Genomic DNA, 58,948 nt, shown 5'->3' with positions numbered 1-58,948 from the left:
GTTTATAAAGACCCAGACATGAGTCATCACCAACCACCCCACCAGTATCAGGAGTCATGGTACTTTAGGAATCTTTATCTCATTCTACACTAGAAAGAGCTGTTCTGACTTTATGTTTTACATGAGCTGAAATGTAAACAGAAAAATTCTGTTTCCATGTAACAAATCCACAGTAACCTGCATTACTGACAGGCATGACAAGCAAATGTAATTCTTTTAAGTAAATAATGTTATGACATTTTTATTTATGTGACATTTGCAACATCTATAAGAACATGACCTGGCCATCGCATTCCTACACATTTTAAATCTCCCTTCACATCACAGTCTGGGATTTCTTGCACTGACTGAATTCAGCAAGCAGAAAGAGAAGTTGAGAACAACGTGTTTCAGAATTGTTGTTTACCTTTAGTTTAGTGGTTCAGTCTGTGTTGGTCACACTTCCAAAATTTTAATTAGCATTAACAACCATCTAATTCAGCTCTTCACAGAGGAGGATGGTTCTATTTACAGGCAAATTTTCCAGCAATTTGCATAGCATTGAACTGCCACATTACACAACATCATGAACAAAGCTTAGTGATTGGATAACATTTCAAAGCTCAGCACAACCCATGCCTCCAGGAAGGAATCGTTTCTCAACAGACAGAGCCCAGACCCTCTGGATGAAGCAACGCTTTTTCTGTTTTTAAGGCAAAATTTCCCAAAAATGTGTTAGTGTAATGTTAACATTATAATTGAGATGTCAGATAATAATAAAGAGTCAACTTTGATGCAACTGGTGTTGCAAACAAGTTGTGATTGGGAAGTTACACAGTAAATGTTACTGGTGTTTATCCGGCTGGCCGACTGGACTCTACGTTACTGTCACTTTTGTTTCTCATCTGAACAATGGGGTCAGAGGACACCGGTCACAAGGAGATTTTACAGGAAAAGATGAAACTGTGGTTATCAGCAATTCAGAAGTAATTTGCAGTGAGGAAAGTCCTACCATCGACAAATCATTTTCTTAGAACAATACACGTGAGAAAACATTTTTCAGACTTAGAATGGTGACGAAAGGGAAAAAAATACTCATTTAATACATGGAAGAGGGTTTTGTTTTATGCATCTATCTATCTATTATCACGCTACACGCTAATCCCTAACGGGGCTGGTGAGGGGTGCTGGTGCCTATCTCCAGCGGTGAACAGGTGAGAGGTCGCCAGCCCATGGCAGGGTAAGGAAAAGACATGACAAACCATCATGCACACACACAGACTCACACCTAAGGAGAATGTAGAGAGACCAATCAAGCGGCAGTAATGTTTTTTGGACTGGAGTATCCAGAGTGAAACCGTGCATGCAGAGGGAGAACATGCAAACTCCATGCAGAAAGACACTAGGCTGGGAAACGAACCTAGGACCTGCTTGCTGTAAAGCAACACCGTGCAGCCCGATTTTGTTTAAGTGACATCATATTTAATATGCAGAATGACGTCCAGGCATGAAATTACCAAATTATATTTAATGTTATTGTAACAATAGTTTACAATGTGTAGGACTTGGGACTCTTTTATCTGTGAGCTTGTGTAAAGTTGTTGTAAATATTTGTGGTGAAAGAACTAAATATTACATTTTATAAATCTGATTTCTTATAATAACATGAACTGTCTCAATTTTAATGGTATTTTCATTTGAAATTGTTAAGACAGAAATAACTGAATGTTACTCATAAAAGTATTTGATCCCCTAAACCCAACCAGAATAATGTATGTCACAGAATGGTTCCAGTTAAGCTCAAAATATTATTTCATTGAGCCAAGAAGTTTGATCTTGTCTTTGATGGACCAACATCAGTCATAGTTTATCTAGGAAGTGTCAGATCAAAAGTTTGGACACACCTTCTCATTGAATTCAATTAGAAATTGTGTCCACACTTTTGGTCTGTACTATATATATATCGTTTGGGTCGACAAGATAATGAAGATGCATTATTAACAAGTGGCTGCACTATCTGTACCTCATGTAGATGTAGAGACAGATAAACCCTTGGCCGGACAGCAGCACAGTCTTTTCCCATGCTGTTATCAGCTTATTGTTGGAGCCATACGGAGCAGCAGACTGACGGATCTGAACCAAGAAGATTGAGTAAGTTCACACTGCAGCTTAACGGACGCTAACACACCCTTCTCCTTTTACACCTGTGCTGGACAATAATACAGCTGCTTTATCACCAGACTTGCTTCACACATTCATAACATTACAGTGGATTGTCATGAGATTCACACACGGTTGCATCCTCAAAAAGAAGGAGATGCAAATCATATTTGCTGTGTTTTTTTAGTTTCCATCCCTGTGGTGGCCTTTTTTCAGGTAGAACAGGTAGAACACATCTCAGTTTGGAATCTTCAACCAAAATGCTGTGACAGCAAAAATGCTGACTTTTACTGTGATTCATAATTATGCATGAACAGTTCAGAGACTAGCATTTGTGTTCTGCAGTCAGGGCTTAAGCTGTGTTCATGCAGCAGGCACATACTACCCCAATCTTATTTTCTTTGCCCAGAGGAAACTTGTACAGCAGTCTGAATGGTCTAAGTTTGATTTTTTTTTCCATTTTGAGACACTTCCATGAGTGGTACTAAATAATTAATGTATCAGATTGATTTCAAAGTGTCAGCACTTTGAACGCATTCCATCAGACATTTATGTTATTTATGTGGGACATGCATCATAATTCTGTACCAGTAGAGGCCAGACTGTATGTGAAAATCCTAATTATGATATTATGAAAGAACCTTGTTCACAAGAAAAAAAATTGGAACTGAGCATTCAGACCTGCTGTTGTGAAAGAAGCCTAAGTCCTCTTGTGTACCTCTGCTTGCTTCCATTTGAACAGATGAAGAAAACACAGTTGGTGGCCTTTACAGGCAGGTAGAAGAACCATAGCTATCCTCTAATGAGCAGCTGATGCTAATTTGCCTATTTAACAGTTACAGAGGTTTGTAACAACCCATTATAGCCAGCTGAGTTACAAGGGTTTGGTGGAATCAGAGTGGGAGGCAAAATCTGTGTCTGTGTTCTTTGTGTTTCAAGGCAAAGGTTTGAATATTCAGTTATTTTATGGGCTAGCTTTGTTCTGTCCAGCATTACAGGGAGGGGCTGCTCACCCTGGGAGACCCCTGATGGAGTCAGTCATCCATCTGAGTGCCAGTCCAGAGACAGACAGAACGGAAAGCCATGCATACACAAAACATGGGACAGAAGTGGAGTAACAGGAGAAAACCAATGCAACTCCACCCAGAAACACACCAGCTCTTATTTGAACAGAGGTCATGTTGCTGTCATGTTAACCGCTACACCTGACGCCTGAAGCCGGAAAGCCAACTATGTTTTTCCAATTTTTCTCAAAAGACTCCCAGCTACGATTTCTGCTTCCTACTGAGAGAGGAGGACCAGTGCACGTCATAATTTATGAGACCATATAAAGTTCCAGACAGATTTGCAGTCAGTGCTCCCTGCTATTCTCACTCCCTTTTTTTCTGTGTGTACCCTCACACTCCCCTCCCCTACACATTTCATCCTCCATTCCAGTCTGACCCTTCATAACAATGGAATCTCAAAGAACCACCAATTGCCTTGTGACCCTTAACTTCACTCTTCTACAAGTCTTTTCTGAACCGTGCCAACAAAGTATGTGGCTCACGCTCAAATAGGAAGGTATTCAAACGTAGATTACCAACCAGTCCAGTAATTCTGACATCCAGGTTTAGAGGCCCACAGCAGAACAACAGAATATATAAGCTTTTTTTAAAAAGATATTACAATCTAAACTTCCAAACTGTAAAACCTGAAGTTTGAATAACTAATTATTCTAACATGAAGCAAATGTTTATAAGAAGTAAATCAAAACACTGTTGGTTTAAAACCCATCAAACTCATCAGGTTGTTTTATGTCTAAATGGAGCCCATGTGTGTATAAAGGCATGTAAAGATGGAATTACTGAAATGAAATAAGTCCCAATGAAGCCAGAGTCAGACAGGAAAAGTCACATTTTTTAATAGGGCTGTGTGTGGCAGTCATTTTGTTACTGTGAACAGCTCTTTGCTGATCTGCTTCTTTTCCGGTTTTCATTGGTGATGATCTCAAAGGTTGGAAGCCTCCTTTTCATCACCCAAAAGTTTAGCTCCCTCCAGGGTTTCTCTGTCATGTTTAAGTCCAGACTCTGACTGGACCACTCCAGTATGCTCATATTGCATACAGTCAGAAGAAGTACTTACTTTACAGCTGTCAGCAGTCAGCAAATCTCTGTTGTGTGTTCATCAATGGACTGTTACTAAAACTTGATTAGAACATGGAAGTGATTTACTGGTTTTCATTTTGTCTGATGCCTTTGTTCCTGAACAATAAATAATTCATTATAATTAAAGATAAAGCTGTACATCTTTAAGCTATACAGATAAATGTCAGAGATTCACAAATAGAGCTAACTTCTCCTTTCATTATATTTTCTCTTCATGCTCCAAAATGGTTTTCAGTTATTTGTACCCCTGGCCTGCTGTCTGCTGTAATCTTGATGAGAGCATAACAAGCCTGAACAACAGGATCCCTAGCAGTTGCCCCCCTACACACACATACACACACAAATGCCCCCGACCAAGTCCCCAGAGGGCCCTCAGACCTCCTGAACGTCCTTTATTAACCCTTTTCCATCCAAACCTGGGCTGAGCTACGCTGCCTGAAACGCTCCACTAATGAAAGAGATTTGAACAAAGCTGTGTGAGATCAAAGCAAACTTCCTCTGGTCATTTTTAGAAAGCAACCAGTAAGCCAAACATGACATTCCATTTAGCTTTCAAAATCCTGTCTGTCTGTCAGCTTAGCTCTGATATTACTAGCAGAATCTCACAGCAGGGGAGGGAAGATGGCCCAGACTCTACATGTCTCGCCACATCGCTGGAGCGACTTTAAAACTTTAACAGAAAACTTAATGTGGAACAGTAACATGCAAAAAAAAAAAGAAAAAAAATCACCATCCAGTTTCAATCAAATTTGCTGGATAAGATCCTTTAGGATCTAAACTGCCACTTTGGCCAGATTTAGATCAGGCGGCTTTTTAACAGCGTATTAAGCGATTAACTCAAGAGTTGTTGGATGTGCCAAAAGGCATGATGAAAGTATGTTGTGTTATAAATGTATTTGCCTGCTTTGAAACCACACTCAGCTGTAAACTTTTGACATAGATCATAAGGATGTATTAAGCAGCTGACTTAATATCTTACAATGAAAAGCAGACTACTGGGTGCATGGCTGGACCCATACGATGCCCTCCATCCTTTCTGGGGCTTAGGTGAGACCTGAATGGGCTTTAATCAAGGCTTCTAGCTTGGCAACCAGACCAGGCTAACTCTGGTTTGAAGCAGGGTGGCCTCATCGCTGGAGCTAAAAAAGATGGACTTACCACCTTTTTTAGCGGTACGACAACTTCCTGCTTCTTGGACATCATCACTGAAAATCTCATAAATTGCAGACAGTCTGTCCAGGTTTTACCCTGCATCACCATATTCTCAACCTACAACAGATTATTACCTCTTTTACCAAACAATTAATGTTTGGTAAAACTCACTGTAAATGCTCGCTCATTATACAAATTTAACTCAACTTGAAATGCCATGTAATCATGTTAGTATAACAAAATGGCACACACATTACTAGCCCTACATCAAGAACAGATAATATGGTTACAAGAACAGATAATGATCCTAATCTAACTTTAGCTGAAACAAACAAGCAAGCTTTTGTTTGTTTGTTTGTTTGTAGTAAGATATGATTTCTTACTAAATCAAGATGGCTAATGACAACCTTTGTGAAAAACTATCCAGTTCATAAAAACCTCCAAGGGCATAAAATACACACAGGTTAGAATTTAAGAGAACATTACTTTTAGTGTTGTTGGTTTATTTTTTTACTATGACTGCATATATATAATAACCATAGGAGGGATAACAGATTTACATTAATCACATAAATGCTAATTTCAAGTAACAGCAATAATTATCAAATAGTTAGAAAACATTTATTTTACACTCAGTCCCTAGATGAATACTGTGAAAGTCCTTAAATCTCTAATCCATGAGTGGTCAAGAGAGGATGATTAAAGTGATTTTATAATCTGGGAGTTTCAGATTTGAAATCACCTATGATAAGACATCTGGGTTCCTGTCCCTTAATGGCAGGACAGGGGGACAGGAACCCCGAATGTCTTTTCCCCTATTTATCCACTGGAGGGCGCTCAGGACGCATGTGAATAGTGAAATGTGTAACTACCACAGTAAAGTCACTAGGTGGCGGTGCTGGTGTATTTTGTTTGTTGGGTTTAAATCTGCCTAAAGGTGAGTTTGTGTGCAGTGAGATACACACAGTGACAAGGTTTCCTTGTGTAGCTCATAGGAAAAACATTAAACTATAAAGGCTTTTGAAAACTTTGACAACCCATTTCCTTCCTGGAATTAAAGCTATAGGAGGTAGTTGCAGTTGTGCACTTGGTGGCTTTAATTCCAGCTCTTTCTGTGCTTTGTGCTCTCTTTGTTTTGAGAGAGCACGAAATAAAGATATTTTGTGCTGTCTCGATTCCTTTAATTTTCCAAAAATGGTTCTCCTTTCAGAAGTGCTAATATGGCATTTTAAATTCTGATTATGTCCTGGATTCCTTGTGTTTATTAGGTCAATGAGCTACTAACCAGTCGAACATCAAAACATGTTATCTGTGAGACAACTTATTCCTATCTTCTAAGAAGCTTTTTCACCTTTTCTAATGCACAGCATCTGCTGTGCATGAGAAAAAATATTTACACCTCTTGCCTGACCTATGAATCTCTGCAGTTCCTCTAGAGATAACCCTAACCCTAATCCATGAACACTTTCACTGCTTCCCTGTTTAATACTCTCCTTGTCCAGCCTGTCAGCCATGTCTTACTAGGTCGGAGTTTTACTACACATTAACGTTCTTGTGATAGTTCTCTCTCAGATTTCCAAAGCTTGATATATTGTTTTATAACTTAATCCTGCTTCAAACGTCTTCACAATTTTCTTTCATTTTCTTTGAGCTTAATAGTGTTGTTAGTTCACTAATGTTCTCTAACAAACCTCTGAGTCCTTCACAAACCCATATGACAGACAGATGACCTCCAAACACAAATGGCTGCACTGAATTACATTTTACTGTATCAGAGTCAACAGGTTGCAACACTACTGATTTTTGTTCAAAACCTATTTTGAAACTCAGAATCATTTTCCTCCAAGTGCTACTTTGTCCTGGTTTGCTATTTACTGTAAACTGAAACGTCAGGACTTATTAAGTTGAAGTTTAGTTACACTTGTTACTGGTTTTTACAAAAAGAATATGCTTCCTATGTTGAAAAGTAGCAATGCTTTCTAAGAATTACAGGTAGTAATAATGAACAAGATGGATATGTCTTGACAAGATAATTCTAAAATAATTACCTGTCATATCAAAAGATTTATGGTGCATTGAGTCAAGCTGGTGCAGTGCAGGAATCCCTGCATGCCCTGGAACTCCATGCGCCAACCACTAGTTATTCACTATTATTCTTTGCTAAGGACACACAAACACACACATCTTGATGTGCATGAAGGAATCCAAAATAATTTTGGAGGGCACCAGGGAAGATGGTCCCTATCTGTAGTTCTCAATGGGAGGGAGGCAGGTTGAGGCCTGTAGGCCTGGTCTTTTTATCTGCCTTCTGGCTGGTACTCTTGCCTCACCATGTCTCCTCTGGATATGTCCAAACTGTCTCACTCAGGTCTCTTTGGCTTAATCTGCTAAGCATCTAACATGAGCGTGTTCCTCCCTGATCCCATCATCCTCATCTCTCCCAAAGAGAATCTCAACGTCTTTATCTCTGAAACAACCCAGTTTATCATGTCACTTCTTTTTAAACATTAACTTAACTTAATCATTCAGTTTCAGCAGCTCCATTTTAAAACATCAAACATGCCCACCCTTAGAGGCCTGAGGGATGAATTTTTACTACAGCTTACACATTCCAAACAGCAGCTAAATTAGAAGGTATGGTGTTATAATGAGCAGGATATTCTTTAGTGGAGTCTGGGGATGCTTTCAAAATGTTTAAGAGCTTCATCAGAAAAGTTTGAAACCAATAGTTTGATGTGTTTCTAACATGCAAAGCAGATTAAGATCAGCAACTCCTCCTGCATCCTGGGCATCCCGTGCAAGTACAAGTAGCAGTAGATGGTAGAGAAAACATATGTTCTCTGGTTGTTCTACAGTAACAGCAGGAAACAGCTCATTCAATGTTTTCAACATAAGTGGTAGCTACACTTGTATTAAACTTGTGCTTCATTTTATTTTTGTGTCTAATGATTAAGCAGGCGTTGTTCTTTGACATTCTGAAAAGATTAGAAGTGAGAACTGGTACATGAACAACAATGTTACCTGAATTGGTTAGTTTTTAAATGAAATCTGAACACATTGGGCCCACGGAAACAGAGATTCCTTGGCAGCATAGTAATGTTTCCTTAGAATTCAGCCTCTTGTTGTTGTTTTCGTTTCTTGGTTTCGTGTGGTGTGGAATGAAGGCAGGCAGGTCGGTTATTTTCTTACCTTTTACAAAGAAACCTTGGAGTTTTCGTTCCTTCTCATCTTGATTTACTTGATGAACTAGTTTGTTTGATGCTGAATGGGTAAGCAAGATTCATTGTGATAACAACTGAGTGGCACCACCTCCTTCCTTGACTTCTGACCGACTTAATGTGCTCCTACTTGTTTGTACAGGGGGAAAGGTTTCTGCTCCCTTCTGGCTGCATCACCAAGTTATTTTGGTGAAGTTTGTTTCTTATGCACATCTTCTCTAAGGATGACTCCATTATTTTCTTCAAGAGTAAAGATGGGCATTCAATCTGCAGACCTCTTACTACTTTGCTGAATAACCATTGCGTAGACACAGTTATGGAAAAAATGCATCATCCAACAGTTTTGAGCAAACTTCATGCTCACTCTATAGACTCATAGTGTAGCTTAACAAAGCACCAAGGATTGAAAATTTGAGTGTAGCTCTTCAGACACAGCCTTCAAAAAATAAAATATAAATTTTACTTTGAAAGTTATAAAAAAATGTTTTTTGAACTGAAATGCGTCTTCATGTCATGAATTGATGCTCTCTACTTTGTAGGATAATTTAAATGATTAAAATGTGTGGTCACATGTCCAATTTCTTCTATAGTTCCAAGAAACAAAGTTTGTATGTAGAATTATTACTGTCTCTTTAAACAAAGAGAAAAGGTCATGATAATGATGCCATGGTCACGGAAACTTCTAGTTAACTGACACATTACAGTTAATTGGAGGCTCGGAATGTTTTCTTAAGGCCACACCCGAACGAACATCCTATCTTTCTTTGTTTGGCACGCTGGGAAAGTCAAAAGAAAACAGTCAATATTTAGAACTGTGGAGCTGCACTAGTTCAACAATTCACTGATGGTAGAAGGTGCCATCTTCATCTGTTCAAATATTAACATAAGTAACATTTTTGTATGCATTGCTTAGTTTTGGAAGTTGGTCAAAGGTAGAAAGATCCATTTACATCTGAGCTTTAACTTCCTGGTTGACATTTCTGGATCAGGGCTGTACAAGGACAGGATTGAATGCTACCAAACCTGCAATTTTTAGGTGTATTCTTTCTCCAACATGAACTGTTCATTACCTGCACAATACTCATATTTACAGTACATTTACATATGCACAGTGGCGCAGTTGGTAGAGCTGTTGCCTTGCAGCAAGAAGGTCCTGGGTTCGATTCCCGGCCGGGGTCTTTCTGCATGGAGTTTGCATGTTCTCCCTGTGCATGCGTGGGTTCTCTCCGGGTTCTCCGGCTTCCTCCCACAGTCCAAAAACATGACTGTCAGGTTAATTGGTTTCTCTAAATTCTCCTTAGGTGTGAGTGTGTGTGTGCATGGTTGTTTGTCTTGTATGTCTTTGTGTTGCCCTGCGACAGACTGGCGACCTGTCCAGGGTGAACCCGCCTCTCGCCCGGGACGCAGCTGGAGATAGGCACCAGCAACCCTCCCGACCCCATTAGGGAAGAAGGGTGTAAAGAAAATGGATGGATGGATGGATGGAAACTGAGATAATGCACTGTTTGATAACTGCTTGACTAATTCCAGTGCATGTGTTATGAAAACTGAATGACTTTTGTGTAAAGTGCCAAGCAAAGGAAATTTGTTGTGAATTGGCACTATATTGATAAACTGAATTGAATTTAATTTAATTACAATGAAATCATCATTATTTATCTAACTTGCCAGGATGCCAAGATTGGTAATAAGAAAATGAACTTAAGCTATATTTTTAATGCATCTTTGCTGTCCAGCTTGTGCATCTTTGTCTTTCATGAGATTTGATATTCAACACATTGCTCACTGCAGAAGCTAGCAGTGTTGATCCACTGGGTCACACTGCTCCACCTCGGTGTGCATGCTCTCTATAGGATCAGTGGTTTCTGGCAAACTGTTCAGTTTCTTTTTGTCACTACATAAATTATATAAACTTTACTTGTAAGGGACCACAAGGTTTAATCCTAGGATCCCTCTATTTAATATTTAATATACATTCTCCCTCTAGCTCAAGTTATAACAAGAAGTAAGATAAGTTACTATAGTGATGGAGATGATACACAGCTTTACATTACGATGTCACTAGGTGACTGAACAAGTGGCACGCTATGTCTAGAAGAAGAATCAGGGCTGTTCCTCCCAGAGACAGGGGAGCCCCAGGATAACGCACGTTAAGCTCAGAGGAATTTTATTGAATCACGACATGAGACTGGCAGCTCCACCAGGCCCAGCTTTGTCCTCCGGAGGCTCCACAGCAGGTGGCTGCTTTGTTTTATACTGAAAAAAAATTCCTAAATCCTTTTGGACCCAGTCAGAGTCTGAGACGTACATCCTTTTGTCTCCTGTGGAAGCCTTGTGTTTCATTTTGGAGGCAGAAAATGGGCCTTGTTTATGGAACTTTACAAACCAACTGTTGCTGTTCCACATCAAGGAACGTCAGAGCTTTTAGAAGTGTTTTCTAGAGAGTTTATAAAAGTTCGTCCCCTTCAGTGTTTCTTTCTTTACAAAGCACTACAGTTTAGTATTTGGATCATCCTGCTTCCATCAGGCCAAATTCTCTCAGAATTAGTCACAGTTTCACATTGACATGCTGAAAATGACAGAAATTCCAGTAATACGTGTTTCTTCCATCTTTGAAGTTGCTGTTGTTCTTTAAGTTGGACTTTGTGAAGGCTAATAACTCTGAATTTAATCAACTTATTCTGCTTATTTTATGCTTCATATTTTATTTTCCTCATCTCCCCTCCAAAGCCCTGCCTTTTCCTTTAAAACTCCAGCTCAGTCCCACGGCTCCCTCCATGCTCCTTAACGTCCATTGACCCCTCTTTTCAGAGCCGAGACAAAAAAAACTGCGCAGCAGTGCAGCTGGACGCCTAAAACGTTGCCATGGTGACCCCTAACAATGCCATCCAGATCCAATCAGTGTGTTCGGCAAGCCACCATTCAAACGAGCCTCAGACGCCTCAAACGAAGGTCACGGGAAAAATGGCTTGAGTGGGTTTCATAAAGCTGCCGGGATTGACTGACCACCCCCTACATACACACACACATACACACACACGTGGGTCAGCACATGCTGCAGATCAACATAAACCATAAAGTAGGAAAAGTCAAAGGATGTTAAATCTTTCTGTCAGGAGAAAATTTATAGATGTTGAAAAGAAAATGTATTTATTCATTTATTTCACAGAAACCTTTCAAAAAGATGACCAAACAAAATTTAAAAAAGTCAACTTTCTTGACTGAAAGAAACTAAATAAGTCTCTTAGTTGTCAAACTAGAAAATACTATGATCTCACAGAAAAGTTGTGCCAAAGATACTGCAGGTTAAACAAACTCCAATCTACACCTGGAAACCCGGCTCTGATGTGATGAACGTCTGAAACAACCACGTACCCAGCTTGAACATCATCATTGTGAGCAGCACCGTCCTCTGATATCTGGACCAAACTCTACCAGGCTCCATGGTGACCAGGCTGCTGGTGTCTCCAGTCAGTGCAGGTGGATGATGAAAGACCACTGGTTCTCCATCCAGGCTGCTTCAGGTTAGCTGCAGACAGACAACAGCAGCCGCTCCATGCTGGACCACTGACACTGAGTAGGAGTCTGTGTGAGAGAGTTTTGGAGTGTGTGCGTGTGCGTGTGTGTGTGTCTTAAGGGTCCAAGCAGGGATGGAGTAAGGGAGCGTAATCACCCCAGCAGAAAAAGAGGGAAGAAAACCAAGGGATGGAGTCAAGGATTGGATTCATTGTTTCTCCTGTATCTGTCTCTGCAGCTCAACAGCGCAGTGGATCTAAATTCAGGCTGCTGCAGAGTGACCACAGAGCCGAAGCAACATGTTATCCAGTTTAGATTAGATGGAAGATTTGAAAAGCAAAACTGATTCATTTTCTACTGATTTTGCTCCCCATGTGTTAAATTAATCAGCTTTACAAAAGACACAAATAGGTAAATATATATAAAAAGGTTTGTTTTGAAATATTTAAATTAACTTAATTTTGTTCACAAATGTAGAATGTCAATATACATTTATTAAGGACATTTATTAAGAAATGTGATAAAATGGAAAACATCAACTGACTTTTCTATTGCAATGTTCTGTTTTCTACATTTTAGCACCTCTTGGTATTAATCAGTACTAATTAAGCTCATTTCCATATAGTACTATGTTTCTACACCTGCAGAAAGAGAAAACAAATCAAAAACAACAAACCATAACAACAAAACAACTTACGCATGTGTGTTCTAGGGTCTCTGTGTTACCCAGAGGTTCACTAGTGAGCTGCTGGAGATAGGCACCAGCACCCTGCAGGTTCAGTGGGTACAGACAATAAATAGATGGAAGAATATTCAAATTGGAAGCAGAAAATCTGTGGCGGTCAATACAAACTGTGATCCAGTCTTTTCATCAGTTAGATGACAAAGTGGTATTTGAAGTTTTGAGCATAGATAAAGATAAATAAAGTATGGACCCTCCTCCTACAATAACATTCCTGACAAAGGAGACCACTAATCACATAAGCAGCTAAGAGTTGATGGTAACTCTGGAGGAGCTGCAGAGATCCACGGAATAAGTGGAAGAATCTGTAGACAGGACCATCCACAAGTACGGCTGCTAAGTAAGAGCAGGAATATAAAAGGCCAATATTTCCACAAACCATACAAGGACACAGCAAGCATGTGGAAGAAGGTGGCCTGGACATGCCATCCCCTCTGTGAAACATGGTAGTGGTAGCATCATGCTGGGTGGGTGCTTTTCTTCAGCAGAAACAGGAAAGCTGGTGAGAGTCAATGGGAAGATGGATGAAGCTAAATACAGGGAAATCCTCCCAACTAACTACTTACTGTTTCTCAATTACCAACAGTGAGACCAATAAAATATTCTGTGGCTGTAGCGTGACAAAATGTGGGGGAATGAAAACTTTTGCAAGCTGCTGAGGGTGGAATAGCATCTAGAGAGCATTATACAAATTATTTCCACAGTAAGAACACGTGCTACTGGCAAGACTTGAAGTCCAGTCCAGGATTATGATGAGAAGGTCTGAGATCAATGATCCGTCTCGCCTACCGCACCCACACACCACACCACCATGTCCAACTCCACTGAGAAAGTGAGGAGATTATCAAGCTGCTATCTGGTTGGTTGAGGCCTCTATGGAAGCATACCAAAATGAGAAATGCCTTAACCCACCCCCTCTTCACAACCCCCCCAAACAACCCCAAACCCCCACTGCAGCTCTTCAGCATCAGGCTTATCTCCAACCTTCACAACTACTCTAAAAGTTTTAATTAAACACTTGGCAAAGTCTGAAAGGAAACAACAGAAGGAGGAGGAAACCATCAACAAGCAGCCTGCAACGGCCAGAATCAGTCTGCAGCAGATCCACAGGTTCACACTGCTGCTGTGTTCTGTTAGACTGAGATGTTTATAAAGACCCAGACATGAGTCATCACCAACCACCCCACCAGTATCAGGAGTCATGGTACTTTAGGAATCTTTATCTCATTCTACACTAGAAAGAGCTGTTCTGACTTTATGTTTTACATGAGCTGAAATGTAAACAGAAAAATTCTGTTTCCATGTAACAAATCCACAGTAACCTGCATTACTGACAGGCATGACAAGCAAATGTAATTCTTTTAAGTAAATAATGTTATGACATTTTTATTTATGTGACATTTGCAACATCTATAAGAACATGACCTGGCCATCGCATTCCTACACATTTTAAATCTCCCTTCACATCACAGTCTGGGATTTCTTGCACTGACTGAATTCAGCAAGCAGAAAGAGAAGTTGAGAACAACGTGTTTCAGAATTGTTGTTTACCTTTAGTTTAGTGGTTCAGTCTGTGTTGGTCACACTTCCAAAATTTTAATTAGCATTAACAACCATCTAATTCAGCTCTTCACAGAGGAGGATGGTTCTATTTACAGGCAAATTTTCCAGCAATTTGCATAGCATTGAACTGCCACATTACACAACATCATGAACAAAGCTTAGTGATTGGATAACATTTCAAAGCTCAGCACAACCCATGCCTCCAGGAAGGAATCGTTTCTCAACAGACAGAGCCCAGACCCTCTGGATGAAGCAACGCTTTTTCTGTTTTTAAGGCAAAATTTCCCAAAAATGTGTTAGTGTAATGTTAACATTATAATTGAGATGTCAGATAATAATAAAGAGTCAACTTTGATGCAACTGGTGTTGCAAACAAGTTGTGATTGGGAAGTTACACAGTAAATGTTACTGGTGTTTATCCGGCTGGCCGACTGGACTCTACGTTACTGTCACTTTTGTTTCTCATCTGAACAATGGGGTCAGAGGACACCGGTCACAAGGAGATTTTACAGGAAAAGATGAAACTGTGGTTATCAGCAATTCAGAAGTAATTTGCAGTGAGGAAAGTCCTACCATCGACAAATCATTTTCTTAGAACAATACACGTGAGAAAACATTTTTCAGACTTAGAATGGTGACGAAAGGGAAAAAAATACTCATTTAATACATGGAAGAGGGTTTTGTTTTATGCATCTATCTATCTATTATCACGCTACACGCTAATCCCTAACGGGGCTGGTGAGGGGTGCTGGTGCCTATCTCCAGCGGTGAACAGGTGAGAGGTCGCCAGCCCATGGCAGGGTAAGGAAAAGACATGACAAACCATCATGCACACACACAGACTCACACCTAAGGAGAATGTAGAGAGACCAATCAAGCGGCAGTAATGTTTTTTGGACTGGAGTATCCAGAGTGAAACCGTGCATGCAGAGGGAGAACATGCAAACTCCATGCAGAAAGACACTAGGCTGGGAAACGAACCTAGGACCTGCTTGCTGTAAAGCAACACCGTGCAGCCCGATTTTGTTTAAGTGACATCATATTTAATATGCAGAATGACGTCCAGGCATGAAATTACCAAATTATATTTAATGTTATTGTAACAATAGTTTACAATGTGTAGGACTTGGGACTCTTTTATCTGTGAGCTTGTGTAAAGTTGTTGTAAATATTTGTGGTGAAAGAACTAAATATTACATTTTATAAATCTGATTTCTTATAATAACATGAACTGTCTCAATTTTAATGGTATTTTCATTTGAAATTGTTAAGACAGAAATAACTGAATGTTACTCATAAAAGTATTTGATCCCCTAAACCCAACCAGAATAATGTATGTCACAGAATGGTTCCAGTTAAGCTCAAAATATTATTTCATTGAGCCAAGAAGTTTGATCTTGTCTTTGATGGACCAACATCAGTCATAGTTTATCTAGGAAGTGTCAGATCAAAAGTTTGGACACACCTTCTCATTGAATTCAATTAGAAATTGTGTCCACACTTTTGGTCTGTACTATATATATATCGTTTGGGTCGACAAGATAATGAAGATGCATTATTAACAAGTGGCTGCACTATCTGTACCTCATGTAGATGTAGAGACAGATAAACCCTTGGCCGGACAGCAGCACAGTCTTTTCCCATGCTGTTATCAGCTTATTGTTGGAGCCATACGGAGCAGCAGACTGACGGATCTGAACCAAGAAGATTGAGTAAGTTCACACTGCAGCTTAACGGACGCTAACACACCCTTCTCCTTTTACACCTGTGCTGGACAATAATACAGCTGCTTTATCACCAGACTTGCTTCACACATTCATAACATTACAGTGGATTGTCATGAGATTCACACACGGTTGCATCCTCAAAAAGAAGGAGATGCAAATCATATTTGCTGTGTTTTTTTAGTTTCCATCCCTGTGGTGGCCTTTTTTCAGGTAGAACAGGTAGAACACATCTCAGTTTGGAATCTTCAAAATGCTGTGACAGCAAAAATGCTGACTTTTACTGTGATTCATAATTATGCATGAACAGTTCAGAGACTAGCATTTGTGTTCTGCAGTCAGGGCTTAAGCTGTGTTCATGCAGCAGGCACATACTACCCCAATCTTATTTTCTTTGCCCAGAGGAAACTTGTACAGCAGTCTGAATGGTCTAAGTTTGATTTTTTTCCATTTTGAGACACTTCCATGAGTGGTACTAAATAATTAATGTATCAGATTGATTTCAAAGTGTCAGCACTTTGAACGCATTCCATCAGACATTTATGTTATTTATGTGGGACATGCATCATAATTCTGTACCAGTAGAGGCCAGACTGTATGTGAAAATCCTAATTATGATATTATGAAAGAACCTTGTTCACAAGAAAAAAAATTGGAACTGAGCATTCAGACCTGCTGTTGTGAAAGAAGCCTAAGTCCTCTTGTGTACCTCTGCTTGCTTCCATTTGAACAGATGAAGAAAACACAGTTGGTGGCCTTTACAGGCAGGTAGAAGAACCATAGCTATCCTCTAATGAGCAGCTGATGCTAATTTGCCTATTTAACAGTTACAGAGGTTTGTAACAACCCATTATAGCCAGCTGAGTTACAAGGGTTTGGTGGAATCAGAGTGGGAGGCAAAATCTGTGTCTGTGTTCTTTGTGTTTCAAGGCAAAGGTTTGAATATTCAGTTATTTTATGGGCTAGCTTTGTTCTGTCCAGCATTACAGGGAGGGGCTGCTCACCCTGGGAGACCCCTGATGGAGTCAGTCATCCATCTGAGTGCCAGTCCAGAGACAGACAGAACGGAAAGCCATGCATACACAAAACATGGGACAGAAGTGGAGTAACAGGAGAAAACCAATGCAACTCCACCCAGAAACACACCAGCTCTTATTTGAACAGAGGTCATGTTGCTGTCATGTTAACCGCTACACCTGACGCCTGAAGCCGGAAAGCCAACTATGTTTTTCCAATTTTTCTCAAAAGACTCCCAGCTACGATTTCTGCTTCCTACTGAGAGAGGAGGACCAGTGCACGTCATAATTTATGAGACCATATAAAGTTCCAGACAGATTTGCAGTCAGTGCTCCTGCTATTCTCACTCCCTTTTTTTCTGTGTGTACCCTCACACTCCCCTCCCCTACACATTTCATCCTCCATTCCAGTCTGACCCTTCATAACAATGGAATCTCAAAGAACCACCAATTGCCTTGTGACCCTTAACTTCACTCTTCTACAAGTCTTTTCTGAACCGTGCCAACAAAGTATGTGGCTCACGCTCAAATAGGAAGGTATTCAAACGTAGATTACCAACCAGTCCAGTAATTCTGACATCCAGGTTTAGAGGCCCACAGCAGAACAACAGAATATATAAGCTTTTTTTAAAAAGATATTACAATCTAAACTTCCAAACTGTAAAACCTGAAGTTTGAATAACTAATTATTCTAACATGAAGCAAATGTTTATAAGAAGTAAATCAAAACACTGTTGGTTTAAAACCCATCAAACTCATCAGGTTGTTTTATGTCTAAATGGAGCCCATGTGTGTATAAAGGCATGTAAAGATGGAATTACTGAAATGAAATAAGTCCCAATGAAGCCAGAGTCAGACAGGAAAAGTCACATTTTTTAATAGGGCTGTGTGTGGCAGTCATTTTGTTACTGTGAACAGCTCTTTGCTGATCTGCTTCTTTTCCGGTTTTCATTGGTGATGATCTCAAAGGTTGGAAGCCTCCTTTTCATCACCCAAAAGTTTAGCTCCCTCCAGGGTTTCTCTGTCATGTTTAAGTCCAGACTCTGACTGGACCACTCCAGTATGCTCATATTGCATACAGTCAGAAGAAGTACTTACTTTACAGCTGTCAGCAGTCAGCAAATCTCTGTTGTGTGTTCATCAATGGACTGTTACTAAAACTTGATTAGAACATGGAAGTGATTTACTGGTTTTCATTTTGTCTGATGCCTTTGTTCCTGAACAATAAATAATTCATTATAATTAAAGATAAAGCTGTACATCTTTAAGCTATACAGATAAATGTCAGAGATTCACAAATAGAGCTAACTTCTCCTTTCATTATATTTTCTCTTCATGCTCCAAAATGGTTTTCAGTTATTTGTACCCCTGGCCTGCTGTCTGCTGTAATCTTGATGAGAGCATAACAAGCCTGAACAACAGGATCCCTAGCAGTTGCCCCCCTACACACACATACACACACAAATGCCCCCGACCAAGTCCCCAGAGGGCCCCTCAGACCTCCTGAACGTCCTTTATTAACCCTTTTCCATCCAAACCTGGGCTGAGCTACGCTGCCTGAAACGCTCCACTAATGAAAGAGATTTGAACAAAGCTGTGTGAGATCAAAGCAAACTTCCTCTGGTCATTTTTAGAAAGCAACCAGTAAGCCAAACATGACATTCCATTTAGCTTTCAAAATCCTGTCTGTCTGTCAGCTTAGCTCTGATATTACTAGCAGAATCTCACAGCAGGGGAGGGAAGATGGCCCAGACTCTACATGTCTCGCCACATCGCTGGAGCGACTTTAAAACTTTAACAGAAAACTTAATGTGGAACAGTAACATGCAAAAAAAAAAAAAAAAAAAAAAAAAAAAATCACCATCCAGTTTCAATCAAATTTGCTGGATAAGATCCTTTAGGATCTAAACTGCCACTTTGGCCAGATTTAGATCAGGGCGGCTTTTTAACAGCGTATTAAACGATTAACTCAAGAGTTGTTGGATGTGCCAAAAGGCATGATGAAAGTATGTTGTGTTATAAATGTATTTGCCTGCTTTGAAACCACACTCAGCTGTAAACTTTTGACATAGATCATAAGGATGTATTAAGCAGCTGACTTAATATCTTACAATGAAAAGCAGACTACTGGGTGCATGGCTGGACCCATACGATGCCCTCCATCCTTTCTGGGGCTTAGGTGAGACCTGAATGGGCTTTAATCAAGGCTTCTAGCTTGGCAACCAGACCAGGCTAACTCTGGTTTGAAGCAGGGTGGCCTCATCGCTGGAGCTAAAAAAGATGGACTTACCACCTTTTTTAGCGGTACGACAACTTCCTGCTTCTTGGACATCATCACTGAAAATCTCATAAATTGCAGACAGTCTGTCCAGGTTTTACCCTGCATCACCATATTCTCAACCTACAACAGATTATTACCTCTTTTACCAAACAATTAATGTTTGGTAAAACTCACTGTAAATGCTCGCTCATTATACAAATTTAACTCAACTTGAAATGCCATGTAATCATGTTAGTATAACAAAATGGCACACACATTACTAGCCCTACATCAAGAACAGATAATATGGTTACAAGAACAGATAATGATCCTAATCTAACTTTAGCTGAAACAAACAAGCAAGCTTTTGTTTGTTTGTTTGTTTGTAGTAAGATATGATTTCTTACTAAATCAAGATGGCTAATGACAACCTTTGTGAAAAACTATCCAGTTCATAAAAACCTCCAAGGGCATAAAATACACACAGGTTAGAATTTAAGAGAACATTACTTTTAGTGTTGTTGGTTTATTTTTTTACTATGACTGCATATATATAATAACCATAGGAGGGATAACAGATTTACATTAATCACATAAATGCTAATTTCAAGTAACAGCAATAATTATCAAATAGTTAGAAAACATTTATTTTACACTCAGTCCCTAGATGAATACTGTGAAAGTCCTTAAATCTCTAATCCATGAGTGGTCAAGAGAGGATGATTAAAGTGATTTTATAATCTGGGAGTTTCAGATTTGAAATCACCTATGATAAGACATCTGGGTTCCTGTCCCTTAATGGCAGGACAGGGGGACAGGAACCCCGAATGTCTTTTCCCCTATTTATCCACTGGAGGGCGCTCAGGACGCATGTGAATAGTGAAATGTGTAACTACCACAGTAAAGTCACTAGGTGGCGGTGCTGGTGTATTTTGTTTGTTGGGTTTAAATCTGCCTAAAGGTGAGTTTGTGTGCAGTGAGATACACACAGTGACAAGGTTTCCTTGTGTAGCTCATAGGAAAAACATTAAACTATAAAGGCTTTTGAAAACTTTGACAACCCATTTCCTTCCTGGAATTAAAGCTATAGGAGGTAGTTGCAGTTGTGCACTTGGTGGCTTTAATTCCAGCTCTTTCTGTGCTTTGTGCTCTCTTTGTTTTGAGAGAGCACGAAATAAAGATATTTTGTGCTGTCTCGATTCCTTTAATTTTCCAAAAATGGTTCTCCTTTCAGAAGTGCTAATATGGCATTTTAAATTCTGATTATGTCCTGGATTCCTTGTGTTTATTAGGTCAATGAGCTACTAACCAGTCGAACATCAAAACATGTTATCTGTGAGACAACTTATTCCTATCTTCTAAGAAGCTTTTTCACCTTTTCTAATGCACAGCATCTGCTGTGCATTAGAAAAGTATTTACACCTCTTGCCTGACCTATGAATCTCTGCAGTTCCTCTAGAGATAACCCTAACCCTAATCCATGAACACTTTCACTGCTTCCCTGTTTAATACTCTCCTTGTCCAGCCTGTCAGCCATGTCTTACTAGGTCGGGAGTTTTACTACACATTAACGTTCTTGTGATAGTTCTCTCTCAGATTTCCAAAGCTTGATATATTGTTTTATAACTTAATCCTGCTTCAAACGTCTTCACAATTTTCTTTCATTTTCTTTGAGCTTAATAGTGTTGTTAGTTCACTAATGTTCTCTAACAAACCTCTGAGTCCTTCACAAACCCATATGACAGACAGATGACCTCCAAACACAAATGGCTGCACTGAATTACATTTTACTGTATCAGAGTCAACAGGTTGCAACACTACTGATTTTTGTTCAAAACCTATTTTGAAACTCAGAATCATTTTCCTCCAAGTGCTACTTTGTCCTGGTTTGCTATTTACTGTAAACTGAAACGTCAGGACTTATTAAGTTGAAGTTTAGTTACACTTGTTACTGGTTTTTACAAAAAGAATATGCTTCCTATGTTGAAAAGTAGCAATGCTTTCTAAGAATTACAGGTAGTAATAATGAACAAGATGGATATGTCTTGACAAGATAATTCTAAAATAATTACCTGTCATATCAAAAGATTTATGGTGCATTGAGTCAAGCTGGTGCAGTGCAGGAATCCCTGCATCCCCTGGAACTCCATGCGCCAACCACTAGTTATTCACTATTATTCTTTGCTAAGGACACACAAACACACACATCTTGATGTGCATGAAGGAATCCAAAATAATTTTGGAGGGCACCAGGGAAGATGGTCCCTATCTGTAGTTCTCAATGGGAGGGAGGCAGGTTGAGGCCTGTAGGCCTGGTCTTTTTATCTGCCTTCTGGCTGGTACTCTTGCCTCACCATGTCTCCTCTGGATATGTCCAAACTGTCTCACTCAGGTCTCTTTGGCTTAATCTGCTAAGCATCTAACATGAGCGTGTTCCTCCCTGATCCCATCATCCTCATCTCTCCCAAAGAGAATCTCAACGTCTTTATCTCTGAAACAACCCAGTTTATCATGTCACTTCTTTTTAAACATTAACTTAACTTAATCATTCAGTTTCAGCAGCTCCATTTTAAAACATCAAACATGCCCACCCTTAGAGGCCTGAGGGATGAATTTTTACTACAGCTTACACATTCCAAACAGCAGCTAAATTAGAAGGTATGGTGTTATAATGAGCAGGATATTCTTTAGTGGAGTCTGGGGATGCTTTCAAAATGTTTAAGAGCTTCATCAGAAAAGTTTGAAACCAATAGTTTGATGTGTTTCTAACATGCAAAGCAGATTAAGATCAGCAACTCCTCCTGCATCCTGGGCATCCCGTGCAAGTACAAGTAGCAGTAGATGGTAGAGAAAACATATGTTCTCTGGTTGTTCTACAGTAACAGCAGGAAACAGCTCATTCAATGTTTTCAACATAAGTGGTAGCTACACTTGTATTAAACTTGTGCTTCATTTTATTTTTGTGTCTAATGATTAAGCAGGCGTTGTTCTTTGACATTCTGAAAAGATTAGAAGTGAGAACTGGTACATGAACAACAATGTTACCTGAATTGGTTAGTTTTTAAATGAAATCTGAACACATTGGGCCCACGGAAACAGAGATTCCTTGGCAGCATAGTAATGTTTCCTTAGAATTCAGCCTCTTGTTGTTGTTTTCGTTTCTTGGTTTCGTGTGGTGGAATGAAGGCAGGCAGGTCGGTTATTTTCTTACCTTTTACAAAGAAACCTTGGAGTTTTCGTTCCTTCTCATCTTGATTTACTTGATGAACTAGTTTGTTTGATGCTGAATGGGTAAGCAAGATTCATTGTGATAACAACTGAGTGGCACCACCTCCTTCCTTGACTTCTGACCGACTTAATGTGCTCCTACTTGTTTGTACAGGGGGAAAGGTTTCTGCTCCCTTCTGGCTGCATCACCAAGTTATTTTGGTGAAGTTTGTTTCTTATGCACATCTTCTCTAAGGATGACTCCATTATTTTCTTCAAGAGTAAAGATGGGCATTCAATCTGCAGACCTCTTACTACTTTGCTGAATAACCATTGCGTAGACACAGTTATGGAAAAAATGCATCATCCAACAGTTTTGAGCAAACTTCATGCTCACTCTATAGACTCATAGTGTAGCTTAACAAAGCACCAAGGATTGAAAATTTGAGTGTAGCTCTTCAGACACAGCCTTCAAAAAATAAAATATAAATTTTACTTTGAAAGTTATAAAAAAATGTTTTTTGAACTGAAATGCGTCTTCATGTCATGAATTGATGCTCTCTACTTTGTAGGATAATTTAAATGATTAAAATGTGTGGTCACATGTCCAATTTCTTCTATAGTTCCAAGAAACAAAGTTTGTATGTAGAATTATTACTGTCTCTTTAAACAAAGAGAAAAGGTCATGATAATGATGCCATGGTCACGGAAACTTCTAGTTAACTGACACATTACAGTTAATTGGAGGCTCGGAATGTTTTCTTAAGGCCACACCCGAACGAACATCCTATCTTTCTTTGTTTGGCACGCTGGGAAAGTCAAAAGAAAACAGTCAATATTTAGAACTGTGGAGCTGCACTAGTTCAACAATTCACTGATGGTAGAAGGTGCCATCTTCATCTGTTCAAATATTAACATAAGTAACATTTTTGTATGCATTGCTTAGTTTTGGAAGTTGGTCAAAGGTAGAAAGATCCATTTACATCTGAGCTTTAACTTCCTGGTTGACATTTCTGGATCAGGGCTGTACAAGGACAGGATTGAATGCTACCAAACCTGCAATTTTTAGGTGTATTCTTTCTCCAACATGAACTGTTCATTACCTGCACAATACTCATATTTAAACAGAAAGTACACCTGTCAGTTCATCTGTTTCTTCTTGTGTAAACTGCTCAGTCTTCTCAAACCCCCAGTAAGTCATTGTGGATGGCCACTGGTACTGATCCAAGTTCTGGTTCTGCAGGAAGTTTCTTCCAATTAAAGAGGAGTTTTTCCTCTCTACTGTCACTGCATGCAAGTCCAGGAGGACTGAATGCTGCAAGTCAGTGACTCTGTGCAATGTGCCGGGTTTTTGAAGTAATTAGACTAATAAACTGAGATAATAGGGCTGCACAGTGGCGCAGTTGGTAGAGCTGTTGCCTTGCAGCAAGAAGGTCCTGGGTTCGATTCCCGGCCGGGGTCTTTCTGCATGGAGTTTGCATGTTCTCCCTGTGCATGCGTGGGTTCTCTCCGGGTTCTCCGGCTTCCTCCCACAGTCCAAAAACATGACTGTCAGGTTAATTGGTTTCTCTAAATTCTCCTTAGGTGTGAGTGTGTGTGTGCATGGTTGTTTGTCTTGTATGTCTTTGTGTTGCCCTGCGACAGACTGGCGACCTGTCCAGGGTGTACCCCGCCTCTCGCCCGGGACGCAGCTGGAGATAGGCACCAGCAACCCTCCCGACCCCATTAGGGAAGAAGGGTGTAAAGAAAATGGATGGATGGATGGATGGAAACTGAGATAATGCACTGTTTGATAACTGCTTGACTAATTCCAGTGCATGTGTTATGAAAACTGAATGACTTTTGTGTAAAGTGCCAAGCAAAGGAAATTTGTTGTGAATTGGCACTATATTGATAAACTGAATTGAATTTAATTTAATTACAATGAAATCATCATTATTTATCTAACTTGCCAGGATGCCAAGATTGGTAATAAGAAAATGAACTTAAGCTATATTTTTAATGCATCTTTGCTGTCCAGCTTGTGCATCTTTGTCTTTCATGAGATTTGATATTCAACACATTGCTCACTGCAGAAGCTAGCAGTGTTGATCCACTGGGTCACACTGCTCCACCTCGGTGTGCATGCTCTCTATAGGATCAGTGGTTTCTGGCAAACTGTTCAGTTTCTTTTTGTCACTACATAAATTATATAAACTTTACTTGTAAGGGACCACAAGGTTTAATCCTAGGATCCCTCTATTTAATATTTAATATACATTCTCCCTCTAGCTCAAGTTATAACAAGAAGTAAGATAAGTTACTATAGTGATGGAGATGATACACAGCTTTACATTACGATGTCACTAGGTGACTGAACATATCCACACACTAAGCAGATGCTCAGATCAAATCAGTGTGTGCATGTGCCAAAGCTTTCTTCAGCAGAACAAAAACAAAACTGAAGTTATCATCTTTAGACCTAAAGAGGAACAATCTAGAATCATGAAGAGCTTCAGTTATGGCAGCTGGAATCTAGAGATCGACCCAAACTGTGAGTGTAGTGATGGATTCTGACCTGAACCTTTAGAACCACATGAAGACTGTTACAATCAGCCTTCTATCACCTGAAGATATTAGAAGAATAGAAGACTAATGTTTCAGCAAGATCTAGATAAAGTCATCTAGGTGTTTATCTTTAGTCATATTGATTAATGAAACTGTGTCTTTATAGGTCTGTCTTAAATATCAGTCCTCCAGCTTCAGCTGATCCAAAACGCTGCTGCTGGCATTCTCACTAAAACCAGGAAGGTAGAGCACATCACCCAGTTCTAAAGTCCTTAACTGAGAGAATAGACTTTTAAACACTGCTGTTAGTTTATAAATCCATGAACGGCTTAGCACCACAATACATTAAATATCTGCTGTTGTTGTACCAACCTTCTAGACCTCTGGGGTCTTCTGGTTCTGCTCTGCAACCAGAACCAGAACCAAACATGGAGAAGCAGCATTCAGCTTCTCTTCACCACAAATTTGGAACAAACTTTCAGAAAACTTAATAACAGCTGAAACACTGAGATTATTTAAAGCTGCAGTATGAAACTTTTATACATAATATGTTTTTACATATTGTCACTATGCCGTGACTATCATCCTCGTGCATGTGGCGCTCAAACCCTCCCCGCTGCTCTCTGTCACGCTACAGCTGGTTCAGCACAATAGAGTCTGCCATGAATGCCCTGGCTTGATATTTTCAGAGATCGTCTGTCTCACACCAAACTGGTGTCACAACATGGTGTAAAACATATTTCTGTAAAAGTTACATAATATAGCTTTTAATCAAGAAATTTCTAAACCCACCTGTTTAGAGGTGCCTTATTCATAATACCTGGAACAATCAGTATGACTAATATGTGTCTGCTTGAGTTTGATGATGACTTTTGACAAAATGTCATTTTTTATTGCTTGCTTCTTAATTGGTGACTGTGTTATCTTTCTATGGTATAAACTACTTTGAACCACTTTGTTGCTGAAATGTGACAACAAATAAACTTGACTTAGTTCTTAGTGTAGTTTAACACTTGTCTCACTGTTTCAGCTAAACCGAAACAGGATTGATTTCATCTTCACAGTTCTTCAAGGTCGAGTGAGCTTTTCCACTGAAAACTTATCACCTGGTATCAGTATTGTGCTTCACTGATTGCTGTTCATCTGAGATGAAAGCATGTAATTTTTGTGGAATGTTGCTGGTTCTCTTGTCAAACTCATGTCTAACCACAATCAAACACCAGTCACCTCATAAAGAAAGCCATAACATATTTCCATGTGGTTCTTCCTGAGTGGGAAAGCTTTGATGGGGAAACAACCGCCTCTGCTTCCCGTCTCCACCTGGACCATTTCCAGGTCCACAGAAAAACCCGTGAAACATTTAGAGGTTTTATTCTCATGATCACTGCAGTAGCACCTGATGTTGTTTGTTCATTAATGTACTCTAGTAGTGAACGTAAGACAACAATGAACACAGATAACTGCCTTCATACTGATTTTAAATTTACTCACAGAAGTTTTCTTAGGGGTATGTAAATAAAAAGGACAACATACCCAATAACGTCAAGATTTTTGTTTCCAAAAAGAAATTAGAAAACCATGATTTATTCCCATCAGTTCTTAAATTATATAAAGTTTGACTAATTTGTAAACAAATATCAAATTTTTTACAGCTTTTTTTAAAGTGCTTAAACAGCTACCACCTCACTCAACAGCATCAGTTCCAGTGGTCATTTTGTACGACAAAAAAATTAATTTTTTCAGACTTTTCTTGCACATCTAGACCCCCCTTTAGTGAAGGCAGCACTTCTGCATGTTTGGCACCAGCTGCAAACATGCAGCTGGTGCCAAACATGCAGCTGTTGTTTGACATTAAACAAACTGTTTAATGTCAGTTTGTTTTGGTTTATCACATCGAATCCCAATAAAATACTTTTGATGTTTGTGATTGTGTCATATAATGGGAGAATATTTATGTCATACACTTCAGTCTGCATATGGCAGGATTTCCATAACCTCACAGCTGAGGTTATGGAAGAGTTCATTCCCAACTGAGGTTATGGAGGGCAAATAGTACACATAATGTCAGTTCTAACTGCTTTTGTTTTTATGGTTCCTTGTGTCTGCTATTTGTTTATTGCATGCTGATGTGCCAATGTTGTTTGACTTTCAAAAGCCAACATTTCAACAGAATGAAGATGGCTAACTGGCAGTTGATCTCAGAGTATGAAGAGATAAGTCATGATTTTTAATGGAGTGAATGGTTATAAATCCTATAGACCAAAAGGTACATTTGGTTGTGCCAGTGAGAACTTTTACAGGTGAGTTAGTGCTCTTGATTTAAGTACATCTACAAATACAAAATGGCTGTGGCTACTACTCTATCTGTTGTACCATGTACTGAACAGACTCAGGCAGACTCAGGCAGTGGTTCAGTCATGATAATCTAATACAGGACATGTGTTGGCGTGAGAGGGGACCTTGTCCTGTGACCATATGGATGATCTGAGGAGGTATGGGAAAAGGTCATGGAAACTAAAACAGAACTTTAAGGCATAAACTTTCCTCTATGTTTGAAAGGAAAATGAAGGATGAGTACAATCCCAAGAAAAAAAGCTACAGAAAACATCTGACCTCTCGCATCTTAAGCAAGATACCAAATATTATGTTGCATTCTTCTAAGGCACTGTTCATGTAATAAAAGACAAAGTCATTGTTGAAATTTATGCAATGTTTGTTTTTGGGGGGCTTTTTTAGATTCAAAATTTCACAGATGAGATGTACCTACGATGGAAATTAATGACATCTTTATTTGTTCTAAGTGGGTATCAAATGGTGCATCAAATACTAATTTTCCCCACTGTATCATCATCAGTACTGCAAGTTTTAAATGTGCTGTTATATGAAGCTCTTATACTCTGCAATGTGGAGCAATCAGTTTGAGGTTTTGTTCCAGAACAACAAATACAAAATCCTTTAGCAAAAATCCTGCAACTACCCTGTATTTGATGGAAGCCACATTACATGCTACATCTTGCCCTCGATTATGGGGATGTTAGCATGCCTATTTTCAACTGCCAATCTTAAAAGGCAAGCATGTTTTCTACATTGCTGATCGTTGCTGAAGAATTCACATGTTTTCAACTGAAAGATAGAAGGGATATCACTGGGATCTAAAAACCTTCAGACAAGTTTTGTGTTTTGCGAAGGAATGTTTGTTTTGACTTCTGTTTTGAACATGAACCATGAGAACAGCTCTTATCAAAACCAGTTTGGTGTGTTGCATTTCACTGTAGCAAATAGAACAATGTGTGAAGTACGTTTTTTGGAAGATGCTACAAAGATCCACAAAAAGGATCTAAGATTCAACACACAAAGGGCTGTACCACTGAATGAGCTGCATGAATGTCACATGACTGGCAGTCAAAGGAAATAGTTGTGAGCTTTATCCAAAAATAAAAATATTCTTCCATTTGGACTTTGGTTTGGTTTATTCAACAGACTTAATTTAGTCTAAAAAATGTTATGTATATATAAAACAATCCTTGGATCCTTGAGCTACTGAAAAAGGTTATGTATTATTTTACCAATAATGACAACTTGAAGTCAAAGTAGAGGTAGAGGTTACTTAAATTGTGGTTGTAACGAATAAAGACAACTGAGTCAGAGAAATATGGAAGCACAGAAGAAATACTGCTGACTGTGTTTAATGCGATGAATTAGCAAAGGAACGCAACAACACAGATAATTTCAAGAAAAGTCATGTCTGAACAGAAACTAAACACAGCAACCAGAAAACTGTAAAACCCCCAAAGCAGAACACAATATATATATATATATATATATATATATATATATATATATATATATATATATATATATATATATATATATATATATATATATATATATATATATATATATATATATATATATATAAAATATGTACTGAGACAAATTTCATCATTTTAGCTTTGGTCCTTACAGCTCTTGTACGTATCATTCATATCTTTATTAGCATTACTCTCATTCCCCACATAAGCAGCAGCCCAAACAATCAAAAGAACTACAGTGGAAGAATCTTTGATCTAATGTTTGACTACTTATCTAACTATGCTAGCTAACATTACTGCCTATATTTTATTGTGCATGTGTATTATGTGTGTGCGTGTGTGTGTATGCGTGTGTGTGCTTGTCTGTGTGTGTGTCTGACAACCTAGATGAGAAACGGTTGATTACCTTCCTCGGAAACCAGATATGTAAATGTACAGGAAGAGCGGTGTGCTGCTCTCCTCCCACTTGCAGCCTGTGTGCATAAATAGCAGTTTTGACACAAAGAGACGAGTATCATCCTCACTGGATAACACCCCAGACGCCTGGCATCCTGAAGCAGGTGAGTTCTGGAGAAGAGTCCACTTAGAGGGGATATACATATTTATTTTGTAAAACTGTAGGAAGTTTCTCATATAAATTACCTTAATACATTTCTAAGCTTTATTTAACTGTTGTTAATTCTTTTAAACTTGGTTTCATTCCTTTTCAGACTTTATTGGCAGGCAAACAATGGCAAGTAAGTGCAATCTATTTCCAAGAATTTTCCAAGACATACTTTATTGTCCTCTATGAGAAATTATTGACAGCAGATGTGCAGTGACTGAAATATACCGACACAATAAGGAAAAGATAGAAAGGTGTAGCACAGATCATGGGAATGCAGTTTAGTCCAATTTCAATGATTTAAAGCCACTACCCTGAAAAGCAAGAAGAAAAATAGATAGATATTTAAATTAATGCATAAAATAAAAACCTGAAATGCAATAAAGGCTTTCTCTGCCATTCTCCAAATGAAAATGAGTTTATTAAGAGAGATGGAGGTTGGAAGAGAAGATTGTTTAAATTGTCACTTTTCCAGAGAAGAGCTGCATTTTCCTAAGAATTTATATCACCAAACAGAATACAGGACGGGTCCATCATTGTGTTTTTTGCCTGTTTAATTGCCGTAGACAGACAGCAAAGGAAGAGGTTGAGAATTTGACCTGATTATTTCCATCAAGGTTTTATTGTTAGGAAATCTTCACTGTAAATTTTTTTTTTAAATCTCTTGTTTTACAGTAAGATACCAGCAGCTGTGGTTGCCAGAATTTTATATGGATTTTACTGTTTAAATATGGTAAATTTCTGGCAACCACAGCTGCTGTTTATTTTGTTTTTTTTACCTTAAATTAGAGACTTTTTCTTTTACAGTGTAGTTTTGGGCTGGATGGAAAATTAAGTCTTTGGGCTCATTTAGAGCAGAAATCATCAACATGATGTGTATTGCACATAATGATGTTATGTGCAATACAATGGGCTGGTTCATCATTGAAACTTGTTTTCTCTTGGTTTTCTCTGGCTCATAAGTTTTTTTTTCTTTTTCTTTTTTTTTCAGATGAAACCTTTAAGAAAGAGTTCCTGGATGCACATAATAATTACAGGGCTGCTCACGGTGCTCCAAAACTGACCTACAACAGCGAACTGAACTCTACAGCTCAGAAATGGGCTGAGCATCTTCTGGAAACTAAGACCCTGGAACACAGTGACATTGAGGATGGAGAAAACGTCTACTACTCATTCAATTCGCAGAAAGTGACACCACAAGGTGCCTTCTCCTTTTTATTATATCTTTATTTACTAGCTTTTTAATAATGCATTTCAAAGTAATGCATTATGATCACAGTTATTAAAAAAATAATGTAGAAAACAAAAAAGTCACTGTTATCTGCTTAATGTGCGGTCACTAAAAGAAGAAGCTACTGTTTCCATAGACCATGTAACAGCCCTCAGCATTCCAATCTGTTTTTTGCATTCTCACCTGCTTATTCTGTAATGTTTCAGGAAAGTCAGCTGTGGATTCTTGGTACGGTGAAATCAAGGATTATGACTTCAGCCGGCCTGGATGCCAACCAAAAGCTGGTAAAGCACAACACACCCAACAACTTCAAACTGAAACACAGATCTATTAAAAGCATATGCATGAGAAAAAATGTATACAATAACAACACTTTCATCATCCCAAATCGACCTTTCTCCTCCAGATCAGATTGAAAATCTCCCCATTGTCTCAGAGCTAAACAAAAAGTGGAAAAATTTATTTAGTTTAGCATTTCTTATTTTCTCTGAAAATTTGCTTAGTGAAAATGAAATCTTACTGTAGAGGAAATATGTTTATACTGGCAATCCTGAAAAGATGCTGCAGATGGTCATTGTCCTGTCATTGAAGAGGCAGCAGATGACCATCTTCTTCAACATGGTGGAATGCTCGACAGAGAGTTTAACACCTCAGTCTGATTGGACTTCTGTCTGTCTTCCTGCAGGACATTTTACCCAGGTGGTGTGGAAAGACACCAAGGAGCTTGGTGTTGGCATGGCCACTGATGGTAACACTGTCTTTGTGGTTGGGCAATACCGTCCAGCAGGGAACATAACGAACAAAGGTTACTACGAACAAAACGTTCTGCCAAAAGCTTAAGGTAACCATTAAAACACATTTCAGTTCCTTCAAGCAAAAATTATTTACTCTAATGTCCTAAACTTGTTTACTCTAGGAAATACTGTCCTATAGATTGATCTTTCAAGCTCTATTATTTTGTCTCACATGCTATCCACACAATCACACTATGCAGACATATACAGAAATAAATAATAAAATGTAAAAATACAATGTGGACACACTTGCCACAAGTAGCAAGCAGTCCCATTAGGAAGAAAAGACATTTATATAGATAACAAGAAGGAAATTATTCTACTATGTAGGCTAACAGACACACAAAGGACATTCAGCACATATCAAACATCCACAGCAACATGATTCTGCTCCGGAGCTAAAAAGGATGGGCAGCAACCTTAGCTTGGCAGCTGTATTGCAACTCAACTCAGTTCCACCTTCTAAAAGATTTTTCCCAACCAACTGGAGACAGTCCAGTCCAGACATTTCTGACAGCTAGAGAAGCTTTTATCAGCTCTGAATTTTAATAGTCTAGGGCTTCATGCAAACCTCAAGACATTCTTATCTATCTGCATATTTACTATGTTGACTTGTTTCCTGATTCACTCTTTAACAGTATTTCTTCTTCTTCTTGTTCTTTTCTATTATGGCGGATCACAAGCAACTTTAAGGTGCATACCGCCACCTACTGTACATGAGTGTGTAGCAGCGTTACTTCACATCTATTAGATTCTATTTTTTAATTTTGTATTCTTAAGATAGATAAACAATTCTTTCCTTAATTTATGAATATCTGTTATGTTTCCTTCATTTCCTAATATATCTTTAAGATTCCATTCATGTCCTATACTTCTAACTATTCTCTTTAATTCTTCCCTTTTGAGTTCATATGACTTACAGTTCATCAGTATGTGTTCTACATTTTCTTTTTCTCCATATCTCTCACATTTATCACTATTTTTCCTCCCTATTAAATAAAGCATGTCATTTAAGTAGGTATGACCTATTCTTAATCTACTAATTATTATTTATTCTTTCATTAATGCTTCGAATTCGAACTGACTTTTGCACTTCATATAATCTTCTTCCTTTCTTATCTTCATTCCATATTTTTTGCCATTCCTCCATTTCTTTACTTTTAATAAGTGATTTCCCTTCCCCTTTCCCAAAAGGAATTGAAATTGTTATTTCCCCCTCTAAAGCCCTTTTAGCTAATGTATCTGCCTTTTCATTGCCTTTTACTCCCTCATGTGCTGGCACCCAACAAAACCAAACATCAATGCCACCCCTATATAATCTAAATAAAATATGATGAATTTCTAATACCAAATCTTTTCTATTATTTCCTTCTCCCTTAATACTTTCCATTACTGCTTTAGAATCTGGGCACACCACCACCCTGATTGGTCGAATCTCCTCCACCCATTGCAAGCTTAATATAACTGCCACCATTTCTGCTGTGAAAACCGACAATTGATCTGATATTCTTTTATAAATACATTTTTTAAACTCTGGAATATATATTCCTATTCCCACATATCCTTTTAAATTCTTAGAACCATCTGTATAAATTTTAAGGTAATTATTATATGTAGTTCTTAAATAAATATCAGTCTTTATCCCTATTTCATTTAAATTCCAATCATTTTTCATTGTATTAATTTGCAAATCTACATTAACCTCTGATATTAGTCATGGAGGAATAACGTTAATTGGGTTAAACTGAGCTATTTCCTTGTCTTCTAATCCATACTTTTTGATCCATTTCCTAACCATCCATACAAATCCATTACCAAAACCAATTATTTCCAGCCACAGCCTTTAATAGATTAATAACTTTTTTACACTTGGTTTCTAAGTTATCTAAATGTGTTTTCCATGAGTAAGAACTGTCCAACCATAAACCTAGATATTTATATTCTGTTACTCTTTCTAAAGTCTGTCCATATAATGTTATTGTTTCTATATTAATATTTCTCTTCTTTGTGACAACCATATAACAAGACTTGCTTGCTGATAATTTGAAACCCCATTCATAAGACCATTTTTCTACTTTACTAATTGCTTTTTTTAATATTTTCTACCACATGTTTAATATTTTTCCCTTTCATCCATATGGCCCCATCATCTGCATATAGTGCAGATTTTATACATTTATCAGTATCATAGAAAATATCATTGATCATAATATTAAATAAAATTGGACCAATTACACTACCTTGAGGTATTCCATTTTCAACATTATATTCATTTGAATAAGCATTCCCAATTTTTACTGTTATTTTTCTATCTAGCAGAAAATTTGCTATCCAATTATAAATTATCCCACCTATTCCCATCTGTTTCATTTGTATAAGTAATCCTTCTTTCCATAGTGAGTCATATGCTTTTTCTATGTCAAAAAATACTATAATCATTATTTCCTTCATTTTTAAAGCTTTCTCTATGTCATTACTGACTCTAGTTAGAGCATCCTTTGTTGATCTTCCTGTTCTGAATCCACATTGATATCCATTAATTAGATTATTCTTCTCAAGAAAGTATCCTAATCTATTAACCATTATTTTCTCCATCCATTTACTTAAATGAGAAGTAAGAGCAATTGGTCTGTAATTATTTGGACAGGTAGGATCTTTACCTGGCTTATTAAATGGTAAAATTATTGCCCTTTTCCAACTATTTGGTATTGATCCTTCTTTCCATATTTTATTAAATAATTCTAATATTAATTTCAGTGTTACTTCCGGAATCTGTCGAAACATAGCGTAGCATAATTGGTCCTCCCCTGGAGCTGAATATCCTGTCTCTTTCAATACTGTTTTTATTTCTTTCATGGTTATATTCATATCTAATGTTGACATATATTTTTGACATTTTTCTAGTGAGTTTTTATGATTTCCAAGTTTTTGAATCATCTGCCTTCTATGAGTATCTGTCAAGTGATCACCACTATGAACTGCCGCAAATGTCTCTCCTAATAACGCTGCCTTATCTTTATTTAAAACCAATACCTCCTGTCCTCTAACTAAGGGTGGAATATTAACATTGTTCTTTTTCCCCGTCATTTTTCTAAACATTGACCACACATTCTGTAAATTTATTTCTGAACCTATTGATGAACAATAGTCTCTCCACGTTTTCTTTTTTGCATCCTTTATAGTTTTCCGAGCTTTTGCTCTTTTCCTTTTATAATCAATAAGGTTTTCGATTGTTAGATTTTTCTGTAGTATTTTAAAAGCTTTATTGCGATCTTTAATTGTTTTACTACATTCATTATTCCACCAAGGAACTACTTTCTTCTGACCTTTCACTTTTATTTTTGGTATGCTGTAATTTGCAGCATTTAGAATATGTTCTATTATTTGATTTGTACACTCTTCAATATTACCTTTTAATGTTACTATATGTCTTGTTTCCTCACATTTTGTTTTAAATTTAAACCAATCAGCTTTATTAAAGCACCATCTTATTAATGTAAACTCTTCTTGTCTATTTATATTATCATTAATTATTGTACTCACTGGAAAGTGATCACTCCCTAGTGTAGATTCCCCATTTCCATCCCATTCACATGCACTAACAAGACAGTCAGATATTAATGTAATATCTAGACATGAAACTGTATTTTTATGTATATTTACTCTTGTACCTTTTCCATTATTAAGACAAACTAATGACCTTTCATCCATTAATTCTTCCACTATTTTACCATTATAATCCGTCTTCTTGCTACCCCATAGACTGTTGTGAGCATTAAAATCTCCACACCAAACTTCTCTTCTATGTATTTTCCCTATTTCCTTAAATATTTCATTATCTAGATTTTTACATGGATTATGATAATTAATGATTTTAATATTTCCATGTTTCCTTAAATTAAATATTTCTATATTCACACATTCTAATTTTTTTATTTAATGAGATTTTCTTATAAGCAATTCCTTCCTTAATTAAGGTGGCACATCCTCCACCACTACCATTACTTCTATCCTGTCTTTCTATGTTATATCCAGGAATTTTAAAATCTAAGTTTGAGTTTAACCATGTTTCTTGCATACATATTACATCTGGTATTACTTCTAATTCATAAATATACTTTTTAAATTCTTGTCCATTAGCTATTAAACTTCTGACATTCCATTGAAGAATATGAATAACCATCAACAAAGCTTGTATCCTAATCCTGACCATTTTTATTTTTATTTCAGTGGCACTCAAAATGGTATGTATCTGATCTGCTTGAATTTCTTTCATTTCTAGGAACCTTCCTGCTGCTGTTACTATTGCTTTTATTTTATCACTTTTCTTCATTTGGACTGTAACATTAATAATATGACATATAAATGCTACAAAGATTTCTTTTTTTCACCATCATTGTATTTTCCTCTATTTTACATTTAAGCAAACATGTATTATTCGTATTTGTTGTTGGCATTAGTATTTGTCTCTGATCATTCAGTCCTTGATTTGTGTTCCGAGAAGTGTAACTTTGATATGCTTCTCCCAGCTTCATTCCTCTTGTACTATCTTTCTTTACTCTTTTTAATGCTTCTGCATAAGAAACTCTTTCTGTTATGTTGATTTTCTGGGCTTCTCTAGCTTCCCTTTGAACTATACATCCACCATAGATTGCACTGTGATCACCACCACAGTTACAGCATTTGATTTTAGCGTCTTTGTCACACTTTCCAAATTCATGTGGACCTCCACATCTTGCACATCTAATTTTTCCCTTACATTCTTTTGCAATGTGTCCCATTCTTTGACAGGTAAAACATCTGAGCGGTTTCGGGATGTACTCTCTAACTTTATAATTCATGAATCCTAGCTGTATATTTTCTGGCATGTTATTTTCAAACTGCAATGTCACAGCCATAGTGTCTTTGAGTTCCCCTTCTCTTCTACTTTTAATCATGGTGGCATTTATTTTCCGTCCTTTGATTTCATTCTTCACCTCCTCCATTGTCATTTCAAGTGGAACTCCTGAAATTACCCCTCTCAACCTTGCCATATAACCTGGTATATATGATTTAATTCTTTCTCCCATCAAAGTTTTCATTTTGATTATCTTCTGTTGTTGCGCCTCACTAATAGCTTGAATTATCACTTTTCTGTTGTTCATGATTCTAGCCGTTTTGATTTTCCCTATCTCTACCTCTATTGCTTTGGTTATCTTTATCGGATGAATATAACCCCTTTCTTGCTGAAATTCCACCATAACTTTGTATTCCACTTCTGCATTACTGTTATCTTGTTCCCGTGAACTCACTCTTTGATTTATTTTTGTCCTTTTACTGCCTTCCGCTCCTGGCTCACTTTCATCCAACCAACTTCTTGCCCTTTCATGTCTCTTTCTGATTGCTCTTTTCATTTTTGCTGACCTCGATATCATCCACTCCATTTAATTTCCACTATTACCTCCTGATGTAGAAGCCATGCTACTACAGTCAATGTACAGCTTATGTGATCCACCAAATCAGCTCCTACCGCCTTCTTTGTTTGTTGTGTTCAATTCTCCGCCGTGCGTGCCCTTCCACTCCCCATCGACCTTAACAGTATTTCCTGTCTTGTTGCAGGTTAAAAGCTGTGCATGTAGCTGCCAGCAGAGGGCAGACTGCTGCAGGTTACACCTCCAGTGAGAGGAAGTCAGCTCAGTGAAAAAGAAACTGCATACTTCTGGTGATGGGAAGGGGAGAGTCTTTTTTTTCTTTCTTTTTAATTATGACATACAGAATAGCCTAATTAGTGATCTGACCAAAATGAACAAAGCTTCAAATAAATGTTTTCTTGGAAATGTCTAGTGCAATTTCATTTGTATAGCATGACCATGAATACTACCATGCATATAAGCAGTCATATTGTGTATTCTTCTGAAACAAATAATTCTCAATGTAGTCACAAAACGGTATTCTATAAGTGAATATTGATGCACCTCAAAATACTCCTCACAAGAATCACTCAGATCTCTGAAACTGTTGAGCAAATTCCACACCAAACCTAAATATCTTAAAAACAATTGTAAAAAAAATAATAAATGGAAAATATTCTGTGAAATCAAATAAGACATCCTTATTAAGTTGAAGATTGCTTTCAACATCTAAACAAAAAATCTCAACAGCAACGTCATAATAAAAAAAACAAAAATTAAAGTAAGAATTAAACATAAAGAATAAAAGTTTAATTGCTCTCTATTGGTGAAGCGCTTCATAAAGTCCAGAAAACCCTAGTAAAATTCAGATTATATTCAGTTATTCACCTATTTAGACACATATTCACACACTGATGGTGAGCTACTGGACTGTAGCCACAGCTGGCTACAGTCCAATAGCCAGCTGTGGCTGAGGCATGTACGCACCAGCGCCACCGGACCCTCTGACCGCCACCAGCAGCCAGGCAAGGCTGGTGTAGTGCCGTGCCCAAAGACCAAGATGAACCAGTCTGAGGGATTTGAACCAGCAATCTAGCAATGGCAGGATGAACTCCTACCTCCAGGATCTCCATAAAATGTTGATTTCAGTTCAGAAATGAAAAGGGAAAACCCACTGCTTATTAAATCCATTCTCCAGTTGTCTTAGTCAGTTTGCATGTGGATTCATATATTTCCCACATTATAAATATGTGTATATAATTTGTCCTCAAGGTCACAGTTAGCCATCACAACACACTCCCTTCATCCATTATCCACCAGATACTGTTACATCTATGTGCTCTTATAATAGTCTTGTTTTTATATATTTTCTACCTGATTTGTGTTCACACAGCACTTCAAATCTCCATCCATAGTTCTATTCCTCAGTTTCACTCTGACTATGCAAATTGTGTTTGTGCTTTAAGTTTTCTAAAATCTATTTAACCTCCTAACTTGTTATTCCATTCTTTCTGAGAATATTCTTTAAATATTTTCTAGTAATTATTTCCTGCTCTGTACATTATTTGATCAGTTTTGAATTTGACAAGTTCCATACATTTACACAACTTCTAAACATCTGTGCAGCCTTGACCTTCCCTCCACTCACGACTTCTACTGGGTTAACATCTCTGCAGATCCCTCACATTCTGGACACAAACTGTTTAAACTTTTACTTTCAAAACAGTTTCAATTTACTGATTTTTAAAGGCATTGTATCCTGCAGATGTCGTAAATGGTGCCTTGACCCAAAAAATATTGTCATTACAAAAATATTACATAATGTGAGAAATCTTGGGAATTGTTTGCCATGAATTTACAATGCTTTGTTTGGGTCAGCTAACGGAATGTTAACGTACAGAGGTGCTGGAGACTGTATTTGCTCTGTTTTATCTGAAGACACCCTCCTGGTATACAGCGGAGTGTCCGATAAGAGGAAGGAAAAAAAGTCTCTCTTTACCAAAGTGGGAAAACAGCGCCACCCAGTGACTCATTTTGTGGTACATTGTCTGACATTAATTCAGTTTTTTTTCTCTCATTTCTTGGTTTGAATTTTAAAGAGAAATACTGCATACTAAGGTCATGTTAATTGACTTTGTGAATTTTTACTTACTGTTGTAATGTTTTGTGTCATTGTATCATTATATATATATATATATATATATATATATACAAGGTCTCTATTGGAGAATGATTTACGAATGATAGACTTAGACTTAGACTTAGACTTAGACAGACTTTATTGTCATTTTGTATGCACAGGGTGTATACATAACGAAATTTCGTTGCATACGGCTCAGGACAATGTTTTGAGGTTTCAATGAGGTTACTCATAATAAATAAGTTACACAATAAAATATAAATATTAAATATTAAATATAAAGTGCAGGAGTGACAGTAAAATGGAAGTTATTTAGCTATGTACATGAAGTGGAGACCAGTTATTTCGAGTGCAGTCCAGTTAAGAGTTCAGCAGTCTGATAGCAAGTGGGAAAAAGCTGTTTCTGAATCTGGTGGACCTGCACCGGATGCTGCGGAACCTCTTTCCAGAGGGCAGCAGGGAGAACAGTCTATGGTGGGGGTGTGAAGGGTCACTGACAATGTTTCGGCCTCGGGACACGCAGCGCTGGGATGAAATTTCCTGAATGGAGGGAAGGGGAGCCCCGATGATCCTCTCTGCCGTCCGCACCACTCTCCTCACGTTCTTCCAGTCGGAGGGGCTGCAGCCTCCACACCACACAGAGAGGCAGCTGGTCAGAATGCTCTCTATGGTGCTTCTGTAGAACGTCTTGAGGATGGGCGGGGGCAGGTGTGCTCTCCTCATCCTCCGCAGGAAATACAAACGTTTCTGTGCCCTCTTGACCAGAGTCGTGGTGTTCACAGTCCAGGTGAGGTCATTTGTGATGTGCACCCCCAGGAATTTGGTGCTGCTGACCACCTCCACAGCCGAGCTGTTGATGAGCAGTGGAGCGTGGCTGGGCCGGTTCTTCCTGAAGTCGACAATCATCTCCTTTGTCTTATCAACGTTCAGGATCAGGCTGTTGTGATGGAATGTTTACTAATGACCAGCATCCACTCAACTTCAACAACAGTGTCTCCACTTATGATAGTTTCTGGTCTCTGGGTTCTACATTTTCTCTGGTTCTAAGCTGGCCTTCATGCAGCAACTCAAGAAGAACCGCAATGAACAGTTAGGTCTACAGAAAGGACCATCAGGGTTGACCTTCCCTCCACTCATGACTTCTACTGGGTTAACATCTCTGCAGATCCTTCACATTCTGGACACAAACTGTTAAGACTTTTACTTTCAAAACAGTGTCCAGATCCATAACATGCATTTTTGCAATAATTTAACCTTGTCTTCTTGTTTTGTATACACATTGTATATTCATATATTTACAGAAAGGTTTTTATTTGTATTTATTTATATTTATGTTCTGCGACAGACTGGCGACCTGTCCAGTTTGTACCCCGCCTCTCGCCTGGAACGCAGCTGGAGATAGGCACCAGCAACCCTCCCGACCCCATTAGGGACAAAGGGTAAACGGAAAATGGATGGATGGATGGATGGATGGATGGATGGATGGATGGATGGATGGATGGATGGATGGATGGATGGATGGATGGATGGATGGATGGATGGATGGATGGATGGATGGATGGATGGATATATTTATGTTTAAAATGTCTTTTGTTCAAAAGTGGAGCCAAATGCTTTGTGTGCACCAAGATGGTGAATAAAGCTGATTTGACATTTGTATTTTTGGCATCTCTGCATTTCTGGCACAAAATAGAGCCAACGTTACCTGCTGTGACAAGTGGTGTTTTGATCAAGGGTCAAAATCCAGAGTCGAAAGGTTCAAATGTAGATCAAAACTAAAAAAAATTGAAATAGGATGCGAAATAATTCTTTGTTTTGTTTTATAATACTATAGAATTTAGTTACATTTTACATATTTTTGTGAAATCTACATCTTCTGTCTTCATGTACTATTGCTTAACTATAATCATAAATATAGTAGTTCATTATTTTAATATATAAATATAAAATGGAAGTAGGATAGGATGCTGGAGCTTAGCTACTGTCCACTCACTGAGGAAAGTTGATTGTTTTAGGTATTAGTTGTGGTCTTTGCCTCCACGACAACATGAAAGAACAACCTGAGTCAACAGGTTGTGGTGGATGTGATCCCAGTATGCTGTGGCTTTTACTTTGTTCCAGCACCTGCACAAGATATTGAAGGTTCTTATAATGTCCAACATGATTGTTAAGATCAGTGGATCCTTCCAGCATAATGAACTCTTTCATCATACTCCTTGTTACGTTCTATGCTTTGTGTTCTTTTTCACTTTCCTGTCCTGGTGTCTTTGATTTACTGACATGTCTGTACTGCTTTCACAGCAGCAGGCATGGAACTGAATGGCTACATTCTTTTTGTGAAACTGTGTTAGATCTCACTGCTGCTTTTCAGACAATCAGTAGTTTTTCCTTTATGTAGGCTGTAGAGAACACAACTATTCCCCTTAGCTTTTTCTTCACTCAATTTTCTTTGAACTTCTGTATATGATGTTGGAATATTATGTGAAAGACTGACTCAAAATAGTGGATATTTGTGGTGTGGAAGGAAATATAAACATAGCTTTTATTCTCTTTACAAATATAGATCTCAAAAGTGCTATGTACTCAAACACCCTGAGTCAACATTCTGCAGAGGAAAACCTAACTGTCGATAAAGATGCAAGTCTTTCAGGATATATCTCTTCTGCACCTTGAAATTTTTATCCATTCGGACTGGAGAGAATCTGTTGAGAGCAATTTTCAAGACGCTCAAGTGAAGAAAAGTCTGAGGTTTAACTCAACCATTCATGGAAGATCAGATTCTGTAGTGTAGTGGTTACCATGTCTGCCTAACATGAAAAAGATCTCTGGTTCGAATCTAGACAGAAACATTTCTAATCAATGTTATGTTTGTCACAGTGTTGTAGGTCAAATAGACGGTTTCATGTGTGTGATCAGGTACATGCAAAGTGACTTCTATGGTGTAATGGTTAGCACGCTTGTCTTTAAATACAGGGATCTTAGTTCAAGTCTTTCTAGGACCTTCTGGTGTTGCACCTCATCTTTTGCATAAAGCAGCGATTTGCTTGCTGTACTTGTTCTCAAGTGTAGTTTGTGGACTCTAATTTGAACTCAGGCAGAAGGATAGATAGTTTGTCCATCTACAAGTTTCTGTGCTCTGTGAGAGAATCACATGCCATATTGCATATCATGTAGTGTTAATATTTGGCATTGTCTACAGCCCGTCACTAAAATTAGCCTTATCGAAAGAAGATCAGTTTCTGTATTACCTTTGCTTAACATGCAAAATGTCTCTAGTTTGTAACCAGACAGAATTTTTTTTCCCAAGTTATGTTTATCACAGGGTGTTGTAGGTCAAACAGAGGGGTCTACATGTGTGATCTGATACATGCCAAGACACTTCTATGGTGTTATAGTTAGCACTCTCACCTTTGACGCCAGTAACCTGAATTAAAGTCCCAGCAGGATGCCCTGCAATTGTACCTAAAATGTGCACAAAGCAACACTTTCAGTTCAGTAGGTGTTCTCACTCTTCATTAATTATCTCTAACTTAAATCAGATAGAAATAGAGGTTTGACATTTGTCCACCTATGGTACTTACTCTCTAATAAATATTTGGCATAGTCTACAGCCCGTCATTAAAATGAACCTTTTATAATTTTTCTGTCTTCTACCTAGAAGATCAAAAGATTAGTTTTTGCATTGTAGTGGTAATCATGTTTAATTATTCTGTCTTGACTGTTTCTAAATCAAAATATTATCATGGACTCTGGGCTCTCAGAGGGAAGTTATGCTTCTTTAAAGATTACACTTTGCTTTTCTCCAGATGAGCTGTTGTGTTTCTCGTGGGGTTTTCTGAAGCTCCCAGGGTGTGACCAGCAGTTAGACAAAACTCATTGTCCTAACGTGTGTTTACTGGGGTCTCATGTTGTACTTGAGTGAGTTCTGGTCTGAAAGCATTAGTCAGACCAGTTTTTTGTGGATGCAGTGACTCAGTGGTTCTCATTACTGACATTAGACCAGCTGTTCCCATCTCTGTGTGCTCCACCAACTTCATACCCACAGTATCTACTGGATATAACTGGATCTTACTTTGGTTACTTTGTTCAGTATCCCAAGTTTCATAAAAGTTGTTCATTATTATTATTGGAAAATTACCAGTATAATGGTCTTTAATGTAGATCATGCATTTGAAACGTAAATAATTATGAATTTAACGATGGCACTTGATGTAATGCAATGTTTTGATTGTTGATTCTATGTTGCATGGTTTTGGTTTTTGTGCTTTTTATGATGTAAAGTACTTTGAAATGTATTGCTGCTGAAATGTGATATACAAATAAAATTTGATTGATTGATTGATAATGATGTTTAACGTAATTTGAAACTGTTTATAGAACAACATGGGTAGCCTGCAGACTAGGACATGACCAACAGTAAAACGATACATTCAGCTCATGATAACATACTACCCATGCTATAGATTCACAAGTTGAGACAGGATGCTGAACTTCTGTTCAGTGTAGAATAATCTAGACCAGATTTGACCAGTCAAAGTATTTTGGATTTGGAACAAGGGATGCTGAAATTGTAAATAGACAAAATTATAATTTTTAGTCACACTGACCCCTGAAACCATTTTAGACCTCAGCCACATTCACCCAATTGCACTCACTCAAGCAGGCACATATTCATACACAGATTAATAGGCAACTTAGGTTAATGCTCTCTCAACATGTGACAGGGAGAAGTTGGAATCAAACCAACAACCTTCTGATGGTAAGATACCTCCTCCACCCACTGAGTCACAGTTACCCTGTGATGAAGACCCAGTATGTTCCAGGTTCTTTATAAAACAGTGGACTAGCCCTGTTGAAGCTTAAGTCAGATTCATCCTGTTGGAAAAGTTTGACATTTTTTTCATGTATTTTTGTATAGTACAGTACTTTTTTCTTTTACAATATTATTTGTACTGAGTAGTTAAAATACTGCCACAAAAGACAGAATTTCTCGGTACAGTCAGGGTGTTGAAGAGATCTGTTTTTGTCTCTGCTCTTTGCATATGATGTGGTCCCATTGGCTTCATCAGATCATGATCTGTATATTTTACATGGAGTCTATGGTGAGTCTAGATCTCCCTACTTAGGCTCCCTGCAATCTGACACCGGATGGATGGATAAATGGATACTAATTTTACCCTACTTGTCTTGTAATACCTGGAGATAACTGTGTATTTTGGCAGTACATAAAGAAATAAATCTGAACTGAAACCTAGGCAGTATGGTGGAGCAGGGGGTAGCACAGTTCCCTTTAAGCAAGAAGGTTCTGGTGTCAAATCCTGACCCTGGGGTTTTTCTACATAGAGATTCCATATCATCCTAGTGCATGCGTGGGTTCTCTCCAGATACTGCAACGTGTCTGAAAATCTGTCCAGCGTCCACCCTGCCTTTTGCCAAATGAGCATTGGAGAAAGGCACAAGCTCCCACCGAGGGTGTGGCCCTGCATGGAGAAGAAGGTTATATACAATCGATGGATGGATGAACCGAATCTTTCAAATAATTTTTACCAAGAATTACATCCACATTAAATTAAATTAGTCTGTTTTCTTCTATTTGTACCATGTTGGCTAAATTTGGACCATGTTTTATGGTGATATTAGACTTGACTTTTAGATCAAATTCTTGTAATAGCTTAAAACAAGCTAAACAGAATTCCAATTTGTCCAACAGACTTCACAAAAAGTACTAAGAAAAAGCTTCTTACAGCTTCATACTCTTGTCTATTCATTTTAGGTTTCTCTCCTTTTTGACAATTGTGGGATTTGTTTTTTTCAAAATAGCCATACTACATATTCAGAAATCCATGCATCATCTTGTGAAAGCATTATGACCTCAATGTTTGTCCAACCCTCTTTTGCAATATTTATTTTATGTTTAGAGTGGGAGAGCTGAATGCTGCAGTGCCCTGAAAGATGCTGAATCATGAGAAGTATAGCTTGCAGTAGATCAATGCAGTTTCACATTGCAGACAGACTACACTGGACATGCTCAATCGTCACAATATAGCATTGTACTTAGTATTCAAAAGGACAATTAGCTGACTGTATTGGAAGCAGAGATTTTGCCTCTCAAAGAGAATTTTCCTCTGATTAATTTCCTGCTGACCTGATTCAAAGTGCCACGGTGAGCCTAAACCACACACCAACACATCCTCCACAATGAAAGAGATCAATGAATAATTGATTAGGTTCTCCTCAAAGGATATGGACTGCAAGCAAGCAGAAGGAACAGAGATCATTAAGAAAGTCCACCATTTTCAGAGACTCCCACTAACATAAAGATTTCATAGGAAAGAGCAGTGAGGTTATCTGGTAAGTGTTGTAACATTTGTAACATGAAACTTGATATTTCCAGTTAATTTTACAAGCCACCTCTTGTAATGTGCATGTGTTTAATTTGAATGCTGAGTCCAAACAGTAGTGTCAGTCAGCCAAAAGTTTGGAATCCAAATGGTTTGTGTTGGGTTTCCACCCATATTGACTAGTGATTGCCCCTCTCAAAATGTATTAAACATAGGTAAATGTTTAATACTGTAAAAATATACAAAAAGATGCTTACTAATTATTTTTTGTCCATATAACATCTTAAATAATTTTTAATATACCACAAATATTTCTACTTGAAATTTGGTTATATAATAAAAATTTCATAATATTGTTTTTGATTTATGCAGGTGAATCACATGAATAAAAAAAAATTTAATCCTTTTATTTAAAATCTTTTCAAAGATAGACGGTGGTCTTAATGTGATTTGGTCGTTTGAAACACCTTAACAGCCGCCCACACAGATCAAGGTTAAATATCTGCTAAAACAGATACTTTGTTACAGTCTGGATTAAGGCGGAAGCTGTGTCACTCCCTCTTTGCTCAATTCTGTTACAGCAGCTTCCGCTATGACGTTTTTGAACTGGACCTTTGTGCTTTTGAGCCACGTGGTGTGGGGAAATGAAGAATCATCTGACTTTCTCCTGAGTTAAACGATAGTTTACCAGGCTATTCTTTCTTCGGTTGCAATATAGACACTTAACTTAACCTGATGTGTATCCTGACATGCAAAAGCGCGGTTCTGAAGAACCGGGTAAAATCTGTTCGCCTAAATGCATTTCCGTTCTGCAGTCATTGGACAAAGGGGCGGGAATGGAGGGTGAATCCTAATGTCGCAACATGAGTTTGATTGACAGCTTATCGGTCCAATCGCACATAAGCAGTTTAAATCTCATTGGTAGAAATCTACATCTGTTAAAAACGCATACATAAGATAGCCAATGGAAACGTGAGGTGGGAGGCTCTATTGTTCTATAAAGGAGAGAAGCGACACAGTTAGTACGCATTTACAGGCAAACCAAAGCAGATTCTGTTGACGTGGTCCATCAACTTATCAGCAAAATGAGGGAAATTGTGCATCTTCAGGCTGGCCAGTGCGGAAACCAAATTGGTGCCAAGGTAAGCGAACATATGTTGCTGCAAATTGATTTTTTTTCATCAAATGGTTTTGTTCTTTGTCACAAAAGCCGGCTCTTTGTGCTTCCTGCGCCTCCGTAACCACACCCTGGGAATATCATTGTGGCCTACTTTCTCGACTCGACCATTAACTTGCTCTAAAACATGAATAGATGTGGATGAAGCCGTGGAAACATTCATTTTGTCGCGGTAGCTGCAGATGTATCCATTTTAAGGATTTTTTTCTTTTTTTTTTTTTTTTTTTTCCTTGTTTTCCTTTTTGTGTTTATCAATGTTTAAAATCCTGTTCCAATAGGAAACGTATCTTGCGGATTCAGCTTGAAACTGCACAAACGGCACTTGAAACGCCATTCTTTAATCCTTAATCGTTTGAAAATGTCTGTGGGGGGGAAAAAAAAGGAAGTAGTCGGTAAGACGTAGACAAACAAAAAAGCTCATCACATTGTGGGGTGTAATGGCCGATTATGTAACTTAAAGAACATTTAAAGATTAGCTTATATCATCTTAATTTTTATTTATTTATTTATTTATTTATTGAGGCGGCTGAGGCCTACTAGTTGCTGGCTTTGAATGGCGCCTGGCATCTGAGAAGACGGTTAGTGACGTAGCTGGGAGATTTGAAATTCATAACCTCCCTCAACCAATAGGGGCGTGAAGCTGCGGCGGGAAGGGACGTCAACGTTGAAATGGCGCCCTAAGCGTTTTTTTTTTGGTGTTTTTTTTTTTTTCCTTTTCTTTTTCTCAAGCTGATTTTGTCTTTGTATATACATAAAATTTTTTGTGTGTTCTAGTTCTGGGAAGTCATCAGTGACGAACATGGCATTGACCCAACTGGTACTTACCACGGAGACAGTGACCTGCAGTTGGACAGGATCAATGTCTACTACAATGAAGCTTCTGGTAAATATTACTGTTTTAATTTGGTCCAATAGACCAGTGTTAGATTCTAGCCTAATGTTGTGTTGCCTCTATCGTAAAGGTGGAAAGTATGTGCCACGTGCCGTGCTTGTGGATCTGGAGCCAGGAACCATGGACTCTGTGAGGTCTGGACCCTTCGGCCAGGTCTTCAGGCCAGACAACTTTGTTTTTGGTGCGTTGCTTAGAATTTAAATAAAAAACTTGTGCTACCTGTGAAAATGTCTTGAGTAAGAATTTTGGCCCTCTATTTGCAGGTCAGAGTGGTGCTGGCAACAACTGGGCCAAAGGCCACTATACAGAAGGTGCTGAGCTGGTCGACTCTGTACTGGATGTGGTCAGGAAGGAGGCTGAAAGCTGTGACTGCCTGCAGGGATTCCAGCTCACACACTCTCTCGGTGGCGGTACAGGCTCTGGTATGGGTACCCTCCTCATCAGCAAGATCCGTGAAGAGTACCCTGACCGCATCATGAACACCTTCAGTGTAGTTCCTTCCCCTAAAGTGTCCGACACAGTCGTCGAGCCCTACAACGCCACATTATCAGTCCATCAGCTTGTAGAGAACACAGATGAAACCTATTGTATTGACAACGAGGCCCTGTATGACATCTGTTTCCGCACACTCAAACTCACAACCCCCTCATACGGTGACCTCAACCACTTGGTCTCTGCTACCATGAGTGGTGTCACAACCTGCCTGAGGTTCCCTGGACAGCTCAATGCTGACCTGCGTAAGCTGGCTGTGAACATGGTGCCATTCCCACGTCTGCACTTCTTCATGCCAGGTTTTGCTCCCCTTACCAGCAGAGGCAGCCAGCAGTACAGATCACTCACAGTACCAGAGCTCACCCAGCAGATGTTCGACGCCAAGAACATGATGGCTGCCTGCGACCCGCGCCATGGCCGCTACCTGACTGTGGCTGCCATCTTCCGTGGCCGCATGTCCATGAAGGAGGTGGACGAGCAGATGCTCAATGTCCAAAACAAGAACAGCAGCTACTTTGTAGAATGGATCCCAAACAATGTCAAGACTGCAGTCTGTGACATTCCTCCTCGTGGGCTCAAAATGGCTGCCACTTTCATCGGCAACAGCACAGCCATCCAAGAGCTGTTCAAGCGCATCTCTGAGCAGTTCACGGCTATGTTCAGGCGCAAAGCTTTCCTCCACTGGTACACCGGTGAGGGTATGGATGAGATGGAGTTCACTGAGGCAGAGAGCAACATGAATGACCTGGTGTCTGAGTATCAGCAGTATCAGGATGCCACTGCTGAGGAGGAGGGAGAGTTTGAGGAAGAGGGTGAAGAGGATTTGGCCTAAATTCTTCTGTCAATGTTGTTCCTGTTTGTCCTGTTAACTTGTGACCTCTTGCAATTTTCTGTGTTCTAAATAAATGAGTCCTCCACACAAATGTTTTTTTGTTTTTTATGTTATGCACTTATTGGTTATAATATATATATTATAGTTTAAGTTGACTATTTTCTTTTCAGCTATAATGTATGCAGGATTGAGACAAATCATAAGAAGGGGGCTGATGGGGAAACATTATAAACCAGTTAAATGAAGGTTTGTTATTCATGTTCAGGCTTTAGGGTCCCCTGCAGCCTTAAGACTTATCAAAGGGGACTAGAAAACCTGCAGCAAGTATTCTAAGGGGACTACAAGCATATATGGGCAAGTATTTATAGCTTTAGTTTCTACTGAAGTGTATTTTTTTTCCCTTAAAACTGAAAAGCTACATTTCTGAAAACTTGCCAGTCTTTTTAATACACTCATAAATATGCAAATTTCTTGGTCAACAATTTAGAATTGACTTTACAACTTAAGTTGCCTTTCTTCAAAGCTCGTTAAGATCTGAAATGAGTCCACCAGATGGCAGTGTTGGCAATGCTTTGGTCAGAAGTAATCTGCTCAAATTCCTAATGTAGTTCCCTCCCATTGCAGTGGAAAACCATTGACATCACTGGTAGTGGATGGTTCCTTGCAAGTCATTTCAGGGAATGTCTACCAATTGGGATGAAGCTTAGTGCTTCGTCACCGATGGGAGGGTTGTTTAGATGTTTTTAGTGAGATTTCATTTTAAGTGCAACCAGCAAATAGGAAGTTGAGTAGGATTGCTTGGAGAAAACCTTCAATCTTAAAATCTCCCCACTATCTTTGATCTTACAGTGAATTAAAATTCAAATAAAGCTTAAGCAAAAGCTACAAAATTTTACAAACATGCAGTCAAGCAGGGATATTAGGTAAGACCATATAATTATTGTCTGCGACAGACTGGCGACCTGTCCAGGGTGTACCCCGCCTCTTGCCCGGGACGCAGCTGGAGATAGGCATCAGCAACCCTCTTGACCCCATTAGGGAAGAAGGGTGTAAAGAAAATGGATGGATGGATGGATATAATTATTGTAAAACAAGAAATTTGTTGGAGTATCAATATTGCAAAAGATCTTCCTGCCAGTAAGACTGTCTTGCAAATGGCTGGTATTTCAAAAGGCTGAGCTTTGTCATTTTCGTTTTCTTGAAGTGGTAAAGCTGGATCTCAGTTGGATCCTATAGCCTGCACATGGCAGAACGAACCCTCCAACCGGTTAGTTTATACTTGAATATAGATCGCACAACATTCAACCTGCAGAAAAGCATACAACAGAAACTCATTGATATTTGCATGGAATGAAATGTGTGACTAAATTGAAATGATTTTTTTTTTTTTTTTTTTTTACGAAATGCTGAGACATTTGTTCTCAACTGATTCTACATAAATATACCAAATTAAATTGTATTAATAGAATTATTGTGGCTGTAAACATTTGCGCCTATATTTTTTTACAACTACAAACTTGTTTTATTTGGGATTTTATGTGACAGACAAACATAAAAGTGTATGCATATTTGTAAAAGGAAAAGAAAATGATAGCTTTCAATAGCTTACAAATTAAAATCTGAAAAGGGATTGTGAATTTATATTTAGCTTCCATGACAGTGCAGGTCTTTTGGACAGCCTTCCATGTCTACAAAGAATAAGATTTCTAGATGTCTGTGCGGGTAAGGTCAAGTACAGTCAGACTGCATGGAGAGCAGCTGTGTACATCAGTTTACACCACAGGGAGGCGCTACAGTGGCGTGTTTCAAAACAACTATTAAAAACGTATCTTTTTTTTCTTGTGTATTTATACATAGGCTGACTTTAAAACACTTTGTTTGTTCTACTGTAAATGAAAGCATGGAGAGATGGGGTTCAATGAATGAGACAACATTTCTGAAGATTTTCTGTGAAATCTCTTTTCCTGTAAAAGCTACACTGCTAAGTCTTTACAGCTTTTATCGACAGCTGTCTGTACCACATAGGAACTACTCTAATTACCTGTAGTATTTTAGTAAAATCAGAAGAAGAAAACACATCATGAAGTTGGCAGCTCAGGCAGCTCAGAGTTTTCTGACCATCTGTGCAACATTTATTGTAAATGTGCCTGGGCAGGAATCCTGGAATATTTGCTCTAGTGTCACAGTAAATGTATGAAAGGAGTTGAGGAAGTGACCTGGCATTATGTATGCCCATGCTGACATAAACAGATGACCTGTCCCCTGCAGAGAGGTTCTTGTGGGTCTACATTGCGTTGGAGAGTAATGAGTACATCTTGTTCCTGTGTTTATTTCTTACTTCAGGTTAGAAGTGATGCTTTTACAGCTCGGATTAGGATCAGGTTATTTCCTCATTCTAATCCTCAGACCTCTCAGAATGTCAGGATAGTTGGTAAGTTTTTCCAAGTTGGTTTATTCATATAGAACCAGTTCATTAGCTAAACGCTTGAAATTCTTTCACAAGACACTGTACAACACAAAACAGGTCCAGTTCATATTAAACGTTGTTATTTTATTTTTTACTACAGCCACAAACTTAAATGTATCTTATTAAAAGGTTATGTTAAAGATAATTACAAAGCAGTGCATGATAGTAAAGTTGTAGGAAAATGAGACCAAATTTCATATTTTTTACTAATACCTGAAATGTGTTCAGGCTCCTTTAGTCAATACCTTTTAGAACCACATTCAGCTGAAAGCTCAGCCCCACGTCTGTAGGGTTATGTTGCTGCCAGAACTGAATTTCTACAGACTGAGGTCTACTAATCCTCTTTGCAAAATAGCTCAAACTCAAATTAAAAAAGAGCATTTATGAACATAACATTTCAAGTCTTGCCATCGATTCTCAGTTAGATTTAGGTCTAGACTTTGACGGGGCCAGTCCAGTACAGGAACCAGTCCCTATACTGGTCCAGTATAGGGATCTATAACCCTAACTCCTAACCCTACGAAAATGCTTTGATCTTTTCTGGTTGTATGTTTTGGTTGTTTGTTTGAGAGGGAACCTCCAATCCAGTCTTAAGTTTTTTGCATCCTTTGAGAGATCGTCTTTCCGGATTCTACTGCATGGAGAGTCATCCATTTTCCCATCAAGTATAACAAGTTCACCTGTCTTACTGAATCATTGAATTCCCACAGCATCATATTGCCACCATGATCTTTCATCATGTGATTGCTGTGTTCTGATCTGCTCTGCAAGTTTTCTGCTGCATATAGCTGACAACTTTCTCAGTGCCCTGTCTGCTGTGTTCCTTATTTTATACTTTTGAGGCCTTCAAGAAATGCCTGGATTTGTATTGAGATCATGCAGTTAAAGCTAGAGGTGGGAATGTGGCCATTTTCTAAGCATGCATGTTTTGGTTTTAGCTTTAGCTTGTTAGGTTGCATGTTTTTATGTATTTGTTTTTATCCATGTCTATTTATTAAGGAGTCTCACTCCCAGCCCAAGTCAGAGGCTGCACTGACTATTTACCCAGGTATCTTCGATCTGATGTGATGGAGAAAGAGAGTAATGGCAGCAACAATTGGCCTTCATTTTCTGTTTCCTTAAAATAGTAGCACCACTGGCTGACCACACATACACTGAAACAAAGACATATTTTTAGAGACCTCAGGAGCTAAGCACTGCCTAAGTCTTTTGTATTCATCATATCATTATGCTTCCGTTGGCTTTTTGGAGACCTAAGTACATATGAAAATTCACCAAACTTGGTGGATGTCTGCATGAAATTCACATATTTTAAGGTGGTAGCAAAAAGGCAACAGTGTCACTTGGCAATTTTCAAAATACCTTCTGCATTGACATTACTTTATCGTAGAATCATGACCATTGGTATATTTGTAGAACTCCCCAAGAGATACAGAAATCTCTCTTACACCTTCAGTCAACACAAAGCAGAAAGTTGGCCATCTTGGCTTGAACTGCCAAATTTGAACCCATTTTCACCTTTTATAGCCTCTGCATTAATTGATCTTCTCCTAGAGATTTTTATCAATTGGTTTCAAGCTTGGACAATTTGCTCATATTGCATGGGGGAATAAAACTTATCAAAACAGTGAGTTTTGAGCATGTTGAAGGATTGTGGCTAGAGCTCACCATGAAAAATAAAACTGTTATACCTCCCACACAAAAACTCACCAGGACACCAAACCTCCTACACTCCATTATGATGTAATCATATTTGGCTATTTGTTACCACCACTGTTCCAGTTTGGTTCATCCTTAGGAACAAAGTCCAGATGCCTGAAAGTGTCGGGTCCATCAGTTCAAACAATTATAAGAAAGTATAGACATAATATCCCACCATCATATCACATCTGAAGGTAAGTTTTATTTTTTTATCTAAAGACCCTAATTGATCACATCAAGTCACTGACTATGCAGCAATCCTCCCTCCTGAGTTATTCAATAGATCTCGAAATATTTCCATCTGTAGTCAAGCATGTCTTTCAAATTAACCTGAAATGGAAAACCAATTTGGTTTTGTGTAATGGTTTTGTCTTCAAAACACTAATCCACTTTCTTTAACCCACCAGCAGACCTGTTGGATCCTGACCCAGGTGGTAATATGAACACAAACTGACAATCAAGAAATTCTTTCACCTAAGCCTTATATTGAATTCCCTTGTTGCTCCTAGAATAAAGAATTTAAATTACCAGGAAGGGCAGGTACTTTCATCAGAATGCTGAGGGGTTTTCAGAGCAACATAGCATCACAAAGCTTCTGCTGTAAGTTTATTTGAAACATTACACTTCCTAGCCTTTGCTTTTTGAGGGTTTTTTTATCTAAAGGCAATCAAAATCATTGAGATCAGATGTTCATGCTGCTGTCAGACTAAATTTAAACACTGTAATTCAGAAGCAGTCCGTTTCCTACTGAATGAGGCAAGGCTCTGCTTGTGTGTGTAGAAGTGTTTGTGCGTGTGTGTGGAAGTTTTAGGCTGCACAAGAGTATCTCTTGCGCTCAGGAAAGAGCTTATCAACATCCACACACACAAGTTGAATTGCTGTCTGAAGTTTCTGTCTACTGAAAAATAAAAAGAGAGAGACAGAGAAAGAGAAAGGGAACCAGTACAGAAGATGCAAGGTGACAGAGAAAGGTTGAACAAAGCAGCCAGATGAAAACTGACCTCCTCCTGCTTCTCCCCACCAACCTGCAGTCAAACAATCGCGATCTCCACACCCCTTTGTTCAGGACTCTCATCAGTCTCGCAGTGGGAGGTGTGGTCAGAAAGAGGAGGAAATTGCTCTGAATTTGGAGGTAATTGAAAACACCTATATCCCCCCTGCGTCTCCATCTTTATCTGCTTTATAAACCTTCACACCCCTTCTTTCTCTGTGGCGCCCACTTTCTACACCAATACTGTCCTAATGGCACCCCATACCCAGCCTGCCCTCCATCTCCTATTGGACTGAATTGATGCAAACGATTGTGTGTCCATTTGCCGTCTGAAGGAGAGGTTACCCACTTGTGTGCTATGCCCACTGTTTTCTGCCCTTCTTTCCCCAATTGCAGGTATTGATGCCCTGCTATTGTTCCCCCCTGCCCAGGGGGTGGAGTGGTTTGTGGGAAAATTGGGGGACCCCTCAGGTGTTTGATGGCTTTTATTGATTCACACCAGACTCTCCATCTCCTATTTACCGAACTCTATGCTGTGCAAGCTTTACAGATAGCAGCCAAACCGCAGAGGTGGTTATTGTTAAACGGCATTAATCTGTTTTAAAATGTAGAGGAGCACTTTTTGCCTTTGTGGGTGTTTAAGTGTGCATGCTGCTGATCGATGCTGTGTCTCAAATTAAAGATGTTCTGATTTCTAATGTCTAATTAATGTAACTCCTGGTTACTCAGAACTCCTTCAATTCTCTGCAACAATTGAAGCACTTTAAACTTAAACTATCAACCATGAAAAATAGAGCCCTAATAATTCCAGCAGTTTTCATTCTTTGTTCATGCTGTTCTTTTCACTGAAGTTACAGTTGGGTGCAATGTAATTATGTTTGTGAAAACTCTTCTGTCTTTTTCTTTTTTGATACTGTTGAGTGTTTTAGATTATTAAACCAATTTCAATATCAGAGAAAAAGCCCAGAAAAATTAAACAAGCATTATTCTATGGGGTAGGCCTACCATTAGTGAAGTTACACAGTAATAATGAACAGCAATAATTTGGGCTATTTAGCATGTTATAAAACAAATGTCTACTTAAGCTAAATATTTAGCTAGCACGGTTTGCACATTTCTTAACCAACTGAATATTTAACTCACTAGCTACTTTAACTTCAAACCAAATCATTAGCTTTAAACTGAATATTATCTTACTAGCTAAATTAGCTTAAACTAAATATTCAGTTTGGAGCATAATATTTAGTTAGTAAACTAAATATTAAGTTTAAAATTATTGCTGTGTAATTTTATTATTTAGTAAAAAAATAAATAAATAAAAAATAAAAAAAAGCTTTCTAATCCAGTCTGGGTCAATATCAAAAATAATTCCCCACCTTGGTAAATTATGAATTAATTTCTTTTTTTTAAAAAAGTACATTTTGCTGCCTGCAGCATTGAAATGTATAACTATCAGATGGCTGAAAGCATCACCTCCAACATATAACATATGGATTCAGAAAGTTTGGGACATTTATTTGATGGAAAAAAATCAGATATTCCTTAAGGCTCCAAGAAGCTACTTTTAATACGAGATGGAACTCTATTACACTGCTGTTAATCCAATGGTGTAATTGGTGAATCACCCTCCTGCACTTGTTTGCTCTGCTGGACCAACCTAAAATGCCATGGCACCTAAGACTATGTGGACCACTTTATCTCTTGGAGGATCTAACTGTAAGCTTGTATTATTTTTATTTGCGGTTTTTGTGTGTTGTTTTTGTTTAGATGTTTTGTATTCATTCTCACACCTGTTAAGAATAGTTATTATCTCACCTTCCGATGTCACGTTTAATGTAACTGGTAAATGTCAATATGAGTCGGAAGTTTGAATTCATGTTTGTATATTGTTATTAAAAACATAAATAAAAATAAAGTAAAAAAAAAAAGTACTTTAAATCTTTCACCTATTTTTGATTTATTGCCTTAATCAAAGAATCAAGAAAGCACTTCCAATATAACTTATCTAAGTGAAGTAGGCAAAAAGATCTAACTAGCAATTAATTATGCACCAATCTAAACAAATTCAAGAACAAATGAGAAACAAAGTCATTAAAATCCAAAAGCCACTTCCAGGGCTGGCCCCAGCCTCCATGGGGCCATAAGTGAAATGTGGTTTTGGGGCCCTCTATTTCTGCTAATAATGTGGACTGTCTGCAATCAACAGTCAGGCGATTAGATCATTCACACACATGCTACATTTATTGCATCTATTACAGTACTGTTTACATCAGGGCTCTCAAACTCCGGTCCTCGAGGGCCGCAGTCCTGCAACTTTTAGATGTGCCTCTTCTGCAGCACACCTGAATAGAATAATTAAGGCTCTGGAGAACTGATCTACACAAGGTGGAGATAATTAAGCCATTTCATTCCAGTGTTTTGTACCTGTGGCACATCTAAAAACTGCAGGACTGTGGCCCTCGAGGCCTGGAGTTTGAGACCCCTGGTTTATATTATATACTATATGCAAATATAATATAGGATACATTTATCACCAGGTCATTTATCTGCCTTTTTGGACCTTCAAGGAGGCTTTACAATAAAATCAGTCATTCCCAACACATACACACTGATGATGGCTAGCTGCGCAAGTGCAGCCACAGCTGCCCTGAGGAGTCCCACCGATTGCAGGGCAAACTGTCGCTACCATCACTCCGAAAGATAATCTGACTAAATGCAAAAATAAAAAAAATCCCAAATATTCAAATGCCCCTTGAATTTCATAAATGTTTGTGCCATCCATGTGTTTACTGTGGAGGAATTTTGGTCCATCCTTCTACTCACACAGCAGTTTAAATTCAGTCACACTGCAGTGTTTTTGACAATAATCAGCCTGTTTAAGGTCACACCACAGTAATATGGCATGACTTTGACTAGTCCACAATGGCCTCATTTTATTTTGTTTTGAGATATTTTCATATCATTTTATTTCATTTTATTCATTTCATTTTATTTTGAAGTATTTTTTTTTTTTGTCTTTGAAGGTGGGACATGCCACAGAGTGTTGAATCATTGTTCTACTCTGTAATCCAAATGTGCTTCATCTTAAGGTCCCACTCTGTTTCAGGGCCTTCTGGTAGAAAGGAGTCTTGTCCCAGTACATGATGGACATTCTTTATGCAAACTGAGGACAACATTCATCTAGTCAGTTGGTGGTGATGGACACTGCCCAGAGATTTGGCCTTTTTAGTTTTTCTCTGACATCAATAAACCTCACTTTAATATATTTGTTGTTTTCTCTTTTAAATCATTGCTGTCAATGATCCTCAGTCATAAAGCTCTGATCATGACAGCAATTGAGTTAAAAGCTGTAGAACATCTGAGGTTCAGCCCGTTACTGTCAGGATGTAGAAGGTTCTTCCATTTGTATTTCCCATTATGTTGACATTGTTCCTGCCTGCTTGAAAGTTCGACAATGACTTCATCATCTCATCTCCACAGCATCTTTGTGTTCAGTCTGTCTCTGCAGAGTAATTATTGTCATCATGACTTAGACTTCAGACTTTCTTCTGTCTGAGTTTCTGCTCTGCCTGGAACTCAAACTAGTGTGAGAAACAGTATCCACATGCTTGAAGACACAAAGACTTGTCACGGAGAGAAACGGTGACTTCAGAAACACATGTAAAAAGACTCCTGGGTGCGAGACTCGGTCACTGATCTCAGGGGGAGTGTGGAGCAGAAACCGGATTAATGAGCACTTAGCAGCAAACACGTAGACAACGTCAAACGGGGAAATAACAAAGATCCTGCAGATTACCACTTTAGCAGGCTTTTCAAATGTAGAACGATGAGCAGCAGCGTGATCCAATTGGTGGGTACAGAAATAGAACAGTTAGAGACGCTTGTGTTCAGCGGCGTGAAGAAGAGGTGAGGTGAGGATTCACAGAGTGCAGGCTCTCCATGCCGATAACCAGCTCTTCATCAGCACCCTTTTGACACCAGCATTCACCCACTGGAACATATCATTTTCAGAATGCATGATGTATGCTCTCCCGCTATTACATTTTCAACTTGAGCTCCTCTTGTTTATATAACAAACCCCTCCACTCAATTAGGGTGCCCTGGGTGGGAGGAAGTGAGGCTGCATATCTATGATCTCTCTCACTTTTTCTTGTCTCTCAAACACTCTGATGTCTGCACTGTCACACACTCTGAATCTCTATCTACCTGCAGAACAGTTTTGTAAATGATTGGAGTAAAAACATATCTTCCATCCATCCATCCATCCATTATCTGAACATGCTTATCCTTGCAGGGTCATGAGGGGGGCTGGTTCCTCTCTCCAGCGGTCATCAGCCGAGAGAATAATTGTAAAATAGTAAAAATAATTTCACAGAAGAACTTTTAGAGAAAGAAGATTAACATTTTTGCTTTACTAAAAGTCACAGGGTTTCATACTTGCTTTGTAGGATCTTTCATGCTTCAGCCTAAGTGTCCTTGACTTTTCAAACTGTCCATAATAGTGGTGTGATGCCACACCCCTTCCCTCTGCTATCCTAAGGTCAACAGCCTGGGTAGTTTTCCACCTTTTCAGGCCACATCAATTAGAATCCCACAATCCAAAATGAAAAAGAAAAATATCTAGTCACACATGTTAAATTGTTCAGGAATAAAAATATATATCCCATATTCCATACTGTCATTGTTTAGTATTCTTTTTCTGGTTCCATTGGATTTAGCAGGGGACATATAAGCAGATTCATCAAATTATAGTTCCAACTTGACAGTTTCCAGTCTTCCCAGGACTAAACATCCCAGCAGGATAAGACAGAACAGTGATGGTCAAATAACAGCCCTGCAACATAAAGTTTTGT

The 58,948-nt window shown here is 38.4% G+C and overlaps 2 protein-coding genes across 2 annotated transcripts; both read left to right on the top strand.

Annotated features, from left to right (window-relative positions):
• Positions 1 to 29,481: 29,481 nt before the first annotated feature.
• LOC122827715 (Golgi-associated plant pathogenesis-related protein 1-like) lies at positions 29,482 to 37,488 on the top strand. The gene is made up of 7 exons (XM_044110632.1): positions 29,482 to 29,603; positions 29,754 to 29,780; positions 30,639 to 30,848; positions 31,085 to 31,162; positions 31,564 to 31,719; positions 35,903 to 35,916; positions 37,271 to 37,488. The coding sequence occupies exons 2-5, from the start codon at positions 29,774 to 29,776 to the stop codon at positions 31,716 to 31,718; spliced, it is 450 nt and encodes a 149-aa protein (XP_043966567.1). The 5' UTR covers positions 29,482 to 29,603; positions 29,754 to 29,773; the 3' UTR covers position 31,719; positions 35,903 to 35,916; positions 37,271 to 37,488.
• Positions 37,489 to 46,473: 8,985 nt separating this feature from the next.
• LOC122827714 (tubulin beta-1 chain) lies at positions 46,474 to 49,027 on the top strand. The gene is made up of 4 exons (XM_044110631.1): positions 46,474 to 46,685; positions 47,495 to 47,603; positions 47,683 to 47,793; positions 47,876 to 49,027. Exons 1-4 carry the CDS (start codon positions 46,629 to 46,631, stop codon positions 48,934 to 48,936), a joined length of 1,338 nt encoding a protein of 445 aa, XP_043966566.1. The 5' UTR covers positions 46,474 to 46,628; the 3' UTR covers positions 48,937 to 49,027.
• The last annotated feature ends 9,921 nt before the right edge of the window (positions 49,028 to 58,948 follow it).

The sequence above is a fragment of the Gambusia affinis genome, linkage group LG03, assembly GCF_019740435.1.
Source record: "Gambusia affinis linkage group LG03, SWU_Gaff_1.0, whole genome shotgun sequence".
Taxonomy (NCBI): Eukaryota; Metazoa; Chordata; class Actinopteri; order Cyprinodontiformes; family Poeciliidae; genus Gambusia; species Gambusia affinis.
Note: the sequence above shows the minus strand (reverse complement) of the source record. Positions and strands in the feature narration are given on the sequence as shown.

What these genes read in the sequence shown, in the direction of transcription:
- LOC122827714 (XM_044110631.1), top strand. Translation starts at nt 46,629, where the DNA reads ATGAGGGAAATTGTGCATCTTCAGGCTGGCCAGTGCGGAAACCAAATT. An exon ending in GAAACCAAATTGGTGCCAAG is followed by an intron (nt 46,686 to 47,494) that starts GTAAGCGAACAT and finishes TGTGTGTTCTAG; the next exon opens with TTCTGGGAAGTCATCAGTGA. An exon ending in GCCAGACAACTTTGTTTTTG is followed by an intron (nt 47,794 to 47,875) that starts GTGCGTTGCTTA and finishes CTCTATTTGCAG; the next exon opens with GTCAGAGTGGTGCTGGCAAC.
- LOC122827715 (XM_044110632.1), top strand. An exon ending in GCAGAAAGTGACACCACAAG is followed by an intron (nt 30,849 to 31,084) that starts GTGCCTTCTCCT and finishes GTAATGTTTCAG; the next exon opens with GAAAGTCAGCTGTGGATTCT. An exon ending in TGGATGCCAACCAAAAGCTG is followed by an intron (nt 31,163 to 31,563) that starts GTAAAGCACAAC and finishes GTCTTCCTGCAG; the next exon opens with GACATTTTACCCAGGTGGTG.